The 54,660-nt window shown below is 41.8% G+C and overlaps 2 protein-coding genes and 1 long non-coding RNA gene across 4 annotated transcripts; 1 reads left to right on the plus strand and 2 right to left on the minus strand.

Moving 5' to 3' along the window:
- Nucleotides 1–418: 418 nt before the first annotated feature.
- Nucleotides 419–11,039, minus strand: LOC120442072 (zinc finger protein 431-like). 2 transcript variants are annotated; one of them, XM_039617829.1, is made up of 3 exons: nt 11,010–11,039; nt 4,035–4,631; nt 419–3,362 (listed from the first exon to the last, which is right to left on the minus strand). In XM_039617829.1, the coding sequence occupies exons 1-3, from the start codon at nt 11,025–11,027 to the stop codon at nt 2,796–2,798; spliced, it is 1,182 nt and encodes a 393-aa protein (XP_039473763.1). In that variant the 5' UTR covers nt 11,028–11,039; the 3' UTR covers nt 419–2,795. The 2 variants fall into 2 exon arrangements, with proteins under 2 accessions (XP_039473763.1, XP_039473764.1); XM_039617830.1 differs by lacking the exons at nt 419–3,362; nt 4,035–4,631 and adding an exon at nt 9,382–10,684 and having other exon boundaries at nt 11,010–11,029.
- Nucleotides 11,040–25,758: 14,719 nt separating this feature from the next.
- LOC120441714 (zinc finger protein 271-like) lies at nt 25,759–38,007 on the minus strand. The gene is made up of 4 exons (XM_039617049.1): nt 37,726–38,007; nt 31,875–32,006; nt 27,422–28,102; nt 25,759–27,004 (listed from the first exon to the last, which is right to left on the minus strand). Exons 2-4 carry the CDS (start codon nt 31,890–31,892, stop codon nt 26,444–26,446), a joined length of 1,260 nt encoding a protein of 419 aa, XP_039472983.1. The 5' UTR covers nt 31,893–32,006; nt 37,726–38,007; the 3' UTR covers nt 25,759–26,443.
- Nucleotides 29,147–31,055, plus strand: LOC120441715. Its single transcript, XR_005614221.1, has 3 exons — nt 29,147–29,422; nt 29,515–29,585; nt 30,389–31,055. It is a non-coding gene; the product is annotated as an uncharacterized LOC120441715 (long non-coding RNA).
- Nucleotides 38,008–54,660: the final 16,653 nt, after the last annotated feature.

Genomic DNA, 54,660 nt, shown 5'->3' on the forward strand with positions numbered 1-54,660 from the left:
GACTCCAAGTCAATTCATCTGTACAGTGGCAGTTAACCCTAAGACCATCAATCTGTCATCAGCTGATAACAGAAAACAATCTCGAGATCACAAAGTGTTAATTGAAATCTAAATTAAAAAATTTGAATGCAAAGATTAGATGCAAAAACAAAGAGCAGTTAACTCTATAGCTGTCAACTGATTACAGACTGATAACAAAATCAATTAAAATGATCAATGCTCCAAAACAATCACTGAAAGAGATACCAGCTTCATAGCTGTTTCCTGATATCAGAAATCAATTTAAAGGAAAATCAGAAACAAACAAACAAAACAAAACAAAACAAATTAGCAGTTAACTCTATAGCTGTTAACTGATAGCAACTGATAACAAATCAATAGAAGGAACAAAATGCAAAGAATAAACATAAAACAAATACCAAAGAGAGAGAGAGAGAGTTTAATTTAGAATTTAACTTAAGAAACAATTAGCCAAAAGGCAAAAAACTTTTTTTTGCCTCTCTGGCTTCAATACAAAAACCTCAGTAATACGTATGCTTGTACTTATTTATGTGTTTATCATGTGATTATTTCACCTGTTTTCATAACATGCAAATGCACACAGCTATCATTTAAAAATGAAAAACAGAAGACAATATGGAACAAAATCACAAAGTACTTGGCATATTCAGCCATTTATACAAGATATCACACTCACTCTGAATTAAATGGATTCTCCGACTCCGAGGATGGTGACCAGTAGTTCCACCACTAACCCTCTAGATGGAAAAACACTTCTTCTTTTCTGACACTCACTCAAACCCTCCCACATTTCCTGTTTCAGCTCAGTGACACTTTCACTCTGTGAGCGCTCGACATATCTTCCTTGGAGCCTCCTCTTCGCTCATCTGCTCACATCTAACCTCTTATCTGCTCTTTTTCATGGAATAAAAGACATAAAATACCTCCCTGCTTAGCCTAGACCTAGACTAATAATTGTCATATTGTCCTAAAACTGATTCTATTTATCTAGTTGGAGACATTCTGTTCGGACTCCCTTTGGTCCAGAAAAATATCCTTCATCTAATGTGATATATAAGCATGCACTGCGCTTCTATGTCCATTCTCCCAATGGACGAGGACCAACTCGTTTATGAGCACATTGAGTTGTGTATATACAAATAATAAAATGACTTTATTTATCCATTTTAAACCCTAACAGGTTCCCTCTCAGTGTAGCCAAATGGACGAGGTTTACACAGACATAGACGTGACATAGAATCTATAAGAAAAGTCAGAAAGCTAAAAACTAATAGGAACTACTATGTGGTCAATTTAATCAACAAAAGTTCAGGTTCAGGTGAGTTTATTTGTACCTGTAGGTACATAAGAAGCTCATGAAAGCCCTTCAAATGAACACAGACAACAGAAACAGAAAGAAACACAGTGAAGGGAAAAAAGAAGAAAAATTAAACTTTAAGGTGATTTATTCAAACTGCTTGGAGAAGGGACCAAATACTTTTTTTTCTTTCCCTTAATACATGAAAACATTTTTTTTAAAATTATCTTTAGCAGTTAACTGTGGCAAACAAAAATCAGGAAGAGGGAAATACTTTGCAGCTTCATAACTTTAACATTGAGGATTATTCACTGCAGGTCCAGAAATCAGAGCTACCTCATCAAATCCAAGTGTGACATCAGTTGACACTCTTTACAGGAGATTCCATCTGAAGTCTGAAATCACCAACAATCATTTCAGTCCTGCATGATTACTAGAGGTGGGTAATAACTAATTACATTTACCACACCAGTTTTACTACACTGTACTTTTACTTAAGTAGTATTATTATGAAATATCACTACACTACTCCTGACTAAAAATGCTGCCTACTCTACTCAGCGTGAATAAATTAAGTGAATGAACAATAAACGTGTTTTAAGCAAAATACATGAGACAGATGCAAACCTACTGGTTATGTCACTGAGACTTCTTGTTTGTACATTAGGTTTGCTGTTTTCATGATATTCTGTCTGCTGAGATCATTGTTCATTCAGTGGGCTCTTTCAGTCATTATGCAAATTTACCATTTATAAGATTGCAGTCAGCTGAGACTGAAGAAGTCACTTGGATGAGTGATGAAACATTTCTCCAACTGAAAACGCTACGTCCAGATAAACAGAATCAACCATTTGGGCATTCTGTTTACCTTTGTTAGCCACTTGGTTATGATAGTAAACAGTAGATGGACAGTAGACAATGATGTGGCTTATTGAATGTTTTGGACTGTGTTCGGAATAATATTAATTAGCCATTAATTGGAAGAGGTGTATTGTTGATTTGTCTACTATTCTCGATGTATGATGAACTTTAATGGCTGTTTGTTATCCATTTGCATAATCCCTCTTTCTCACTATATAAAAACATAGTGTATTATTTTATTTATTTTGTATTTGCTGTTGTGCTATTTGGAGAAGTTTAATAATGACTTGAAAGGTATTTTTGCTTAGATTGATTATTTTGTATTTTTGAATTTTAATGTAATTGTGTTATTTATATGTAGTTTTTCTTTTCCTTTTTGGTCTTTAAAGTACCAAAAGTTCCACTAAACTTTATAATTTTCTCTATCTCGTTATCTCATTTTTAAACATTAAATCAGATATTATGATCAGTTACTCAGTACTCAAGTAGCACATCAAGTACATCCTAAATACTTTCTTACTCTTACTTGAGTAATTTCTTGGACAGCTATGTTTTACTTTTACTTGAGTAAAACTATGTTGAGGTAGTGCTACTATTATTTGAGTACAATTTTTGGCTACTCTACCCACCTCTGATGATCACGTTGATGTTTGCACAGAGCAGATAAGGAAGTGAATGTTTTTGCACATTGGTAACAGTGAAACAGTTTATTTACAGCGTGAGATCGTTTATGTTTGGAGTACGAACTGAAATTCTTGAAGCTTTTGTCACAGTGGTCACAGCTGAAGTTCCCTTTAATGTGTGTACGTTCATGAACATTACGATGACCTGACCGTGAGAAGCTTGTGTCACAGTGTCTGCACTTGTATGGTTTCTCTCCTGTGTGGACTCGTTTATGCACTTTAAGATCATCTGCAGTTTTGAAAGATGACCCACACTGGTCACAGATGTGCTTTTTAACCCCACTGTGACAGAGTTCGTGTTTTTTTAAAGCATTTGATGTGGGGAAGCCTTTCCCACACTCTTTGCAGTAGTCCATTTTGTCTCCAGTGTGTCTACGTTGATGTACTTTTAGGCTCTCTCGATTACTTAAAGTTTTTCCACAAAAGTCACAACGAAACATTTTCCCACCATCACAGTGACGACAGGGTTGAGAACTGGATCCATCTGTGTCGCTCTGCTTCTAAACAAAGACACAAAGACAGTTTAAGTCAGGGAATTCCTTCAACATTTTTATTCTGTTTTGTTTAATAACCATTTTAATGACATACAAGTACAGAAGCTCAGAGACATACAGATATAGAGGGAGATGTTGCAACAGTTTGAAAGCTTGGGACTTTGTGGGAGAAAAAATCTGCTTCTGCTTTGACTTCTTCTCTTTCTATACCTCCATGGTGATGTTGTCTGAGTGGTGATACCTATAGTTCAGGAGATTATTGTAACAGCTACCTGCACCTTAAAGGCAGAGAAATGGTGTGAAGGGTATACTGGCAGCCTCCACCATCTGTTTTCTTCAGCATGGCAGTTAGCCTCACTGAACTTAGATTTCAAAGAAAAGCTACTGCAGGTTTAACGGGTCATGGATGGAACATTAAAGTTCACGAAGCATCACAGACACATGGATAACTGGGTAAGTTGCTGACTGTGCAGAGCAGCAGGAAAACCATCTGAACCGAGTAGAGAGTCCAGAGTGTGGAGAACTAAGCTGAGCAACGAAAGAGTGAAATAAGAGCTGAAACTCATGCAGCGCTGCCTTTACATGCAGGGGAATTGCTAACATGCTAACACAACTGAATAAGCAGAGTTGTTCCAAACAGCCAGGCTAAAATAACAAGATAAAAATATAAATACATACCTCACAGTAACTGCACTTGTAGAGTTTCTTTCTGCTGTGGATCTGTTCGTGTCTTCTCAGGGAACGTGGCTCTTTAAAAGCCTTATCACACAGGTCACATTTATAAGGTCTCTCCTCGGTGTGGGTAAGCATGTGGTGCTGTAACTGGGCATCTGTTGTAAACAGTTTCCCACACTGACCACAGCAGTAAACATCATGTCTGGTGTGGATGCGCAGGTGAATATTTCGATACCCTAGCTGGCTAAAGGTTTTTCCACAAATGTCACAGCTGTAAGCCTTAATTCCAGAGTGGGTAACTTGATGACGCCGTAAGTTGCCTCTGAGAGCAAAAGCTTTACCACACTTATCACAGCTGTATGGTTTAACTCCACTGTGGATGAGTTGGTGTGTTTTTAAGCTTCCAAGCCGGGTAAAAGACTTTCCACACAACTCACAGCTGTATGGTTTAACTCCACTGTGGATGAATTGATGAAGTTTCAGGTTAGTCTTTTGAGTAAAATCCTTTCCACACTCATCACAGCTGTATTTTTTCTCTCTCTTTCTTCTGTGAGGTTTGTCGGCCTCCTGAGAGCGCTGACGTCTCGCTTCATGTTGGTCCTGCAGTGACAGAGATACAAATGGAGGCAGTGAGTGAAACGCAGTCTTGGAACTAGAGCTGGGCGATAAAACGATAACGATATGTATTGCGAAATAACTTTTTCTCGATAGAAAAATTTAACTATTGCGATAGACCTCATCTCTCTTGTCCTCTTAAAAGAAAAAAAAAGAACAGCCAATCCAAATTAAGTAGCGCAGAGCCGAACCAATCACAGCCATGAAAGGCCACGTCACGTGACTTGTTACGTACAGCACAAGTGCCAAGGCACACATGTGTATTTGTTTGGGAAGCAGCCAGCCGGGCTGCCCGGGTAATGGAGGAAATGAGTTTGCCGACTAGAGAAAAATCAACCGAGAGCGTGAGCGAAGGTTACCAAAAAAACCGATGATGGTTCCAATGCCGGAGAGCTTGTCGAACAGAAGGGCCACAGAAGTTCCGTGAGTGTGAAGGTATTTCGCTATTTCAAGTCTGACAAAAACAGAGTAGCGCGCACTGTAAATTGTGCCGAAAGCAAGTCTGGAAATACAATAAAGCGGTGCATGCTCAATCTCTGACTGAAAGCGCTGATTCGTCATTCGGCTTTTGTCAGACTAAAGCAGTGGTTCCCAAACTTTTTTTGCCAGGCCCCCCTTTGTTTTACAAGAAAAATGTTCGCGTCCCCCCACCGCACAAACACATCCTCCAACCACACACACACATTTTTTGCTCCATTGCGGTTTATTTCACACCTCAAACATTTAGTAAACAATTAAGCAAATACAAGTAAACGGCAATAAATTACAGGTAGTAATAAAATATACTACTAACTCTTTTACGCTGCGTCCACACCTACACGGGTATTTTTGAAAACTCAGCTGTTTCTATGCGTTTGGGCTTTTCATCAACACGTAAACGGCGTTGCGATTCACCGAAAACGGAGATTATTTAAAACTCCTTTTTTTGCGTTTACGTGTGGACGAGGATTACAGAGTTCGTCACGCAACGTCAAAGGTATGTGCCTCTTTTCACGTCACGCTGTGCGCCACGTTATTGTTTACATGAGATGAATTGCAGAATGGCAGATAGAGACAAAATACTGTTAATCTGACTATCTTCAGTTTTTACACGCTTACATACACACACGCAGTTACTGTCCCTGCATTTAGAAAGGCAGAGGCGTCACGGTGTGATTATTTTACGTGTAGTTGTTTTTTTCCTGTGTAATAATTTTCAACATTGCTGTCAATACATTTTTCAAAAAATGCCTCTCTGTGCAAAATGGGTTTAAAAACAAAAACAGCTGTGGGATACTGTTTGTCCGTGATTTGAACCGGGGGAACAAATTACGGAAGGATCAGCCTGATATTATTTGTATCCCACTGTAACTTTACTGCATAAAGAGCTAACATGTCCAAAATGTCAGGAGTAGTTAGTCATTACAACAAGTGTTTGTGAACTAAAAATCAAGAATGTGGGATCCTGTTTGTCCGTGATTTGTAGAGCCCAGCGCTGCTCCCGACGCAGGAAAACTAATTCTGCAGGGGAGACCTACCTTGGCACTTGTGCAGGTGAAGCCAAAGGGAAGATATGCTTCACCATATTTTCTAGTCTTTGGCTTGGAAGGAAGTTGGTTTGGAAACATATTTGGCGATGCTTCATCTCCTGCTTTGCATTTGTGTGGGAGCCCCGTGTTAGCAGTGTCCAAGCTTTCTTTTTTTTCTTTTCATACCGCGCCCCCCCTGCAATGGCTTTGCGCCCCCCCTAGGGGGCGGGCCCCACACTTTGGGAACCTCTGCACTAAAGTAACTGTTAAAATTGTTTGAAAACCTAAGCCAGGGGTGGGCAATCTCAGTCCACGAGGGCCGGTGTCCCTGCAGGTTTTAGATGTGTCCTCAAACCAACACAGCTGATTTAAATGGCTAAATTAGCTCCTCAACATGTCCTGAAGTTCTCCAGAGGCCTGGGAACGAACTAATCATGTGATTCAGGTGTGTTGACCAAAGGTGAGATCTAAAACCTGCAGGGACACCGGCCCTCATGGACTGAGATTGCCCACCCCTGAGCTAAGCTATACAACAAGGAGAGATTGAGAATTTCCTTTTAGTTCTCAGTTTATTTGATATTGACAAAAGTTAGTCAATTTTGTCTGTTCTTCTGTAAAACAAACTAAGATTTATTTTTAGAATTAAAATTTTGTTTCTAAGTGGAATTGACAATTTAGTGGTCTGTTTTGTTTTTTCTGTTTTGAAACTTAAATGCTTTAGCGGCTGCCTTTTGTGTAGTTTGCAATATTTGCCTTTATTTATCTGAAACTGAAGCCTGATGTTCCTTAAGTACATCTACCCTGTTGAACTTATTATGGGAAATAAATATTTAAATCAAAACAAGCTGCTGATTATTTCACATTTTACTTGTGAGCAACGGCACATTTAAATCTTACAAATATAGTTATTTGGCTTATATCGTGATATATATCGTTATCGCCTGAAATGAAAAAAACATATCGTGATATGAAAAAATCTTATATCGCCCAGCTCTACTTGGAACAAACCAAAATTGTCACAGTCTGGCTGGGGGAGACTGTATGTGTTGCGAAAAAGGTCTCAAGTGCACACCAAAACTATGAAACTTTATGTGGATTAACAGAAAACGAGCAGTTTATCAAGGCTGGCAAAATAAATACTAGTGATGGTTCCAGCAACACTGATGCACCAGTGCATATATCAAGCTCACAGAGCGAAACCTGTATCGGTGCGTGTGTCGCTTTAACACAGCTGCCACAGCTGCCTGGGGTGCACTGACAGAGCGAGGCTGCTGGACACTGGTGCCACCGGGCCCTCTGACCACCACCAAAAGATATAAAATGATTCCATGGAAAGTACAATACCTTACAGTGTGTACAAGTATGACTAGGTCATTGAATCAGTGTCTGTTGTGAGTCTCAAGTAAGTTTCCTGCAATGATATTTAAGGTCCGGCAGGTGTCAGTATGGAGCAAAACAACAACACTGTCGACACAGTATCGATACAGTTTGGGAAATGTGCTGAAATGCTTCAGGAGGCCTCATCTACCCATCACTAATGAATACAAACAAAGGGCATGGGTGAAGCTAAATAATAACCTAAACTGGATGAATTAAAACAAAAGCATGAAAAAACCATGAAACATAAACTGACACGGATTCCTGAAGACATGGGGCCCGTTCTTCGTACCTCGCTTACTACATCCAAGATCAAATGACACATCCGAGATCAAATCATCGCGCTAACTTTGAGCTCGCTAATCCGGTTCTCCGAACACACCTGTTGTTGACGATTAGTATAGCTGGATGAAGTAATCTGAGATCACTGGGTGGCTTAAAGGGGCTACGATCGATAGTAGAAACATTGATCAGCAACCCTGTGATTGGTCGGCGAAGATGTCGAAGGAGCGCTCAGTATTTCACGGCAGCAGACCAAGAACTCTTGATTGAGGGATTTCAGGAGTTTCAGAGTTTAATTAAAACGCAGGGGAACACTGCAAAGGCTGCAAAAAGCAAGGAGAGAGGGCTGGCAGAAAGTTGCTGACAAATTAAACTCGTAAGTGATCCATGATATTACATTATATCATGTGATATTATATCATACCACATTATATTATATTACATCATATCCTCTTTCACATTAGAGCCACAACAGGACCCACTAGAACATGGGAACAAGTAAAAGTGAAATATAAGAATATTCTACAGAATGGTAGAATATTTATCACTTATATTGCTTTTAGTCTATGACAAGAGACCCTGGAATAATCTGTTTGTTTGTTTATAACAGCAACCAAGAAAAGGGCAGAGCAAATAAAGACAGGTGGTGGTCCTGCACCCCTCGTCACACCCCTTTTTGTACTGTGACATTTATTGACATTGTGGGTTTTTTTTGTGTGTAGTTTGACATAACACTCCATCACTTTTACCTGTTCCCATGCAGGGGTGACTGAAGCATACACAGTAAGTCGGGAGTAAGTATATACAGTACAGTAGTATATATATATATATATATATATATATATATATATATATATATATATATATATATATATATATATATATATATATATATATATATATATTTTATATTTATATTTACAGAGAGAGAGAGAGAGAGAGAGAGAGAGAGAGAGGAAGAAAGTAAATAATACCCTCACGGGAGAATCGATATCTCTCTATGAGCACACCGTCGCGCCGAGCTAAAGGATCCCGTCTATCCCGCAATATACGCTAAATTCTGTAAACTCTCCTTATCAATCTTGCACCTTCCTTGCTCGCGTACAAACGGACAGGACATGGCTGCGACAGACTTCCCAAATCCACCTTCGCTTTTATAGCCGTGGTCTCTCATCTTGATTGCACGTAGTAATTTACTATTACTACTCTAAAATATGAATTACATCTGACATGATCTACTACATGTAATAGAATGATTAATAGTACATTTCCCTTTTTTTCGGAAATGACCTGTATGTATCTGTATGAAATCAATAAAAGAATCAAATGCTGCATTATCTTTAGTTACATTGATAATATTTATTTATGGTAAAACAGTGGCGAAATATCGCTGTTGCTTTCATATAACTGCAGCGGACATACCTGAGTGGCCGCGATCTAATCCTGTTTACATAAAGTAAACCTGCTCCCGAGCAGGTTTACGCTTACGGATCTGTTGCTATGACAGCAAGTCCCAGATGAGCTTCGGAGAACCGAACGATCCAAGATCACGCGAAATCGTCAACATTCAAATCCGGCTAACTTACTTAGCGAGGTACGAAGAACGGGCCCATGGTGTGGACGAGCAGACGACCTGACAAGGAATGAATGAAAACACACGGACTAAATACACACATGAGGCTAATGAGGGAAGTATGAACACATAGGGAAACAGCTGACACACATGAACATAAGACATGATCACAAGGGAAGTGTAACACAGAACACGGGAACATAGGACCTCTTCAAAATAAAACAGGAAACATAATGAGATGCAGACATGAGAACATGAACTTCACAACATAAGACACAAAGACATGAAACACATGAAGGAGACTAAAACAGAGGGGTAGAAGACACAAGGGGAATAACAAATGAACTTAGATAACTGAATGAACTTAAACAAACCATAAACATCAAAATAAACTAAAACTCAAAACGCTGGGTCACAAGGACCCAGAACTGTGACAGAAATAAAAATGTAAAAATATGAAAAATGAATTCCTCATTGGGGAAAAAAAATATCGTATGAAAAATGATAAGTGCAGCTGATTTTATTTTATTTCAGTGTCCTGATAAAATGTGATCTTTGTATTTTCTTGTAACTTGACCACAGGTTCAACATTTCTTCCTCACCGTCTGTGTTGAGCTCATTGTTTCCTCTGTAGTGGCTGAGCTGAGTCCAAATGGCTGAAAATGTTCCTCCATCAGACTCTCCTCCTGCTGATCAGCTGGGACACAGTAACTGCACTTGTACAATTTCTTATTGGAGTGGATCTGTTGGTGGACTCTCAGGTAATGTGGAGCTTTAAACGTCTTCTCACACTTGTCACATTTATAAGGTCTCTCCTCGGTGTGGGTAAACATGTGATGTTGTAACTGTGTGTCTGTTACAAATAGTTTCCCACACTGATCACAGCAGTAAACATCATGTCTGGTGTGGATGCGTTGGTGAATATTTCGATACCCTCGATGGCTGAAAGTTTTTCCACAAATGTCACAGCTGTAAGCCTTAATTCCAGAGTGGGTAACTTGATGACTCTTTAAGTAGCTACTGCGAGCAAAAGCTTTGCCACACTGATCACAGCTGTATGGTTTAACTCCACTGTGGATGAGTTGGTGTGTTTTCAAGCTTCCGGCCTTGATAAAAGACTTTCCACACAAGTCACAGGTGAACGGTCTCTCCCCAGTGTGGATGAGCCGATGATATTTCAGGCAGGAGTTCTGAGTAAAATCCTTCCCACACTCATCACAGATGTATTTTTTCTCTCCCTTTCTTCTGTGAGGTTTGTCGGCCTCCTGAGAGCGCTGACTTCTCTCTCTATGTTGGTCCTGCAGTGACAGAGATACAAACAGAGACAGTGAGTGAAATGCAGTCGTGGAACAAACTTTTTTACTAATGTACGATTTACTGTACAATATAAAGTGCATTGAGGTGACTGCTGTTGTGATTTGGCGCTATATAAATAAAATTGAATATAATTGAAACTCTGTAATAAAAATGACAATAAGGAAAATATTTTGCTCATTGGGGAAAAAAATATACTGTATGAAAAATTACGAGTGCAGCTGATTTTATTTTATTTCAGTGTCCTGATAAAATGTGATCTTTGTATTTTCTTGTAACTTGACCACAGGTTCAACATTTCTTCCTCACCGTCTGTGTTGAGCTCATTGTTTCCTCTGTAGTGGCTGAGCTGAGTCCAAATGGCTGAAAATGTTCCTCCATCAGACTCTCCTGCTGCTGATCAGCTGGGACACAAAAGAATATTTATGTGTATTTGATCTCTGACAAAAAGAAGCAGAGCAAACACAAACCCGAGAAAAGCAACATTTAGAAGATTCATTTGTTCCAGCAGCTGCAGGATGGTTTCTACAGGCTGAAGAACAACAGTCACTGCAAGAATCAACATCTGCACATTGATTTTCTGTTAGAGGAACAAAGTGAATGCAGACACACACAGAGACAGACTCTCTCCAAACCCTCAGAACAAAAGCTGTCCAGCTTTGTGTGTCTGTTAAAATGCTTTTTACAAATCCTGCTGGAATCAGTGTTGTTACAGCTGCAGTCAAAGCAAGATGGAAATAACAAGAAGGAAAGTTCAAATCTACTCAGACTAAATGTCTTCAGTCAGTGTGTCAGCCTCCAGTTAACAACAGTGGTGAGAAACTGCACTACTGAACCTCCACTGACTGAGTAACTGCAGTTTGGTGCTTCATTATAACTTTGTGGCAGTTTGTACACAAACTGGAGAAAACATCTGAAAAACTGAAGGTGAGCTGATAGTAAGAGGGTCATCATCCCACACTGCACCAGGATTCTCAGACCATGTCATGGTTCACTTGATCCCTGCAAACAGGCACAAACTAAAACTCTCTAAAGTTTTCGTGAAGACACTGAAGCAGTGAACTGATAACGCTGTCTGTGAGAGCTGCTGTTATTCGACCTTGCCCTACTTACACTCCCTCATTCCTGCATGCGGCCTTCCACTAACTCTGCACAAACAACTCTTAATGTCAATTTATAACTTTTCTATTTATTTTATTTTATATCAGTCAGTATGCAATTAACAATCAAAGTAATCTAATATTAATTACAGTCCCCATAACATTTGATTGCAAAGGTTTTGTATAACTTTTCTAGTCCTCACACATTCTTCGTCTCCCAAATCACCAAGAGCTGCACATTAACCTCCACAATATATTTTTATTCTCTGTGCTTTCAAATATGAACACTGTTTACTTTCATCTGTGTTTCATTAGTTTTTGTTAACATCACTTTGCAGCAGCCAGACTCATTAAAATGAGACTTTGTAGGAGTTCACTTCCTCTCATGTGTTCATCCACAGCAGCTGGACAATAAAGTTTATTGTGACCCTGATACTGCAGCAGATCGCTCTGATTTCCTGTTATCACTTAAATAGAAATGAGGCTGTAGAGGTTTGGTGCATGCAGAAAAACAGCTGCAGGGACAATGAAAAGACTTTTCTGCTCCAACATTCAGCATGCTGAGCTAATGATTAGTTGGTGTTTTTCTCCAAACACTCTCTCACTCTTCTCTCAACGTGTTGACAATAAACTGTGAACAGACACCGAGGAGAGCAGCAGAAGACCTCATTCAGGAGCTAAACTCAACATGAACTGAACTCACAGTAAAGTTAGCTCGGTGCTTACCTTTAGATGAGCCCACAAACCGAGAGAAACTCCGTGATGAAGCTGGAACTCTTTCCAAACACAGGAAACACATCAGGGAGCAGAGACCCACGTGGTTCACGCTGATCTCAGCTACGATCCAGGAGACAAGGGTGGGCAGATCGATGCAGATATCGATCCAGACGTTGGTAGTGGTTTATGATCGATACTTTAGTTTGTTTCTCTCCTCTAAGTTCACTACTGTACTCCCGTTTCATGACAAAGCAGCTCTCTCTGCTCGACTCCTCTCCTGCTAACACACTTTGCTCCGCCCCCTTCTTCCTGATCTGCTCACAGAGAGTGATGTTGTCAACATTGACATGTAAATTAGATGAGTGGACATTATATTGGGGAAAGATGATTTGATTATAACACAATTGAACAGAATCTTGGCTAAATGAGTGGAGAATCTGACAGCCATCAGGAACAAACTGATATTCCAGGTGTAAAACTTTGCAATGAGGTTGCAGATGTTGAGAAGGTTACTTCTAAAATTTATTCCACAACAGATTACAGATTACATGCCCCAAAATGTATTTTGTAACGTATTCCGTTAAGTTACTCAATGAGAGTGACGTATTTTGAATACTTTGGATTACTTAATATATTGTCATGGTTTTTACAACTACGTGAATGTACTATTGCTGTGTGATTTATTACTATTACTGAAGGCTACATGCCTTCATTTTTGAAAAAATGAATAAAATGAGTAACAGTATGATGGACATTAGGTAAGGCTGCTCTTTTTGCAGTGAATGCGTATAGAAAACAGAAATAGTTTTCTATACGCAGTGATATGTGATATGTTTTCTTTTTGTCTGATAATAATCATGTGGAACTGAACATGTTTATTTGCAGCCAGCAGGTTGTTAATGCTATCCATCAAGTCTAAAATATGGAGATCCTGTAGACTGGTCCAAAATTGATCAGATTATATTCTAAATATTTGTTCAATTCTCTTCCAAACCCCTATTGTAAGTTTGAGTGTCTACTAAAATAAAATACTAGCAATGAATTTTGTTCACTCAAATGTAGCTTTTCTTCGCTCAAAATAAATTTCTCCTCAAAATGCAACACTTGCACCTGCAAATTTTTTTTTACGTGTGCTCAGTTTTGTTTTGTTTTTACATGGCACAAAAATAACGCCATACAACAGCCTTTGATTAGATGATCTCAGGCTGTGTGAGGGAGCTTGGAGTGCTAAAAGATCAGAATTGTAAGCAGGGACATCACAAGTCAAAGCTTTAAAAGTCAGTACCAAGATTTTAAAATGTACTGGAAGCCGGTGTAATGAATGTAAAACTAGTGTAATGTGCTCTCTTTTTTGTGTCTTGGTTAAAAGCCTTGCTGCAGCATTCTGGACTAACTGGAGACAGTCAAGATGAGGAAAACTCATCTAAATGTTCATCTCCGGGGGACGCTCGTGTGCAGCTATTGAGTAAATGTTTATCTCCTCTACTCAAAGGACCTTTTAGCTTCTTTTAATAGTGCTATCGGAGATGCAAGGGCTGCCCGTTTCTCACACTTGGTTACAAAGAGCAGAGGTAATGGTGCTATTCAACACCATTAGTGACATTGTTACTCCTGCTCTACCCGCAGCCACTTTTTCGTCTAACGAGAACTGTGACAATTTCCCTTTTTTTTGCTTGCAAAGATTAATAATGTAAGAATGAATTTTTTTAATATTCAGCACCTGTTATGTCGATCTCCACCCCATCACGGCCGGTCATTCTGGATACTGTCGCTCCAGTTTCATTACCTGAGCTGGTAAAACTAGTGAATTCATTGAAAGCATCCTCTTGTCCACTTGACATTGTATCTGCATCATTATTCAAAAATGTCTTCCAGGGTATTGGTTCATCTATGCTCACTCTAATCAACTCTTCACTGGCGTCTGGTATAGTTCCAGTTTATTTTAAAAAGGCTGCTATTCTTCCATTAAAAAAAAAAAAAAATCTCAGCTAGACCCCTCTCTTTGGAGCAGCTACAGACCAGTCTTCAAATTACCATTAATTGCCAAGCTTCTACAAAAGTTTGTGGCTAAGCAACGTAAAGTGTTTGCGATAAGTTTCAGACCGGCTTTTGCAGAGTTCACTCCACGGAGACAGCCCTTTTTAGGGTCTAAAGTGGCATTTTGATGAGTAATGATGCAGATTGAAGTAACAACAGGGGAGGGAGGGGGGATGAGAGAAGAAGAAGCAGCTGTGCAGCATAAAGACAGAATAAATCTAGCTTTGTGTCTTTTTCATTCTAGCTAAAGTACGGGACAAACTGTTTGTCGAGAGATTTATTCTAAAGACACTTCTTCAGCTAAGAGTCTAAGGGTAGAAACACACAGACGCTGCACCATTTACTTGTATACAAGGGCGATTACAAGAACGCTCACACCAGAGTGGGGGCCCTGCAATGCGCGCTCTGTTCTTGCACTTGTCTTTATTTATATACAACAGTAATACAACAGTGAATACGTCTATTCATAGGCAGAGGAATGTTAGTGCGTAGGGAGTGAAGATAAGAGTGGTTCAGGTGTATGCGTGTGTGTTGTGAGATTCGGAAGGACGCGGCCCCTCTTCTTGTTAGAGAGCGCAGATAAAAGTGTCCAGCTCTCCTCTTCCTGCTTGTTCAGCTATTATCGCTGTGAGAAAGAATTTATAAAACAGTCTTGTAGTGGACAACAGTCTAAGTCATCAAAAGGTCAACATACAGTATTCTATCATATGCAAACTTATATCATTAAATTAAAGCTTATACTGACTACTAAGTACAATTTTGCATTGACACTGTTCCTTTGTAGCTCGATACGAAATGCGTAATAAAGGGCGTATTCTCATCATAATGACTGATATGTTGTAAAAGAACCCACCCACCACTTTAATCACACTCTAGATCTTGTTTTAACATATGGCATAGAAACTGAACATTTAACAGTGTTTCCTGAAAACCCTCTGCTGTCTGATCATTTCCTGATAACATTTACATTTACAATAATTGATTACACAGCAGTAGAGAGTAGACTTTATCACAGTAGATGTCTTTCTGAAAGCGCTGTAACTAAGTTTAAGAATATAATCCACCCACTGTTATCATCTTCAATGCCCTGTACCAACATAGAGCAGAGCAGCTATCTGAACGCTACTCCAACAGAGGTCGATCATCTTGTTAATAATTTTACCTTGCTGAAAAGCCTTCAGCTAATCCAAAATGCTGCAGCAAGAGTCCTGACAGGGACTAGAAAGAGAGAGCAGATTTCTCCTGTTTTGGCTTCCCTTCATTGGCTTCCTGTTAAATCCAGAATTGAATTCAAAATCCTGCTCCTCACATACAAGGTCTTAAATAATCAGGCCCCATCTTATCTTAATGACCTTGTAGTACCATATCACCCTATTAGAGCACTTCACTCTCACTCTGCAGGCTTACTTGTTGTTCCTAGAGTATTTAAAAGTAGAATGGGAGGCAGAGCCTTCAGTTTTCAGGCCCCTCTTCTGTGGAACCAGCTTCCAGTTTGGATTCAGGAGACAGACACTATCTCTACTTTTTAGATTAGGGTTAAAACTTTCCTTTTTGCTAAAGCATATAGTTAGGGCTGGACCAGGTGACCCTGAATCCTCCCTTAGTTATGCTGCAATAGACGTAGGCTGCTGGGGGATTCCCAGTGTGTGAATGTGTGTGTGAATGGGTGGATGACTGGATGTGTAAAGCGCTTTGAGGTCCTTAGGGACTAGTAAAGCGCTATACAAATACAGGCTATATACCATATATACCATATGATGCATTGAGTTTTTCCTTTCCAGTCACCTTTCTCACTCACTATGTGTTAATAGACCTCTCTGCATCGAATCATATCTGTTATTAATCTCTGTCTCTCTTCCACAGCATGTCTTTATCCTGTTTTCCTTCTCTCACCCCAACCAGTCACAGCAGATGGCCCCGCCCCTCCCTGAGCCTGGTTCTGCCGGAGGTAACATCATAGCACCCACCCAGCTGTATAGAAACTCCATCATGCTAGCTAGTACGCAGTACGAGTTATTGTAACTGACAGTAAAAAGTCAGCACAACGAAAATGAACTCCACCTAAACTTGGTTTATATCTGACCCAGATAGACTGCAGGTCATAACTTAAGTTATGACATAACTGAAGTTCAGTTCACCTGACGCTCAGACCGGCGACCACCTTGGATCTCTCCTCCTCCTGCATTCCCTTTCGCTCATCCACCTGCTGGCCTCAGTGGAAGCTCCGCCATTGCCACCACCAAACAACTGAGTTATTTTTACACATCTGCCAGCATCCAAACCAGCCAATCCACCAACTTTCATTGTTTATATCGTTACAAATAAAAAAAAAAAAACAACCGGGCAAATGACCGGTATGCCCAATGGCCAGTCCAGCTATGGTTGAACTCAGCCTTCTGGATCTGTGGCTAGTAGTGATGTGTCGGTCGCGAACAAAATGGCTCTTAGAGCCGGATCTTTGACGTGAACGACGCGAGCCGGCTCCTTATCACGAGCCGTGGGTTTTGTTTTGTTTTTTCCTTTCTCTCACCCTCTCTCGCACTTTTTCCCGCTTCACTCCGCACGCGAGCCTTGTGCTTTGCACTGGGCAGAGGGGGGAGGGGCGATAGTTACACTCACAGTAGCACAGGAACAGAGCGGGAGGGAGAGAGAGAGAAAGAGAGCCAGGGACAACAACGTCACATTAGAAAGGTATAGTAATCATCCACAACTGTTTTCAGTTGCAGATGATAAAGGATTCAGAAAGTTTATTCATGCAGGCCCATATGACAGAGAATATGCATCTTCTTTTTGTTTTCATATTTTAATTTATATTTAATTGTGTTGTGGTTTGCAGTGTTTTGTGTTGTTTCACTTTAAATTTGTTTAAAAGGAAAAAGCTGAAATGTGAATAGTTGGTTTTTGTATTATATGATTTATTTATTACATTTTATGTGGAGTGAATAACTAAAAGTATATTTACGGTGGCCCCTAGAGGCAAAGCACATACAAACTCCAAAACACGTAAAAACTCAGAAGCACGTACAAAACACAACAGAAGTGCTCTAGGATGCTCGGCGCAGTGTTGAGCTTATGTTACCTAGTGGCTACACAAGCCAGGAAGTACCAACGACCGGATTTGATGTGTGGTAGTAACAGGTAAATGAACTTTTTTTTTTAAATTATTTGAATATATATGAGTGTTTGTATATAAATACACGAACAATACACATATGCTTTCAATTGTGTAATTTAAGTGATCTAGGTAGCTCTGTTTTGGAAGTTTAGTTAATGCTAGAAATGTGTTTTGGAGTTTGTACGTGCTTTGTCTCTAGGGGCCACCGTATATATTTATATATAAACATATATAAATAAAACCACTTTTTTTTACATTAGTAATTCCTTTTGTGCATAATTTTATATTATTGTTAATAATAAATTAATTAAAGCAACAAAATAACCTGAAGAGCCGATTCCTGGGGATGTGGTTATTGTTGTTGATAATTCTGTTGATGATTCTTGGGTAACTGGAAGGGTTGTGGAAGCAGTGTTTGATGGTAAAGGACTGGTACGTCAGCTTCGTATTAAAACAAAGGCTGGTTGTTTGGACAGACCCATCACTAAAGTGTGTCTTCAACAGGAAGCAGGAGAGTCATAAATATTATGTGATTTTTATCAAACTGGGGCGCCTCTGTCAGTGCGCCCCAAGGCGGCTGTGGCTACAATGTAGCTTGCCATCACCGGTGTGTGAATGTACGTGTGAATGGGTGGATGACTGGATGTGTAAAGTGCTTTGGGGTCCTTAGGGACTAGTAAAGCGCTATACAAATACAGCCATTTACCATTCTTGTCCAACAGTAATTGGCAACACATCCTCAATGATTTCTGCACAGTTTTTGAAGGATTAACTTAAGAGAAAACACAACAGGTGCCAAAACCCCCAAGGGGTCATAGATCGAGCTCACAAAGGACAATATCCGTTTGTCTTTAATTGTGATCTTAAACTTGAATGTATCTGATTGGATAATTCACTGCACACCTAGTGCTCTCTCTACTGGCAAGAAGTCGCTATCGTAATCAAAATCCTTAACCTCCTTGGATCGTTCCTGTTGAGGTATGGCAGCGAGTACTGCTCTTCTATTGCTAATCCATTTGGTGAACTTTGTGCCTCCTTTAGCACAAAGAGCAACAAGTTCTTGATGGAGCAACACTGCCTCCTCTTCAGAACCAACAGAGGTAAGGCAATCATCCACATAAAAATTATGTAGAACATTATTGACAACTTCTAGTCTGAAATGATCTCTGTTATCCTCTGCACTTTTCCTCAAGGCAAAACCTGCATAACTTGGAGACGAGGTGACTCCGAACAGGTGTACTTTCGTTCTGTATTCCACCAGATCCTGAGTATGATCTCCATCTGGCCACCACAGAAACCTTAACAGATCTGAGTCTTCTTTTTGTACTATGACCTGATAAAACATGGATTCAATATCTGCCATGAGCACAACAGGCTCTTTACGGAACCTAGTTATGACCCCAGTTAGCAAGCTAGTAAGAACTGGGCGTTTGCAGAAGCTGTCCATTCAGAGACACTCCGTGAAATGAAGCACCATAATCAAAGACAACTCGCAACTTCTTCTGTGGGTGATACACCGCATAATGTGGAATGTACCACAACCCTCCATCACAGCGATCCAATTCTTCAGCAGGCACCTTCTCTGTATGCCCTTTGGAAATAATATCACTCATAAAACTGGTATACTTGGCATGAAACAAATCATCCCTGATAAACTTCACTTTAAGGCTCATAGTTCGCTGTTCTACAGCCTTCTTATTATTTGGTATTTTTAACAAATTGCACCTGAAAGGTAAGACAATGGTATAATAACCGTCAACCACCTTAAGGGAATCACTGACTTCATAAACTGCTAATTTTCTTTGGACAAAGCAAACTGCTCACTATGAATACATTCTGGAAAATCAGCCTTCATTTGACGGTCCCACAGCTCATCCAGTCTTGCATAGTTTTTACTGCATATAGACCTCCATCCTGACTTCTAACAACCTCCCATGGCTCTAAAGCCTTAGGTAAAATTGGTCCCGATCAACAGGTCTACCCAGGAATTTATCTCCAGCATCTTAATATGCCTCAAGTGGCCATGGGTCTTACTGACGGGGAACATTGCATTGATGAATGGGCATGCTTTTCTGTGTAAATAAGTCAGACAAGTCACAGTAGTGGATCCCCCATCTCCCTTAGTTTGCACAGAAACACTTTCCCTCTGCTTGGAGTGGATATGTAAGAGTGTGGGGGATGTTTCTGATTACAGACTTTACACAAGAGACATTTCCTGCAGTCCTGGTCTGTACCAAGTGCACAGACAACCAAAACATAAACCATTATCTTTCATAAAAAAATAAATCTTTCACAGTACAACTTTCTTTCAACTGAAGTACACAAAGCCAACATTTCCCCTGCTCCACAAAATAAGCAAACCTTAGTCACAACTGAACCACTCTCTCGCCTCGATGCTGGCTCAATCCTCCCTTCCACCTTGGCCACTGTAGTAGCAAAACTACTCCTCTTAGTCTTAGGGCAAAACTGAGACTTAACATTCCTTGCGTCTTTTCTGATAGCTGTTGTAAGATCCTGTATGTCTCCAAACAAAGCGTAACTTGCGATCTTCACTTTCCTTTCAACAAACTCAACAACAACACTAAAAATCACTTTACGGTGAAACCTCTCTCCCTCAGTTTATAAGACAACTTTGTTATAACTGCTTGCATATTAGCAGAGACATCCAACTCATGCAAGGACTTAACATCATCATATTTTATAGGAGGCCGTTTACTGACCCTTTCAATTTAGGCAGCAGCAATTTTCAACAAATTGCCAAAGTTCTCCAGAGATTTAGCTTTAGGATATCCACACTCAACAGGCATATACTGACAACTTCTCACCATTTCTCTTGGATGGTCTCTGGCGTATTGCTTGAGCAAGTATAAACAATCCTAAGCACTATGAGCTTGACTCTCTACCATGTGTTCAAAAGCTCTCATAAAACTTCACAAACTCTCACAAAACACACAATACGGTAATATTATGTTGAAGCACAGTACGTATCACTCCGCGAGGCTCCTGCCTATGATAGCCGTAATGCTCCATCAATCCATCAAGCGGTGCGGGTTCGTAGCTTAGCAAAGTCGTACTAAAACATTTGACAGATTGTTTCGAGGTCAGTAAACACAACCAGAATTCACACATAAGGCACACGGGATTATAAGGGGCTCTGTCGACTTTCAGAAAAATCAAAGGATTGATTTCAAGTGTGCCATATTTTCCAAAAAACACGGCAATAACGACGGCCCGCTAGCAAAAATAGTGCTGTGTTGTGCATCTGACTAAACCAGTTCCACACCACTGAAGTTGCAGCATTTTTACAAACCAATTCTGGTTCACCTGTTTCATTCAATGATCCGCTTTCGCCCTTCTCATTCTCCGTCGCTGCCATGCTTTTTCTGCCATGTTCATATGAAAACAAATGCACTGCGCATGCGCGTTTTACCCATATTCTATCGCAATATTTCATTTTCTTATCGTTGCCCAATATTATACCAGTATTACCGTGAATGGTGTGATATGGCCCAGCCCTAGTGTACATGCATATCCCTTCACCAGTTAAGTGAAAGTCAACAGTCCTTCAGTCCATGCAGGTGGCCTTGAAGGATGGGGTTTGAGAGTCAGAACACAGTCCCATTATCAGGGAGAAGAATTTGTTGTTCTGGAGCCGCATGAATGAAGAAGATGTTTGTTTGGGATTGTGCGAACAACTGCCTTCCAATTTCGCACTTGGTCTAATGTCCATCACTGGTCACCAACTCTATCAATTCCTATTGAAGAGCTGTGAGCTTTTCCAAGATCTTATCCATACTGTGTTTAATAAACACAGTCTGAGTACTCACGGCTTGCCCATCGGCAATCATGTCGGCCAGCCTTGTCGGGTTTTGAACAGTTGTAGCCCCTTCCTTTATTCTTCCTTTATCCAGGTCCGAGCCAGGTCTGCTCAGCCAGAACTCTGTTATCATGGTTCCGAATATGTAGATGTTGTTCAGTGTCCTCCATCAAGAGTGTCACCAAGCACACGACGCAACAGACCATCGAGGAACTGGCAGGAAACGTTTAGGACAATTGAGCTCTCCAGAGCCCAGGCTTCTCAATAGGGTGTATCGAGAGGAGAAATATTTTACCGCTATTATTGGCTGCTATTTTTATAATCATCATTACCATTTCATTATTAATGGTGATGTTGCATTCAGATGCATTCAGATGTTCAAATATATGGTTATAGTCTTTATTACAGGTTCAGTTATAACCACTTCAAACTGTGGAGTTGAATCTATAATTTAAAGGTTTTTGAATGTTTTTATATTCTTACACATAGTCTTCAGTGGGTGAGAGACGGAGTTGCAGGCTGACAGGAAACACGTCTGCAAGGCATGCTTTTGCAGAAGTGAAACTGAAAGCAGACTCTGAATGCAAGTACTGTGAGTAGGATATGAAACTGTATTAAGCTTTTAGTAGAGGCTTTTGATTAAAACATTTATTCAGTAGATTACATATATAGTTCCAGTTAGGTTATTATATGTAAGGATGAGCCTCTGTTTTGGTGAAAGGTCAGAAGTGCAACGGGTGAGATGTGAGAGCATTTAAGGGCGAGACACCCATAAACACACATACAGACACATATAGTGAGAGAGGTCACGACACGTACGCAGTACACAGCACGCACGCGCCCCCGCACGTGCACGCACACACCTATTAGATGGACTCATTTAGGTAAGAGTTTATAACTGCAAAGTTTGGGTGCGTACGTGGTAGTCTGTTCCAGGAAGTACACCAGATGTCCCAGAGATAAGCGACAGCGAAGGCGGGCTGAGAGGAAGCACCTGGCTTCGACTCGAAGAAGATGTTCTGTTTTAAACTATGTTAAAAGTCATTGTGGTTTTGGAGTGACGTATGCTTTGTTTAAGTCTGCCTGGTAACAGGAAGACTGCCAACCCTATAAAACCTTTGTCTAATTATTGTAAGTTTAGTTCGACGCTGAAATCTGCACAGCGTTCGGACTCACACATGTGTTCATTAAAATGCCGTCTAAGTGCACCAGGCTGGATCTGTGGTTATTTTTAGATTCCCCCTCAATATTTTTGAACCCTAACAGGTGTCAATTTCATTAATGTACCAGCTGATCAAATCCATAATTCTTTAGGTTTTAGAAAACAAGACTGAGAAACATCTCTGCGGGTTAGAGTTAGAATAGACAAAGACATGAGAAGCCAGGCAGGGAAAGATAAGGGAAAGGACTGCCTCCGTCAAAAGTGCCTTTGAGTGTGACAACTCGAATCTTAAAATCAATATGACACTTTACAGGGAGCCAGTGTAAATTTGCTAAAACTGGAGTTATGTGTTCATATATTCTAAGACCTGTTAAAAGACGTGCAGCAGCATAACTGCAAGCGATGGAGAGATGAGTGTTGGAGACCCAAATAGAGGGAATTGCACCTATTAACGTTCGTTTGAAACGGTTATCAACATTAACAGACTGAACTGGACTTAATAACAGGAGTTAGAGCTGGGCGATATAAGATTTTTTCATATCGCAATATGTTTTTTTCATTTCAGGCGATAACGATATATATCACGATATAAGCCAAATAACTATATTTGTAAGATTTAAATGTGCCGTTGCTCACAAGTAAAATGTGAAATAATCAGCAGCTTGTTTTGATTTAAATATTTATTTCCCATAATAAGTTCAACAGGGTAGATGTACTTAAGGAACATGAGGCTTCAGTTTCAGATAAATAAAGGCAAATATTGCAAACTACACAAAAGGCAGCCGCTAAAGCGTTTAAGTTTCAAAATAGAACAAACAAAATGGACTACTAAATTGTCAGTTCCACTTAGAAACAAAATATTAATTCTAAAAATAAATCTTAGTTTGTTTTACAGAAGAACAGACAAAATTGACTAACTTTTGTCAATATCAAATAAACTGAGAACTAAAAGGAAATTCTCAATCTCTCCTTGTTGTATAGCTTAGCTATTACCTCAATTAGCTGCTTGAATTCTTCATTTTCAACCGTGTTTATTGGTAGCATGTCTTTAGCAAGACGGTAGGCTATGGCATTCGTTATGTCGCTATGTCTCTTAGCTTTTTTGTCATATGGTAAGACGCTGGAGAAAGCGGACTCAATTGACTGTAGCTTCTTCGCAGGGATTCTCCTGGTTGTTTTCGATGACGAATTAGCGCTTTCAGTCTACGGAACTTCTCTGGCCTTTCCTTTCGACAATCTCTCCGGCATTCGAACCGTCATCTGTGTTCTCTTCGGTAACCTGGTCACCCAAGCTCTCGGTTGATTTTTCTCTAGCGGGCAAACTCATTTTCTCCATTAACCGGGTGGCACGGCGGCTAGCTGCTTCCCAAACAAATACACATGTGCAGCTTGGCACTTGTGCTGTACGTAACAAGTCACGTGACATGACGCTGCAGCTGTGATTGGTTCGGCTCTGCGCTACTTAATTTGGATTGGCTGTTCTGTTTTTTTTTTTTTAAGACAGGAAGCGAGAGAGATGAGGTCTATCGCAATAGTTTAATTTTTCTATCGAGAAAAAGTTATTTCGCAATACATATCGTTATCGTTCTATCGCCCAGGTCTAACAGGAGTCCATATAATTTTAGTAAATTATTCTGGTGAGTATCAGCTGCGCTGGGTATGTAAATCGGGCCATCCAGCTGCAGTGCTGGTCCGACGCCACTCGTGCCAAAAATCCGGACAAATGTCACTTGATCAAGGAGCAGATGTGCATCAGATGAGATCAGCTGACTTTGCGTGTGTGCGTGCTGTGCACAGCGGTGTGTACTGTGTGTGTTAACAAGAAAAACACATATAAGAAAGTGGTGCTCAAAAGCAGGGTAGTGACAAAATTGATGCGCATTATTGATATTTGAAGCATGTGTACCTGCACATGCATGTTTATTAACACACGGGTACTGTGGAATATATTTTTTACTCACCTAAAGTGCTCGAGCTCTCGTCCACTCCCTGCAAAAGAATTAGCAGCTGTGCGGTGTCTGTGGCATCAGTGCTCTCATCGCATGCGATGGAGTAAAAATCAAAAGCACAGCTTTATCAGACAGTTGCAGTTTAAAGTTGGCTGACGAGTCTTCAGTGCGTGGCACAACTGTATTTCTGGACATGCTGACATTGTTGAAGTCCTGCACTTTTTCCGGGCACATTATTTCGATGACTTTAACGAGGCCGTGTTTTATGAGGTCTCCATCTGAAAAAGGCTTGCCATGTCTTACGATGAGTTGGGCGACCTCATAGCTGCTATTGGAGCCTTTTCCTGGACTATTTGAGCACGAAAAAAAAAAGTGCTGTTGCTGACCCTGCAGGAGAGCTACCAGTGCTCAGCACCAGTGTAGGATGCATAGGCCTGATGTTTGGTTTCACAATGACGTCGTACATTATACTCTTTCATAACTGCCACAGTTTCAGTGCAGATCAAACAGACACACGTCCCCTTGAATTCTTTGAAGAAATATTCACTCTCCCACCGTGTCTGAAATTTTCTGCACTCACTTTCTACCTTTCGCTTCTTTGGTTTTACCATGTTTATTAACTTGGGGTAAATTTCTTTTGTGATTGTCCTTTTTGGTGGAGCAACTGCAGCTCCCCCTGGTGTTAAAACTAAGAAGTGCAATACATTTAAGCAAAAGTTGAAGTGCGAGCCATATTCTATTCTATTTATAAAATTACTTGCAGCGGGCCGGAGTTTGGACACCCCTGACTTACAGGAAACTCCACTGGCTGCATGATTATTAGCATTATATAATGTGTGAAATTAATTATTAAAAATAAAAAGTAACGAGTCGAATATTGCCAAATGTAGCGGAGTAAAAGTACTGTTTCTTCTTCACAAATGTACTCAAGTACAAGTAAAAAGTATGGCGCTTTAAAGGTATTTAAAAAGTACTTTTGGTTTTTTCAAAAACTTTCTCAAATAAATGTAACAGAGTAAATGTAACTCGTTACTACCCACCTCTGTCGGTATCACCACACAAAATATCACACTATTTCAATGTGTCTATATATTCTTACATCCTAGTTATGAGGAATTTTTCTGCTACTTGTTAAATCTGTGCCATTAAGACTTCAGATGGTTCAGACAATGGCAATTTTATTTATTTCACACATTTCATTAAATCTAAACTACATATGCTAAACACAGAAGATGATGACATAAAACCTGTTGAAGTTTACAACACTTTAAGGCAGTGAAAACAGCAAAAAGAACTAAACTAAACGTAACAACACCACCAATGAAAAAACATTTTCATTGGTGGTGTTGTATACATTTTTTAAATGTATACAAAGATGTAACTGATCTCAAGTCAGCAGTGTGAGAGCAAAGTGCTCTAATGGGGTGATATGGTACTATAAGGTTATTAAGATAAACGGGGCCTGATTATTCAAGACCTTGTATGTGAGGAGCAGGATTTTGAATTCAATTCTGGATTTAACAGGAAGCCAATGAAGGGAAGCCAATGTTTTTAAGCTGAGCTTAAAAGCTTATTAAGCTTATTAACTATTTACAGCTTGAAAGCCTGTGATACATAACCAATTAATAGATCAGTCAGACATTTCTTTAATTATACTACTTCTACTACTATTATTATTACTACTACTAAATACTACTGTAGAAAGAAAACAAGACAAATTGAGAGAAACCTGATGTATAACAGATGAGGGATTTCAGCAGAAATTACAGCAGCTTTCACGTCAAACTCCTGAAAACGTAACAGAACTGTCTGTCTCTTCAGATTCGTTATGATGATAGGAATGATTTCAGCCATTGTCATGATCACGCTGATGTTTGTGCAGAGCAGATAATGAAGTGAATGTTTTTGCACATTGGTAACAGTGAAACAGTTTATTTACAGCGTGGGATCGTTTGTGTGTGGAGTATGAACTGAGATTCTTGAAGCTCTTGTCACACTGGTCACAGCTGAAGTTCCCTTCAATGTGTGTACGTTCATGATTGTTACGACTCCCTGAATACGAGAAGCTTCTGTCACAGTGTCTGCACTTGTATGGTTTCTCACGTGTGTGCACTACCTTATGCTTTTTAAGGTCACCTGCAGTGGTGAAAGATGACCCACACAGGTCACAGACGTGCTTTTTAACCCCACTGTGGAAGAGCTCATGATTTTTTAATTCACTTATAGTGGGGAAGCCTTTCCCACATTCTTTGCAGTAGTTCATTTTGTCTCCAGTGTGTCTACGTTGATGTACTTTTAGGTTCTCTTGATGCTTGAAAGTTTTTCCACAAAGGTCACAGCGAAACACTTTCCCACCACCACAGTGACGACAGGGTTGAGAGCTGGATCCATCTGTGTCGCTCTGCTTCTAAACACAGACACAAAGACAGTGTAAGTCAGGGAATACCTTCAACATTTTTATCCTGAACTTCGCCAAAAATAAAGAGCATCTCTGCCAACATCCACATTTTATTTTTTACATTATAACACTCAGCTTACTGGGCGAAAACGACTCCTCATTTGTAGGTAATCTACTTAATGGGAAGATTGGTGGTTAAACCCCTGGATGCTCTACTCTGCATTCCAAAAGATGCTAACCCCAAGCTGCTCTCTGATGCATCCACTGGCGTGTGAATGGAATGGATGGAAATGGAAAACTTTTTTCCAACATCAGGAAAGTTTCATGAGATCTGTAGCAGATTTGACCCAATATTCTGTACATGAAGCTTTCATGTCTCACATAATACTTCAAAATAACTGCAACTGTAAAAAGAAAAATACATACCTCACAGTAACTGCACTTGAAAAGTCTCTTTCTGCTGTGGATCTGTTGATGTGCTCTCAGGGAATGTGGATCTTTAAAAGCCTTTTCACACAGGTCACATTTGCAAGGTCTCTCCTCAGTGTGGGTAAGCATGTGCCGCTGTAAGTCTTTGTATGTAACAAAACGTTTGTCACACTGATCACAGAGCCAAACATCATTGCCAGTGTGAATGCGTTGGTGGATATTTCTGCTGACTAGCCAGCGGAAGGTTTTTCCACAAATGTCGCAGCTGTACGCCTTAATTCCAGAGTGGGTAACTTGATGACTTTGTAAGTGGGTATTACGAGCAAACGTTTTACCACACTTATCACAGCTGTATGGTTTAACTCCACTGTGGGTGAGTTGGTGTGTTTTTAAGTTTCCAGGCTGGGTAAAAGACTTTCCACACAACTCACAGCTGTACGCTTTAATTCCACTGTGGATGAGTTGGTGTATTTTTAAGTTTCCAGGATCGTTAAAAGACTTTCCACATTCATCACAGCTGTACGCTTTAATTCCAGAGTGAGTAACTTGATGACGTCGTAAGTTGCTACTGTGATTAAAAACCTTCCCACACTCATCACAGCTGTATTTTTTCTCTCCCTTTCTTCTGTGAGGTTTGTCGGCCTCCTGAGAGCGCTGACTTCTCGCTCCATGTTGGTCCTGCAGTGACAGAGATACAAACAGAGACAGTGAGTGAAATGCAGTCGTGGAACAAACTGAACCTGCCTCCATTAGTGGGATGAAAGAGGTCAACAAACACGTTGTAGGTGTGTTACCACCAGTGATGGGAATAACGGCGTTACTTTTTTCAGTAACAAGTAATCTAACTAATTACTATTCCTATCGTTACAACGCCGTTACAGTTACTAACAAGAAAATGCGGTCGGTTACTATTTTACAACAAACAGACGGTTGAAGCTGTGTTCAGTTTACCGCATCTTATATCAGCTGCAGGAAGTAGCTATAAGTAATCCGGACGCTACAGCTTTAAGCAGCTGCGCGCTCCCGCGGACGGTAATCACGATCACTGTCTAGCACAACACCTGGAGCTCAGGGGGCAAAACAATCGAGTGCTGCTGTTTGACTGAGGAAGAATAAAGTAGTCGTGGTAAGTCAATCACATGACCACTTAAAGACAAAACAACAAGGTGCCAGTTTATAAATTGTGTTGATAGGCCACGTAAACCAGAGTCATGATTAACAAGATATACGTGACGTTTTTTCCTCAATAGTTTCGTCACGTTTACTGTCTAAGGACAGCGCTAGCAAGCACTCTCTGCTTATGAGCAAAAAATAAAAAAACAAAACAAAAAAACAGGGGAAGTTGTAGGAGTGAGTGAGAGAGAGAGAGAGAGAGAGAGAGAGAGAGAGTGAGTTTTGAGATGTGAGATTTGTGACGTTTAGCGTGTTTGGAGTGTGTAGTTAATGTGTTGTCTTGTGTAGTTAGTGTGTAGTGTTGTGGATAGTTTTGTGTTGTGTGTCAGAACAATGAGGCGACTGCTGTCTCCAGGTAGAAACAGCAGTGATACACCTGCTGCTGTCAGACCTGCAGGTATCAGGCTGTGATGTTCTCCTTTATAGTGGACAGAAATGATTTTTTTGGAGTGGCACAAATAATTTGTGGCATCTGTAACCCAGTTCCTAAAATCATCTCAAACAAAAGAGAAGAAAAAGCAAAATATTTAATGTTCATTGTTCTTACTGTCCTTGTTTAATAAAAGTGAAACGAGATCAATACATTTATTTAAACATAAAAGGGACACAGATTTATATATGATATGCTCTGGTCAAACAAGGGTTAAGTTTTCTCAGAAGGTTGATGAGCTCTGATGAGAGCCTATTGTTTTACTCCACTCCTCGCATGTCAGCCAATCGGTGAAGCTCTAGGCAGCTCTTGTCCCTCCTTAGTGCCAGCTCCCAAGTTTGCAGTCTCTTGCTTCTACAGCCGAACAGAGCAGGCGGACTAAAACTTTGTTATCGGTAAGCTGGAGAAATTAACATCTAACGAGTTAAAAAATTACCATCTAAACTGATATTTTTCACAAAATATGGTTTTGCACTTGTTGTCGTAGAGGGCAGAGCGAAACCGGAAGGTTTACTGAGCTGTGGCTTCATGTAAACGCTGAGCATACACTCGACGGCGGTAAGCTAAATGTGGCTAATCAGACACGTGATGTGCAGAGTGTGGGTACAGTTGTTGGATGTCTCTGAAACGCACTGCTGTTATGTTAGTTAGATCGTTGACCAAGTCATTAATATGTGAAAAGCTGTAAATGGTTAAAGCAGCTAAAAAATAACTTTATGAGAGATAATTGTAAGCAGACTTTATCCTGCTTCCTGTTTAATTTTGATGTCACTCTGTTGTTTTACAATACTCAGTATTGAATACTTGGAGGTAATTTTTAGTGTATTTCCACTTGTACTAGTAGGCCTATGGTACAAGCGGGATTAAGCACTTCTATTTTAATACTCCTATTTGTGGACTGAGTCCTTGTGTTTACATGTTATTGAACCTGATTGTTTGCACTTTGTTCAATTTCTGATAAGCATTTGCATATTATTCCATTTCTTGAAAGGGGTAATATACTTATTTATTTGTGATTAGATATATATGTACAGTGAGTTTATTTTGATGGATGTAATTAATGTTTACAATGAAAGTGAATTATATGGTGACTATAATTCCTGAATGTTTGAAGCCTTGTAGGTAATCTTTAATGTTACTGCAGGTTACAAATAAGTATTGAACCTTGATACTGTGAAATTTTGGATATTGATACTTTGAAACTTGATATTTTAATGTTGTACAACATGATTGAACTGATGATGATTGAATTGATGATAGCTGATCTGAATAGTAGTTACTGCACTGTGACACTACTTTAGTTTAATTTGTGAGAGTTATTCCTAAATTGTTCGTGACATATATTTGACCATTGTTTATAGGTCAGGTTTTTTATATGGGACGAATCCAAAGACCAGGTCAGCGATTCCAGAACCGAGAGCGTTCCAGTGTTAACTGGATGGCGAGCCGACCCAAGATCCTAGGAGGCGATATACATACACACGCACACTCATTTGCACATTGATGGACTACAATCCTCTACTGTACAAGTAGTACGGTAGGATAGACAATCACACACACTCTTACCATTGGACAGACTCTATTGCAATACACCCGTTTGTCATGGGCCCCACCGGTACCATTTGGACTTAAAAAAGACTAATACTTTTACTTGTGCACAATTTTTTTTATTCTATTTTTTTTGCTACTTTGGGGGAGAATTTTATACTGGAAGTTTTGTTAAACCTGTTGTAACACTGTGTTGTTTACAAATTTCTTTTACAAGGCTTAAAATCACTAAAGCACTTTTAAGCCACACAACTGTGTTTGTCTGGTTCCTCTGCCATTCATATACCAGAGCTCTAAGAGTCGTTCTTTATCTTCTGATACTAGCCCAAATTACTCATTACCTTGGTAGTTATCCATTGGTACTGTATATAAATCCAGGTAAGTGCTACACATCTTATTGAAGAACAGCTGATTGTTCTGTAAATAGTTTGAAATGGTTATTTTTAAAAAAGGGTAAAAGGTAAAAGGTAAATGGATGCAAATAACTTTGTAGTTTGTAAAACTTGTGCATAGGATTTTAAGATTGACGATTTATATTTGCATTTAAAGTTATGAAATAAGATTCATTAAACATGTTTGTGGTTGTTACAGTAAAAAATATCACTTTTTCTACTCGGATTTTATGTTTTTTGTCTGATTTTACATCAATTGTGTTAATACAGTATGTCAAAATGAAAACATGACTGTAAATTCAGACACGCGAGGTTGTGCTGAAAAGGATGATACCAAACAAGGCAAAGTAAATAGTTTTTAAAGGTAAAATGTGGAGGGAAAATCAAAAGTAGTTAAAAATGGTCAATTATACCCTGCACCCCACAGGGTTAGAGGTTTTTTTTTTAAAGTAACGCAATAGTTACTTTTCAATTAATTACTTTTAGAATATTGTAACTCAGTTACTAATTTAGTTACTAGTTACTTCTTCAAAAAAGTAACTATAATTAAGTACTTTTTCAAAGTAACTTGCCCAACACTGGTTACCACCGCCTTCTGGTGATAGTTTCACATTATAATGATGTGCTACAATGAGAATTGCAATGAAAATGACATAATCGAAGAAATATTGGTCACAGGTGAAAAACTTTTACTTCATGAAAAATGGGGAGTCCAACTGATGATATTGTTGTTTCAATGTGTGCTGATAAAATATGATCTTTGTATTTTCTTGTAACTTCTGTGGTTTTTGTTTGTGAATGTAGATTCTGTATGTATGGAGGAGCCCAGGATGGAAAAGATAAAGCTGCTGTTAACAACCAGCTGTGCACAGTTTCAATAACAGTGTAACTGTGATACTTTTCTCACCTTCTCTGTTGAAGTCATTGTTTCCTCTGTAGTGGCTGAGCTGAGTCCAAATGGCTGAAATTGCTGCTCCACCAGACTCTTCTCCTCCTGTTACTCAGCTGGGACACAAAAGTATAGATATGTATTTTATCCCTGACAAGAAGAAGCAGAGCAAATAAACATTACTACTAGGGCTGTGCGATATGACCAAAATCTCATATCCCGATATTAAGACATCTATCGTCCGATAACGATATAAATCACAAAAATGTAACATTTTCTGTAAATTCTGTGAATGTTGGGCAGCTCGACTTGCGTGAAGTGTTTCCAGCTGGGCGTCGCGTACCTGGAGTCGAGTGTTTTAACTGATGCATGGAACGATACATTTTTAGACATAAGTTGTAACGGCCGCCGTTTTCTTTGTGAGTATTTATTACACGGCGTGCTGCGGGGAAAAGTCTGTTCTAATGTTTGAGTCTAAGGTTTATTTTTTAGCACCTGACGGCTCTTTTTTGCTTCTCATCCGTAAATACTCTGCATCTTTCACGTGATTCAGTTTATTTTGAAAAGTCTCAACAGGATCTTGAGCTTTATTGTGAAAGGTTTATGTGGAAAATAAACAAGCGGACACGAGGTGGTTTTACCGTCGTTGTTGCTAACGACAACGCATAAAAACAAGCGCTTGTCCGTCTGTAGTGTGGTTATATTAAATATAAGAGAAAGAGAGAACTTTAGGAAATTCATATAGCCACTACAGTGACCATCAAAATAATGAAAAAATATTGCCGTAAACAGTTTATTTTGCGACACCACGAAACAAACGATAGCGTAAAATGAAACGATAGACGTTTTTCTATCGTCATCCGATATATATCGTTATATCGAACAGCCCTAATTACTACTCCTCAGTGACAACAATACCTATGAAGCTTCAAGGTGAAACCCCAGAAGAAACTACAAAAAGAAAGTCATCAGCTGCCTACAAGAACTTGAAAAAAGCCACTGAGCGCCCTGCATACCACCACCTTTACCCAGGGGATGCTACACCCTGTATATAGAGATTTAAAATGTGACATCATTTCCAGGGTAAAACCACAAAGGATTCTGGGAACGAGTAGCAAGCGGTACTAGCGCACACAGGCTTTCACATGAAAACAGTCACACAGCTAAAAAAAAAAAAAAACACAAAAAAATGGCAAGAAGCTGTTGTATTATTAACTGCAATAACCGGTCGCATGACAGCCACGGGAAGCTGACTGGTAAAGAGATCGGTTTTTATCGGATTACGTCGTGGAAGAGAAATTGTTCAAGCCATGTTTCTGAGGTAACAAAGAGCCGACAGATGGCCTGGATTGCAGCCATTCGAAGACCAAATATAACGTTTCAGAACACTCCAGCTCACATGTTAGTCTGCTCTAAGCATTTCCACGAAGGTAAGTCTTCTGTTGTTGTTATTACGTAATTTATCATAACATAATTGTTGATGTAGGTAACAAATAATTCTTATATTGATTTGGATTGAATTCGTTGCGCTATGCTGCTTTGTTCACTGTGGCTTTGCGGGCTAATATTTGTTGTGTTTTGTAGGAAAACCAGCCTACAAAATGCTGGAATGCGATCCAGACTGGTGTTAAAATCTCCCAATTCTTTTAATCTTTGGGCTGAAGGAAGGACAATACTCGGTGTATAAATGCTCAATCAACAATTATTTATTCCATGCAATTCAACACTTAAGAGCATAAGAACCATCATGATGGGGAGACCTGCCTGCAGAGGGTCACAGCAAGTCTCAAAATGGTGACGGGTTACTCAGCCTTTTATAGCCCCTAGTAGCCCCCACCTAGTCGTAAAAGCCTAAACATTCACATGTTTTCTCTCTTACGGCGCCTAAGTTATGACCTCGGCTCCCTGTCTTTCTGCTCTCTGTAAAGGTGGGGGTATGGAATGTGGTCTTTTCTCTTCTATTCTAGACCCAAGGTCTCCTGCACACAACATTCTCTTCATGATTCAGCAGTATGAAATGTCAAGAAACCATGTAACACATTCAACAGTGTCGAATAATACAGGTCAATCAAATAGATCTAATGATTTTCACACTCTTTTAAGTCAGAAGTATAATGCAAACTAAAACTACATACTGATCACACACTCTATATTAAGGGGTATAATATGATCTACAGCAGTATCATAATTCAACTACTTTGATTACAGATATAAGGTAACATATGATAACAGAATAATCTCACACTGGACACCCTCTATCAACCTGGGTCATACTGAGTTTAAAGCTGCTACCACAGCAAGATTTGATCGGTTAAGAGAGAGAGCAATGTCAAAATAGCCACAAAAAGTCCCGCATATATGTGCCCAAGGGTTGTATTGAAGCAATCAAGTGATGAATAACTGTTTTCCAGTATGCTGTTTTGCAATGTTGTTGGTTTTTTTTGTTGCATTGTTGATTTGGTTTTTATTGAAGCAGGTAATAAAGTATGATGGAATACAATTTTGCCTCTTTCTTGTAAGATTCTATAATAGAATGAAGCAATAATGCCAGTTCGAAACAGTGCAAATGCAAATTCCTTGCTGAAAGTTTAACCAAAAGGCATTTCCAGTAGAAATGGGCTGACATATCCTGAGCATAACCATGTATAATATCCACTGAAGTTAAAAAGAAGTGCTTTGCTATTAAACTGCAGTTGCCAAATAAAAAAGTAAAATACGTATTTTTCGGACCATAAGGTGCACGGGATTATGAGGCACATTAAGCAAAATAAAGCAGTCAGATAAATAAAACTTTATTCAACTCATACTTCTTGCTTCCTCCACTTCTGTACCATTGATTCATTAATGCTGTATTCTATCACAGCTGCTCTATTCCCATGTTGTTGCAGTATATTATTGACTAACCTGGTATTGTGGCTAGATTATCTCAGTTGTTCTCCTGACTGAAGTTTAGTCCGTTTACAGCATCCTGCCATGCGATTGCATTTGTCTCTAACCATCAGGAACCTTCATGTTAACTTTTATCGAGTGGAAAAGTGTTAGCGTTCATCCTCCAACTTCATTGTTTATGTTATGCTAACATAGCTGTGTTGCTAGCGATCACGTAGCACATCATTATAAACCAGCTAGTCCAACTTCAGTAACCCTACAAACGTCACTGCTGTTTAGTTTCCTGTCTTCATTTATTTTGGAAGTGATAGCAGAGCTGTACGTTTGAATTTATTCAGAAATCTCTCAGTCAGAACACAGTATATCATGCTGGGGTAACTAGCGAGCTAACTTCCGCTAACTTCCTGCTAGCTTCTAACTCCGTTAAGTGGTAATAAATCCTGTTTTCATGGATGCCTGGATGTTAAACTTCATAGTTACACCTGGTAAAGCAGCAACGCTGATCATTTTATTAAAGATGAAAGAATTTAGACAGTTTTTAACTCTCAGTGATGCTGCAGAGTTCGTTTGACTTTGGGACCTGAAGCAGACGGAGTTTAGGACCCAGATTTACGAGCGCCTTAGTCCGACAAATACGGCAATAACGACGGTCCGCTTGCATGTTCTACAAAAAAAAAAGTGCTTTGTTGTGTATCTGATGGACAAACACCAAACCAGTTCCACATCACTGAAGTGGAACCATTTTTACAAACTAATTCTGGTTCATCCGTTTCACTCAACGATCCGCTTTTTCCCTTCTCATTCTCTGTTGCTGCCGTGCTTTTTCGGCCATGTGCATATGAAAACAAAGGCACTGCGCATGCGCGTTTCACCCATATTATATCACGATATTTCATTTTCTTATCGTTGCCTAACATTGTACCGGTATTACCGTGAACGGTATAATATGGCCCAGCCCTACTACAACCTGAAACAACAAATAGATTGCGTTGGCCTGTACAGGAGATAAAGAAAAGAATTTAACAACAGCTGTGAAATGGAATAGTCCAAATAACCAAAGTAAACTGGACCTCGGCTTGTTGCAGGGATCTGAAGTTACTAAACATTTTGTGAGTGTATGCACTCACACTTAGGACCATATAATAATAAATAGTCGGGCAGCATGCTAACGTCCTTACGCCACTCTGTATGCTCGTATGGGTCTCACCCTTTCAACTCCTTTGGTTTTTTTCCTCGTACTTTTTTTTGCCTTTTCATCAAGTCTGTATTTGTACGGACCTGCCGTGTTCTCCGTCGTTTTGTACATAACTGTTTTTGGGGCAAATAAAATGCAAGTAGGGATTAAAACCGCAGAATTAATTATTACCGGTGCTGGAAATACTAGCGCTTGATGCAGTGTTTTGATTTTGTTGCCATTTGTACCCACAAAGCAATGCGCGAAAGTCACGTGGTCTTTCAATCTCTATATGAACTTCCATAGATACACAAAGAAGGAGTCCCTATGAGTCTCCAAAAGTTGATTCTGTTCATCTGAATGTAGTGTTTTGTGGGAGAAACGTTTCATGACTCATCCAAGTGGCTTCTTCAGTCTCAGCTGACTGCAGCCTATTTACACCTACAGGCCAGTGGACACTCCTTCAATGATGAGGATGTACACATCCTGGACAGGGAAGAACGCTGGTTTGAGCGCGGAGTCAAGGAGGCCATTTACATGAAAAGGGAAAGACCATCTCTGAATCGAGGAGGGGGCCTAAGGGTACATCTTTCGCCATCTTACAATGCTGTGATTGCAGCCATTCCCCAACTCTCTGTGAATGGTACTCATGGCCATTGATCAGTGTTCTTTGATCAGTGGGCTTTGGTCAGTGGTTGTTGATCAATGGTCATGAGAATTTGCATAATTAAGATTAAGGAACTGACCTCACAGCCCATTGTTCCTTCAGTGGGCTGGTTTCAGTCATTATGCAAATGTACTGTTTATAAGGTTGGGGAAACCTGCAGTCAGCTGAGACTGAAGAAGTCACTTGGATGAGTGACGAAACGTTTCTCCCACATCCAGATGAACAGAATCAACTTTTGGAGATTTACTTTCCTGGATGATTGAGAATACATCAAGACGAGTCCCTATGAGATGCCGTAAGGGACATTATTATGTTCTCACAGACTCCACTGAAACGCTCTCAGACACACTGAAAACCAAGGCATTTCAGCTGAACAGGAAGTTGTTTCCTGACAAGGAAACTGAAAGAAAAAGTGGTACATTTCAAACCACTACACAGATATCTACTCAGAAACCTGCTAGTAGCCTAAGTGAAGCAGCTGCATTACTTAACAATAATATTATCTTCAGCAGAGACCATCAGAACGTACAATCCAGTTGCACTTTCCTTACGCATATTACATATGGGTGCCGACTGGCTCAAAAACACAAGTGTCTTCGGGATACTGGTAATTTTCACTATTTTATTTCTTAATCCACTACGAGTTTTGAAAAATTAGCTATGTAAATAAATTATGGTATGGTAAAGTAGCTGAATCAAACTCCATCATAAACCACAAGTGAACAAAACTTCTGTTTTCTTCAGGGAAAACCAAAAATAAATCCAACATTCAATCCACAAAATGATTAAAAACATTCTTCATCTGCCACAGCAGCTGGACAATAAAGTTTATTGTGACCCTGATACTGCAGCAGATCGCTCTGATTTCCTGTTATCACTTAAATAGAAATGAGGCTGTAGAGGTTTGGTGCAGGCAGAAAAACAGCTGCAGGGACAATGAAAAGACTTTTCTGCTCCAACTTCTCCCAGCATGCTGAGCTAATGATTAGTTGGTGTTTTTCTCCAAACACTCTCTCACTCTTCTCTCAACGTGTTGACAATAAACTGTGAACAGACACCGAGGAGAGCAGCAGAAGACCTCATTCAGGAGCTAAACTCAACATGAACTGAACTCACAGTAAAGTTAGCTCGGTGCTTACCTTTAGATGAGCCCACAAACCGAGAGAAACTCCGTGATGAAGCTGGAACTCTTTCCAAACACAGGAAACAGATCAGGGAGCAGAGACCCACGTGGTTCACGCTGATCTCAGCTACGATCCAGGAGACAAGGGTGGGCAGATCGATGCAGATATCGATCCAGACGTTGGTAGTGGTTTATGATCGGTACTTTAGTTTGTTTCTCTCCTCTAAGTTCACTACTTTACTCCCGTTTTATGAAAAGGCAGCTCTCTCTGCTCGACTCCTCTCCTGCAGCACACTTTGCTCCGCCCTCTTTCCCTGCTCTGCTGTGGTTTGTTGCTTTGCGATCACGTGACTGAGAACACTTGGCGTGCACGAGAAGATGCTAACCTCCTGTTTTAAGACCGGATGTAGGGTTGTACATTTCCGGTAGCTTTATTTTGCAGTCAATTGCTACTGCTAAGGTGGACTCCAAAATCATGTCCAAAATACGGAAACGGAAAGATTATGTTAACTTACAAAGAGCAGAGCGTGGGAACACTCACCATTGCTGTGTCATGAAAAAATCAAATGATTAATTTTGATGTTTGAGGAGCGTAGATCGATTGTTTGTTTACGTCACTCAACACAAGCAGAACTGCATTACAAAATCTGAAGCACATCTCTGCATAGTGACAGTTCTTATGATCTAAACAGGCAAATGTCCAGCATTCAAACTACAGGTGAACAATAGTCAAAGATGTTTCCCCGTGATGTTGATATCACACCCACACAGCATGTCAAGAAACCATGAAAAAAGCCACAGGATATAAAAAAAAATACATGAATGATTGCGGGTAAGGCTCTCTATGTATTAGTATCCACGAAGGGTATGTTGTGACTTATCTTCACAATTACAGTGGTCCCTCGCTATAACGCCGTTCACCTTTTGCAGCTTCGGTGTTTCATGGTTTCTTTTAGTGCAATTTTGCATGCTTTTTTTTAATCGCATTGTGTTCTGCATCCCGATCAGCGCAGATCATTGTCATCTCCCCCATGCCATGCTCTCCCGTACAGTACAGAATCACTACATCGATCACTAGCAGTGTGACTCTGAAGTGCTGTACTGTATGTCTGTAAAATTTTCTCGCCAACAAACAACAATGTCGACGAAACGTTTTGCACCGTCAAAAGCACCTGCGGTAGCACCCAAAAGGAAGAGGAAGATGCTACCCATCGCACAAAAAGTTGGACTTCTGGACATGCTAAAGGAAGGTAGAAGGATTATAAGGTGCATTAAAATTAAATTAAGCAATTAAGCTTAAGGTTAACTTCATTAGTTCTAAAATATGTCATTATTATTTATAGGAAAACAAATATACTGTATGTTTAGTTGTCAAATAAATGTTTGGGACTGAAAACAGGTTTTGATCTTTGGTTTCATTCTATAATGGACTTTTCTCCTGTTTTTTTTTTACAAAGGTTTGAACTTTGAGAGTTTAAACAAGAGAGAAAAGTGTGAAACTGTTCATGCCTGTCTAAGAAAAGTGTATAAAGTGTGTAGTGATGGGTTTTACAGCCTTAAAACATCTAAAATAATTGTACAAAATAAAGCTGGGTATTTGAAGCCAGCTTTAAATAGCCAGCTTTAAAGCAATAAACGAGGGAACTCTATATACAAATACTCAGAAATTTCAATCCTTTCTCTCTTTTGCTCTGAAGCGCGAGAGAAAAATATTGACAAGCCGATGAACATCATCTACAGATATATTTGGTAAATGCCCAAGACATCTTGAGAAATGTCAATCGCCGCTTGATTCATTCATTTGGTTGACTTTGTCGTAAAACCCGACCGTAAACAAGACGCAAATATCACACCGGAAACGAAGCGCCCTACAAGAGTTTTCCCACAGGAAGTAGCACATGCTAAGGTGCAGATAGTCTATGGCTGTATCCCAATTCAGGGTCTGCAGCCTTAAAGGCCGCATTTTAAGGCTGATTACGTCACAGTGACGCGACAAAGGCTTTCCCAATTCAAAGGCTGCCCGAAATGCGGCCCTCAAATGCGTCCTTCATTTCCCTGAATTTTAAGGATGTAGCGGCATACACTTCGTGGCCCAACATATCCCAGAATGCATAGCGCAGCGGTGGGTGTGGATAATTTTACCAAAAAAAAAAAAAAAAACGGCAGAAGCAGGGCGCCAAACAGTAAACCTTTAAAAGTAAGTACTGAATATTATGTACTTACTTGCCATATTATATTTACATTACCAAAGTGAGATGATTTTAGTCTCATGAACAACATTAGCTAATTGTTATTTACTAGCTAATCTTAAAATGACTGTTCAGTACAGAAATGAAGCCCAATAATCACGTTTTACAGTCCTGTGGTCTCAGCCTCAGATACTTATATAATCAAAGCTCATGTAGAAACAAAGAAACAAATGAACAAAAGATGTTCTCCTTCATTTCTGTCAAACAAAGCTGTATGAAACGTTTCCAGCTGTTAGTATCATGGTTGCTTGGCAACCTGGGCAGCGCAATGGAGGCTAGAACGTCCCATTTCACAAGCCTCGCACTTCCGGCCTTAGCGGCCTTTGAGTACGCGGCCCGTGTGGACCCTTAAGGCTGCGTACTTTAAGGCTGCAGACCCTGAATTGGGATACAGCAATGACTGTATTTCCTATCTTCTTTTCCTTGGCCATGATGAAAACGTCACAGTGGGAGTTGATAAGGACTCAGGAAAAGTGAAGAGAGGTGCTGAAAATTGGAACACCCTTACACTAATCTGTTTTTAACAACGTGACATCTGATATCCGCATGTTAAAACTACAATGTACAGGAGATGAACTCGATGTGATGTGGCCCTGTCATTTTATGACACATAAACGAGAACAGCTCGTGAAAACTATCCCTTCATTACAAAGTTTGTATTTTAAAGAAGGAACATTTACGGTGAGATTTACTAACGTCTGCAGCAGCTCAAACACTTCTTTGATGTTAAAAAGCTGCAGGATTTACTGAAGATGCCCAGTGTCAGTTTGTGATTCAAAGTTATTGCACATGCATGTTTAACAGTTTCACTTTCATGATAATGAGATTTAAATAAGTCACACAAATGTAAATTACAAAATCTGTGGTCCACAATTTACTGCAAATTGCACAAAATCTAACTCAGAAAAAATGTCTAATGCCTGTTGTGGTTGTGATAGCTATTACTGTCACGGCTGGGGCAGCAGTCGTGTGGTGGAGAGAATGAGGACCCAAGTTGCAGACGGCGGTGGAGATGCGAGTGAGTTTTTAATTACAAAGAATAAACCAAGGTGAGGGCAGAACTGAACATAAACCTAGACTGGGAAAACTAACACACAGGAAGGACACAAGGCGCGGAGCAGAGAGACACAGAGAAACACCAAAGTAATGCAGCGTAATGCAGACGACGCAACGAGGAGCACAGTCAGACACACACTATGGCTGTGTCCGAATTCAGGGGAAGGATGCTCATAAGGACACTACCTACCTACGTCACAAGGTAGTGTAGTGTAGTGTAGTCAGGAAGTGAGAAGGCCTGGACAGCCCCCTTTTTTTCTCCATAGAAACTTTATTAAACAAACAATGAGTATCCAACATAACAGATGGGCTGTGGACAGCCTCCTAGCCTTCAACTCCGCCCTTACTTGCGTGTTTTTCCCGTTCGCTAGCGCCACAGCGCGAAAACTTTAAAATGGACCCAGAAATGTCGCTCCGTTGTTTGGACAATTTTATTTCTCTAGGAGCTAGAAAAACCTTATCGTCGCCGGCCGCACGTTTTGTACCTTAGGCTCATCAGAGACAATCATATCCAGGTAAAATAATTTCCTTTAATCTACACACATTTAGGAATTACTTAGCTAATTACACGGATAATTGAAATATTGCCGGCGTTGTGCCAAAAAAGTGTTCGCCTGCCAAAACTGATTTCCAATGTTTCCGTGTGTAATATGTGTAATATCTTTATGTATGTTGGTAAATAGACTTCGGTGAACATGGTTTACTAAGGGGTTTTATATATACAATAATTACCTGTTGTTCAAGTATCTTTATAACTCTGGTTATAATGTAGGTACAATTGATATATGTGTTGCGCTGTCTGCTGTCCTCTTGGCCAGATTACTCTTAAAAAATAAATTTCTAATGTCAATAAGATTATTTTTTTTAACTGGATGAATAAAGGATATATAAAAGTCACTGCCAAAAACTGATTGCAGCTTCTACCTTGTTACAGGAATGTTGCTGGTGGCTCAGAGTGACGTGATATCACTAATGAGGGACACATTTGACATGTTTCACGTATTATAGACCAACAAGTTATTCATAGCAGATTAAATACGAGCAATCAGTTTAGGGAAAAAACCGGAAATCAGTTTTTGGCAGACGATCATTTTTTGCCACAACATCGGTCATTCTCACACATGTACTGTATCATATAAAATATATAAACTAAATATCTTTGAAACGTATAGAATCTAATCTTTTGTTTGTTTGTTATTTTACATAGCACTTTATCAAACTGTTGTCTGCTACAGAGTTACAAGTATTATACTAATAATATAGCATCCACCATCTCCTGCTTGCATATCTCTGTAAACATCTTAGTGGTGTGGCAGCCACGAGTGAGCCCTGCAAACCCTGTGGATGGACGATGCAGTGGACAGTGGGAGGAAGCATCCTAAAGCTCTCTTTGCAGACCACCCTGTGTGATTCTCCACTCGCCCACCAGAAAAGACAAACCGCAGGTCTCAGTTACAGCAGCCCATCCATCCACGTCTGATCTTGCTCGGGCAGATTCAGCAACACTGCCAGAGACTTCCTGTAATCTATTACAGTTGTTCAAGAAACGGTCCAGGAACAGGTCACTCAGGTTAATCCTGTGTGAACAACTGAAAATATTGTTTTTCCATCTTTACATACTGTGTATTTGAAATATTCTTGTTTAATTAAATATCCAAGTAATATTTTTCAAAGTTAGCGTCATGTTCATACGTGTTACAAATGCCTGTAAATCAAATTGAGTTCAGTGACAATTACTGTTTGTTTGAATCAATTTATTAATAACATAAAACCTTTAAACTAATGCAACACATATAACAATGTAACAAATATATTCAAATAAATAAATTTCTCAATACATAACTCATTTGGGAACTAATCTTTCTAGAAGTGAAAACAGTCTGTCCGTCCTCTCCCTGCTCTCCTCTCCTCAGCCTCTCTTTGCTGCCTCATGTCCTCTCTGATGAGGTCTAGCAGCTCATCATCTCTTTCAGGGTCTGCACGCTTGAAGTACGCACACTACGCGTACTACGTACGGTGCGTACTACAAGTACGGGAAGTGCGGAAGTGAGAGGCTTGTGAAATGGGACAGTCTAGCCTTCGTCGCGCTGTTCAGGTTGCCTAGCAACCTGAACATACTAACCGCGAGATACTAACCGCGAGAAATGTTTCACACAGCTTTGTGTGACAGAAATGAAGGAGAAAAAATGTTTTGTTGTTCATTCATTTTTGTCATGACATCACTTTGATTAGTTGAGACCACAGGACTGTAAAACATGATAGTTGGGCTTCATTTCTGTACTGAACAGTCATTTCAAGATTAGTTAGTAAATAATAATTAGCTAATGTTGTTCATGAGACTAAAGTCATCTCACTGTGGTAATGTTAATATAATATGGACAATATTATATGTATTGTCAGATTATATATATATATATATATTGTAACGTTCTCAAGAACCAGACGTTTTGGTCTCAGTTTGTCCGTTTATTCGGCGACAGGCAAACGGGCCGTTAACTCCGGGGAGCGTGCTCTCATACAACACCTCACTTCAGCCCCGCACAGTCACACCCCCACAACAACACAGGACCCCCCCTCCCCTTCCTGCCCGCCTTAACACCCTTTTTCCTGCAGCACAACCAAACATGTATCTTAAAGAAACAACAGTGTGCAGAGATAAACAACCTGATTGTAACACAACATTTAACCATCGTTACACTGCCCCCCCAGCAATAAGTTCCTCGTCCCCGAGGGAACAACACAGTCTCTGAGGCGGGGTGGTAGCCTACGTTCCCTCCTTGACCTCCTGAGCCCCTGGGGTGTACACGGAGCGTCAGGGCTTTGAGGTGGAGAGTCCAAGGGAGGGGAACGCAGCTCCGGCCGGGGGTCCCTCTGTGCAGGGTCAGGGGAACTCTGTACACGTCCTTCAGGGAAGGAGGGGAGGGACTGCCCTCTATAGGGGCCATCCGATCTCTGTGCAGCGCCACTTTCCTCCCTCTAGGAGGCAACTGCACCCTGTAAACAACTTCCCCCACTCGCTCCAGGACGCTGCAGGGCCCCACCCAGCTGCTGTCCAGTTTAGGACACCGTCCTTTCTTCCTCTTTGGGCTGTAGACCCACACCAGCTCCCCAGCACGGAAGTGCCTCCCTTAGTGGTGATGTCATAATTCCTCTTTTGGCGCAGGCCTGCCTTCGCCAGCTGCTCCCAGGCGTAGGAATGTGCAGAATCCAGCCGGTCCTGCAGCCTCCTCGCGTAGTCCCGGCCTGGTGGTGCCTCTGGCGGCGTCCGGGGGCTTCCCAAAAGCCAACTCCCGCGGGAGTTCTCAGCTCTCCCTAACATGAGCAGGAAGGTGTACATTGGGTGGAGTCTTGCACTGCCGACCTGTAGGCCATGAGGATAAGGGAAGATGGTAGTCCCAGTCCCGTTGGTGTTCTGAGGTAAGGATGGCTAGCTGCTGGGCCAGCGTCCTGTTAAACCTTTCCACCAGTCCATCGCTTTGGGGTGAAGTGGGGTGGTGCGGGTCTTCTTAATCCCAAGGCGTTCACACATGGCAGCAAATACCTTGGACTCAAAGTTACGCCCCTGGTCACTGTGGAGGGTCTCTGCTGTTCCAAAGCGGCTGAACATCCCCTCCACTAACACGTCAGCGACAGTCTCCGCCTCCTGATCTGGGATGGCATATGCTTCCGGCCACTTGGTGAAATAGTCCATGGCCACAAGGACATAGCGGTTTCCTCTGTCTGTACGAGGAAATGGGCCCATGGCGCCCACAGCTACTCGCTCCATTGGAGCTCCTGCTGGTTGCTGCTGAAGCTGAGCCGGGACTGGTCCTGTGGCCCTTTGTGCGAGGAACATGCATCACAGCTGCGGCAAAAGTCCTCCACATCCCTCCGCTGCTGGCCCCAGTAGTAGCCCTGGCGGAGGCGGCGGAGGGTCTTGGACACCCCAAAGTGGCCGGAGCCAGTGCTCCCATGGCAGGCTTCCAGCACAGCTGACCTCAGCGACCTTGGCACCACAACCTGCCACCTGTCCTCCCCTGTGGCGGGATCCTTCCAGGCACGTTCCAACACCCCCTCCTTCAGCCTGAGAGCTGTAAACTTGGCCCACAGCCCCCTGGTACAGATGGAAAACCCAGTGACCTCATCCCAAAGGGGTCGCTCCTCCTTCTCCAGCCACTGCAGGACTGGCAGCAGGTCAGTGTCTTGTTCCTGCCGTGCCCTCCACTCCGCTGCATCCACCACCAGAAGAGCCCTGCAGGTGAGCTGTGTTGCTCCATCCATTGCTGTGAGTTCCCGCTCTGTCTCCTCTCGCTTCTCACAGTAACGGCAGCCAGCTGCAGCACATGGGCGGCGAGAGAGGGCATCTGCGTTAGAATGGTGCGTCCCTGCTCTGTGCTCCACAGTGAAATTGAAGGCTTGGAGCTCTTCCAGCCAGCGAGCCACCTGTCCCTCTGGCTCCCTGAAAGACATCAACCACTGGAGGGCGGCATGATCAGTTCTGATAACAAATGATGTGCCACACAGGTAGTACTTAAAGTGTCTCACCCCTGCCACCACGGCCAGCAGCTCTCGTCGTGTGACACAGTAGCGCCGCTCACTCTTGTTCAGGACCCGGCTGAAGTACGCCACCACCTTCTCACCTTCCGGCCCAACTTGCGACAACACAGCTCCCAGCCCCACATTGCTTGCGTCAGTGTCCAGGACAAAAGGCAGGGTGGGGTCAGGGGGGGCGAGGACTGGGGACTCTGTCAGCGACCTGCGGAGGGTGTTGAATGCCTGCTGACAGTCCTGGGTCCAGATGAAGTCACGGTCCTTCTGCAGCAGGCGGAAGAGTGGTGCAGCTATAGAGGAAAAGCCCTTCACAAACCTCCTGTAATAAGACGCCAGTCCTAGGAAGCTTTTGAGCTGTTTCTGGTCCGCCGGTGTGGGCCACTCAGTAATGGTGTGAATTTTCTCTTCCAAAGTGCCGATGCCCTCCTGACCCAGCTTGTGGCCCAGAAACTCCACCTCCCTCCTCATGAAGTGGCACTTGTCGGGGTGCAGTTTCAGGCCTGCAGCTGCCACTCTCCCCAACACTTGTCTCAGGCCATCCAGGGCAGCATCAAAGGAGCTCCCGTGTACTAGAAGGTCATCCAGGTAGACCAGACACCGTTGGCGTGGGACACCAGCCAGCACACTGTCCATCAGCCTCTCAAAGGTAGCAGGAGCGTTACAAAGACCAAAGCTCAGGACTTTGAACTGCCACAGTCCCCTGTTGGTGCAGAAGGCTGTCTTCGGTCTGGACTCAGGGGACAGTGGCACCTGCCAGTAGCCACTCCGCAGGTCAAGGGTGGAGAACCAGGAGGATCCGGCTACTAAATCGAGAGACTCGTCAATCCTGGGAAGGGGGTAAGAGTCCTTTTTTGTCACTTTGTTGAGTGGTCTGTAGTCCACACAGAAACGCATCCTCGGGCTGTTTTCCTTAGGCACCATCACCACAGCGGAGGCCCACGGGCTATCAGATGGCTCTATGATGCCCGCCTTCATCATTTCACACAACTCTCTGTCAGCAGCCTCCTGATGAGCCAGGGGCAGGCGGCGGGGGCGCACTTTAATAGGCTGGGCATCCCCGGTCTCAATGACGTGCTCTACCAAGTGTGTCAAGCCGACATCACTTTCCTTCAGGGCAAAAATGTCACTGAACTCTCTCAGTACCTGCCATAGACTCTCTTGCTGCTGTGGAGTCAGCCCCTCACAGTTCTTGGACCAGATGCTCCTCACTGCTGAGAGCCTCTCCTCCTCCTCCTCCACTTGCTGTTCTGCTGGCGGGTCTGCGGGGGTCTCCGAAGTGGAGGTGGACGCTGCGGCAGATGCTGGGCAGACCGGGGGAGGGACAAGCTGCACCTTCTTCCCATCAGGAAGTATAAGGAAGCCTTTGCCTAAGTCCAGTACACCACCAATGGCTCGCAAAAAATCCAGCCCAAGGATGCAGGCGTCCTGCACGTCAGCCACCCAGGCCGCATAAGGCACACCGAGGTCCCCCACCTTAAACTGGAACACTCCCCTCCCTCTAATAGGGGCCAAATCACCGGTCACAGTCTTAAGTTGCACATTAGTTGGTTGCACAGCAGCTCCGGTAGGGACGACATCGGGTCGGACCAGCGTCGCATTGGACCCCGTGTCCAGAAGGGCCGTACAGGACACCCCCGCAATCATCACTGGAACATGGCAAAAGTCGCCAACCTGGGTCCAGCCCACAGCGATGACCGCACCGGGTGGAGATGGTGGTGGTGTGGGGATGTCATTCTCCCTGGCCCGTGTACTCCCACCTACACGGGCCCGTGGGCGTTTCCCTGAACCGCTGCAAGCTTGGGGCACTGCCTGATGAGGTGTCCGACTTGTCCACATCCCCAGCAGCTCAGTGGTCGGCGGCGTGGGCCAGCCCGAGGGGAAGGTGACTGCAGAGAAGCCGTCTGAACCAAACCGCACAGGCCCGCTGGCATCTCCATCTGCTCCACAGGCGCTGACACAGCCCTCACCACAAGTGCGTCATCAGCGCCCCCAGAGGATCCCGCAAGCATCTCCCTCTCCAACGCTAGCTCCAGAGCTGCACTGAGTGTGGCCGGTCGAGCCAGCTGGGTTTGCATACGGAGCTCTTTAGGGCTCAGGGCCTGTAGAAACTGGTCCCGAGCTAACTCCGCCTGCACAGATGGTGGCATGCTGTCATACGCCCTCCGGCAAAGACACTCGACTTCATGGGCCAAAATGCGAAGGGGCTCTCCTGGCAATCTGCGTCTGTTGTGGAACTCCGACCTCAGCAGCACCGGTTGGTTATACTGCCCGAAACGTCTCTGAAGTGCCCCAACCAAAGCATCATAATCTCCCCTCTGCTCCTCGGTCAGCAGCAGCAGGCATGCAGCTGCATCCTCACACAGGCACAAAGCCAATTGTAGAGCCTTATGTTCCTCAGACCAGCCAGCTGCAACAGCTAACAGCTCAAACTGTGCAATAAACACTTCCCATGGCGTCTTGCCGCTGAACTTAGGCGTTTTTATGTTCGCCGCAGCTTGCTGGGCGCCGCCATGTTTGTTTACATCACGTGACAGCGCGCCAAGCGAGGTCGACTCCCTCCTACCGGAATCGCTGCCACGGTGCGAAAAGGTCCCGAGCCTAGCCAAACCTGGAGAAAATCCAGCCTCAGCAGACAGCCGCAGCGCCGTTTCCCTCACTCCATGGGCAGGCGAGCGTGGACGAATCTCCCTCTCTTCCATCTCCCTCTTAACCTTGTCCGGCAACATCCTTGTGTCTCGTGACGGTCAGCGTCGCCAGCAACAGGGTGTCGGGCGTTTCAGGTGGTCGTGCTTCACTTCTGACACCAGTGTAACGTTCTCAAGAACCAGACGTTTTGGTCTCAGTTTGTCCGTTTATTCGGCGACAGGCAAACGGGCCGTTAACTCCGGGGAGCGTGCTCTCATACAACACCTCACTTCAGCCCCGCACAGTCACACCCCCACAACAACACAGGACCCCCCCTCCCCTTCCTGCCCGCCTTAACACCCTTTTTCCTGCAGCACAACCAAACATGTATCTTAAAGAAACAACAGTGTGCAGAGATAAACAACCTGATTGTAACACAACATTTAACCATCGTTACAATATATATATGAGCTTGAACTCTGGGTCAAAGATGCAAGTAGCAGTTATTTATATTTCCTATCACCTTAAATCTTCACTCAAAGACAAGTATCTCTGACAGTGTATATACAGATGTATTATATATAAGAGACAAACATTGTTCGTTCAATATGTTGGCATTACTAAATTTGGCTCAATGCTTATATATATGTGTAAAAAGCAAATGTACGAGCTGTGATAACTGTTTCTGATAGAATGAAGATCAGACTGATATATGAAATATTCCTTTATTGGGTGAGAAAATCAGACCATGTCATAACTGCTTTAAGTCATACAGAATAGATATCAGAGCCTTAAACAGGCTGACTTCTGCTAAATGGGTCAAACTGGGCAGAAAGTCTACAAACACATAACATCCTTATAGAATATGATGTAACACTATAGATCAACTTACCTCAGAATATATAAAGCATATAAACAATTACAGCAATATGATGCAACAAACACAGCAGTGCTACTAATCCAAAATACTCAAAGCTTCATAGAACTGAAACAAACATTTATTTTTAGCTCCATTCTGCTGCTGATACATACTTTAGGTTTCTGAATATTAAACTTGTTGCTGCCTTTCATAGTGTGTAACTTGAAGGCCCTGAGTACTTTCTCCCACACTGAAAACACTGGGATGATAACATTATTTGAACATTACCTAATAAGACTGATTCAGGACAGACAATTAGTTATGTTAAACTTTCCTAGCAGTCCTTCACAAACAGGGAACAGTCTGTCTATTCTCTCCATCTGTCAGCTGCTGCTGGCTCTTCCTCCTCCTCTTCCTCACACACTGCTGAGTTTGTCCTGGTGGATCATCAGGGTGCAAAGCCTCACAGATGATGTGCAGCAGTGGGTCCCTCAGTCTGTCCTCACTCTGGACACTTGCAGTCGTCACACATGGAAATCAAATGTGTGATAAGCTGCAGGATTCAAACACAAGTGTAACTTATAAATACATGTTCATACTTTTATTCCACAATCAGAGAGAAAGAAAAGAGAGAGAGTGCAGGACAGACAGACAGGTGACAGTCTCAGGTGTACACACTGCTACAAAACAGCACAAGAGAAGGAGGATTTAGTGTTTGTGTTATAACGAGTGCTAAACAAGAAGAGTTCCAGATGGTCCAGTGGACACATGTGTGACTCCTGTGATTAAAGCATCTTTCTTTCAGCTTAACGAGTGAACCGTCAGCTCGTTCAAACACACGTTAAAGTCCGTTTGGCTCGACACCACCGAACAGAGGCAGCAATATAACATAGCTAACATTAACAGTGCAGTGAATCCTGCTTGTGCCGTCATATTCAGGACTGCAAACCGAGCAGCATCACTGACTTTCAGCTTGTTGTGTTTGTGGATATATGACTGACTTTAGTTATTCATAAAATCATCACATTCTCTGTAAGATTAAGGTCGACTATATATATATTTAGAAGTAGAGGCTTTAAAGCCAAGTTACCGCTGAAAGTACAAACATCACTAATGTCACATAACTTTGCCGACATGTGGCCAACAGTAATGTTTTAATGTTCTTAAACATTCGCACATAAATAAGTGACATAATATTCAGTACTTACTTTTGACAGTTCACTCTTCGGCCGCTTCCTTCTGCCGTATTTTGCGGCAAAATTATCCACACCCACCGCCGCGCTATGAATTGTGAGATATATGGGACCACGAAGCATGCACCGGACCACGCTTGATATTTGGGGAAATCGACGGTGCATTTGGAGTATGCATTTGAAGTACACTTTGAATTGGGACAGCCGTCACCGTAATCGCACTTGAAATGCGTACTTCAAGCGTGCATACCCTGAATTGGGACACAGCCTATAAATACACACACCAGGTAATCAGGAAATGGCACACAGGAGGGGACACAGCTGGAGCTAATGGGCATAACGAGAAAAACCTAGAAAGTAAAACAGGAAACTCACAGACTGTTTTACAATACCAATTCGGGGACACAAACAGAACGCAGAGGAAAGACACAGGTAGGGATGACAAAACACTAAACAACAGATTCAACGCTAACTAATACAAAATCACAAAACACAAGATGAAACCAAAAGGAAACACAAAACGCTGGGTCAACGACCCCGGACCATGACAATTACTGTGAGAGTATATTTTAAAGATGGGCAGATCTTATCAGAACAAGTACATGCTCAGGACTTCCCATGGATTGTTAAGTTGTTGTTTCGCAGTGATAAAACTATCTTAAAATTGCTCACTCACGCTATTTTGGTCCTGCATTGGCTCCTGTTCATTTCAAAGTGTTATTGATTGATTGATCATACTTTATTCATCCCAAGGGAAATTGGGTTAAGGCTGCCAGCCGTGCCAGCGCCGTCTTACCCTTCCGACCATACATACATTACACAAACATCACATGGGGAAGACAGGTCAGAGGGGTATAACATGAAAAAGCACCACATGAGGAAAGATAAGGAGAAAAAAATAACTCCTCCCAGACTGAGCTCCAACAGGGAGATCAGCACATGAAAAAACTCTTAATACACCAAAGAAACACATGACAAGCAACAGGGGCGGGTAAAGGGTGAGAGACAGCCGATGTAGACAGTACATCCGGGCCTGCAGCCTATGCGCTGGTCTCCATGATCCACCGTCAGCATCGGAAGGGAATAAGCATTGAAGGCATTTGGAGGGGGAGGGGGGGGATGAGTGTATGTCTGCATGTGTATATATATGTCTGTGTGAGTGTGTGTGTGTGTGTCTCCAGAGTTCAGCTGAGACAGCATCCTTTGCCCTGCCAGGCTAAGTAAACAGTCTTCCAGCCAACCCAGGTGGCCTTGCATAGAAAGGGAAGAACAGTCTAAACACAGTCGTTATCAGGGTGTTTTGTTCAGCTCCAGCCTTGAGACCGCAGCTGGCGCCGAAGGGGTATCCGCATGAAGTAATGGTGGTTTTTACTTTAGTGCGAACAACTCATATGAATTTCAAAGCTGTTCTAACAGTCCGACATTGGTCTCTCAATCTCCTCTTGGAGAGCCGTGAGCTTTCTATGATGTTATCAAACTTACGCTCCGTGATGTTGTCATTCTTGTGCTCAAAGAGCCGATTCTGAGAACTCACGACCGCAGCGCGCTTCTCCAAGATGTGATCCAATTTGCGCTCAGAGGTGTTATTCCGAGCGAGCCCCTCCAGATGTAATCCAGTTTGCACTCAGAGGTCTTGTTCTGAGTATTCACGGCAGCCGTGCGGTTCTCCAAGATCTTATCCGTGCTGCACTCAATGAGCCCATTTTGAGAAACTCACGCCTCGTCCCATCGTTTCAATCCCAGCGGGCAGCCTTGTGGGGGTTTGAACAGCCGGTTCCGCTTCCTTAGTTCTTCGATAAGCCAGGGCCAAGCCAGCTCCGATCAGCAAGAACCCTGTTATCATGGTTCCAAATAGGTAGATATCTTCAGCACTCAGGCTCACCCGAGCCCAGACTTCTCGTTGAGAAAAGGGTGTCAATTGCATTCAGGGACCAGTTGATCAAATCCATAATTCCTCTTTTAGGTTTTAGAGAACAGACTGTGAGAGAGTGTTCCAGGGAAAAGTAATACAAAAAACACGAGACTAGACAAGGACACAAGAGGCTAAGCAGGGAAGCTAAGGGAGAGGAGGAGGAGGAGAAAAGTGCGACCGCCTTCGTCAAGAGCAAGAGAAGTTATCATAGTTGTTACTTCGGCAAACTGACTGCCAATAAACTAAATGTAGACATAAAAATAATATGTTAATCCCTCTTGTGGGGGGGAAAAAAAAAAAAAAAAAAAAAATCATGTTATGACCCAGGTCACAATTTTGTGAATTGTGTACACTCCTCCACAGCTGTAGGTGGCGTGATTCATTTTCTCTGTTGGAAGTTCCAGGCAGAAACTGAACCTTGGTTGGAGACTGAATCCGGTGTCTTGATGGGAGATACTCCGTGAGCCTCACGCCAAGAACATCAATGTGCTTCCTGAGTGTATCACTGACTGCATAACTTTCTGCACCAACTCCATTGTTACAGCTCAAACTGTTCATTGTTACCTAAATAACAAGCCGTGTGTGACTAAGGACATCAAAGCTCATTGTATTGTTAAATAGTCTGGTCTGTTTTTGTTATTGTTACTGTACTGGAGCAACTGTAACCCCCATAATTTCCCTAGGGATTAATAAAGTATGCTGATTCTGGTGAGTTTTAATGTCCGTGTTTATGTGCATCCTCCACTCAGGTACTATAAATGTACCTTAATGTTAATTCCTCAATGGAACATCAGGAGCTTAATTGCAAATGGCCAAGAGCTTTAGGGATGTATTGGGGCATTTAATTCAAAACCAGATATTATTTTTATAAAGAAACATGGCTTAAACCAGCGGTCCCCAACCTTTTTTGCGCCACGGACCGGTTTATGGCCGACAATATTTTCGCGGACCGGCCTTTAAGGTGTCGCGGATAAATACAACAAAATAAAACTAGTGCCGGTACCGAAAAAAAGAAGATTTATTCATAACACACGTGAAAAGACCCAGGAAAACCGAGTTAACGATAAAAACGATAATAAAATAACGCTGAAAACCGATAAAAACCCTGAAAACCATACATTTCACACCTGAGCCTCAACTCTCGCGGCCCGGTACCAAACGACTCACGGACCGGTACCGGTCCGAGGCCCGGGAGTTGGGGACCGCTGGCTTAAACCGCATCTAGATTTTGTTATCCAAGGATATTAGCAAAGACACAATTGGTGGAAAAGGAAGAGGATGTACAAAGTTTATTAAAACGGAGTTAAGTCTAATCAATTAACTACTGCAGTTAGAAGTAATAACTGTGGAGGTGTGGTCTAAAGAAAGAAGCTTCAAAATAATACATTTTTATAATCCATGTAAAAGATTGAAGAAGAGAGAAATTCAATTAATTCTTAGGGAGTGGAGATTGAAATAGTTTGGTGTGGTGATTTTAACACACAGCACTTTATGGAGGCATCATAATGACTAATGGGAAGGTTGTAGAGGATATTCTTGAGGAGAAGGATTTAGTGGTTTTAAATAATGGATCTCGTACAAGTCTGGATTTGGTAAGAGGTACAGAATCATGTCTTGATATTACAATGGTTTCACAATGTTGACAAGTAATAGCACTTGGAGAGTGTAAAAAGTACAGTGGGCAGATATGTCTGTGAAGGTTCTCAGTCATCCAGGTCATCGTAGTCAAAGGAGTTTGCAAAGAAAAGCGTCTGGACTTCTTTAAGTTTGTAATGTGTTCACCTGTGTGACTGTCATGCATGACTCAGGTTTGTAGTACATGGGACTGAAGGTTTCACTGGTCAGTTATGTGATGTGCCGTAACACTTACATATGATTCACTGGCTCTCAAAGTCCAAGTGTGGCATGCCAAAGCAACTGTCTCTGCTGAGCTGAGAGAGTCCGGCACGGTCGCTTTGACATCTTGGTACAACTTTGGAAGAGTGATTTCCGTGACGTGTTGTCAGTGTTACGACCCGGCTCAAGGCCGCAACATAAAAGAAGATGCATACCAGATTGTGGGTGGGGTGAATGCCGCTGGATCCATAGCTGGCTGGTCCGTACTGTCACGGCGAGTGAGATGAGCCGTGTGGAGATGATAAAGGAGGATCCAATTGCAGGCACTTGTAAAGGTGTGAAGGTGATTTATTGAACACAAAGCACAAGAGGAAAAAAAACGGCAAAAAGAGATCACACTAAACTATACTGGAAACAACTAAACTACAGAATACGAACCAGAACTCAAACATGAAGCAGGGTAGACAACGGTACATGATGGTGATGGCAGGGAGAACACACGAATGAGACATGGTGGATACACAGACGGACCAGCCAAACAACAAAGACAGAGGACGCGACTTAAATACACACAGGGAAACACAGGGAGATTACACACAGGTGGGGAACACAGCTGGGAATAATCAACAAGACGAGACAAGAGGTAAAACTGAACACACTCACATGAGACGCAGACCTTCACAATAAAACA

This window comes from Oreochromis aureus, linkage group 9 (genome assembly GCF_013358895.1).
Source record: "Oreochromis aureus strain Israel breed Guangdong linkage group 9, ZZ_aureus, whole genome shotgun sequence".
Classification (NCBI taxonomy): Eukaryota; Metazoa; Chordata; class Actinopteri; order Cichliformes; family Cichlidae; genus Oreochromis; species Oreochromis aureus.

Coding starts and splice junctions, on each gene's coding strand:
- LOC120442072 (XM_039617829.1), bottom strand. Junction 3,363..4,034: donor ACAAGTGCAGTTACTGTGAG/GTATGTATTTAT, acceptor GTCTTTGTTTAG/AAGCAGAGCGACACAGATGG.
- LOC120441714 (XM_039617049.1), bottom strand. Junction 27,005..27,421: donor TCAAGTGCAGTTACTGTGAG/GTATGTATTTTT, acceptor GTCTGTGTTTAG/AAGCAGAGCGACACAGATGG.